The 65614-nt window shown below is 41.9% G+C and overlaps 1 protein-coding gene and 1 long non-coding RNA gene across 5 annotated transcripts in view; both read left to right on the top strand.

Annotated features, from left to right (window-relative positions):
- Window positions 1-14389, top strand: part of TRMT10A (tRNA methyltransferase 10A) — a 15558-nt gene extending 1169 nt beyond the window's left edge. For 3 of the 4 annotated variants that reach the window (XM_074950667.1, XM_074950666.1, XM_074950665.1), the window contains exons 2-8: window positions 1027-1308; window positions 2399-2561; window positions 4879-4950; window positions 5443-5517; window positions 7191-7340; window positions 8455-8560; window positions 12418-14389. In XM_074950667.1, coding sequence (XP_074806768.1) covers window positions 1109-1308; window positions 2399-2561; window positions 4879-4950; window positions 5443-5517; window positions 7191-7340; window positions 8455-8560; window positions 12418-12587 — 936 coding nt within the window. In that variant the 5' untranslated portion in view covers window positions 1027-1108 and the 3' untranslated portion in view covers window positions 12588-14389. Of the gene's footprint in view, window positions 1-1026; window positions 1309-2398; window positions 2562-4878; window positions 4951-5442; window positions 5518-7190; window positions 7341-8454; window positions 8561-11675; window positions 12348-12417 lie in introns of those variants that run through there. The other variant, XM_074950668.1, reaches the window with a different exon arrangement.
- Window positions 14390-40793: 26404 nt separating this feature from the next.
- Window positions 40794-65316, top strand: LOC141985788 (uncharacterized). Its single transcript, XR_012639019.1, has 3 exons — window positions 40794-40931; window positions 44574-44622; window positions 65047-65316. It is a non-coding gene; the product is annotated as an uncharacterized LOC141985788 (long non-coding RNA).
- The last annotated feature ends 298 nt before the right edge of the window (window positions 65317-65614 follow it).

The following is a 65614-nucleotide window of genomic DNA, read 5'->3' as shown; positions in this document are numbered from 1 at the left end:
CGGCTGGTGCCCCACCCACCTCCTGCGCCAGGAGCTTCTGTCTGTCCCTGCTTCGCCCCTTCATTAAGCCGCCAGTCCGTTCTCCAGAGCCAGAGAAGATTTTCTGTCTTTTTAAAATCTCTTTCCCGCCGTCCCCCCCGCCCCCCGGGTCTCTTAAAATCAAACTTGTGTCTGAATTAATTTTAACTTCTGTTTATAATTAACCTCTAACATCAGGATAACTGAAAGAGTAGAGAAACGTTCTCTACTTTGTTCTGTTTTCCTTTGTGCCTTTCAGGGTACTGTGTATGCATGGTAGTTAATTTAACTCTTTTCCCTATACTGTTGGTCTGGTATAGCCCCCTATTTGTCTGCAGGATTTACACAGCAACAGGGTGGGGGGAAAGAAAAACGCTTAAAAAATAGGATAAGGTGATTGGAAAACCAAAAAAATTATGAGGGACTTCCAACTAAGAACTATATGCAACTACGTTGAATTCTTTTTAAAAAATGAAGAGGTAAAACTGTTTATTGAAAGTGATAGCTTTGGGAAATCTGCAGTAAATAGGCTGTCTAAACAACAAAGAACTTTATTTAAAAACAAACAGACATCTGAGTCATGCTTTCAGAATTCTGTTCTCCTGATATTCTTTCTCCTGCACATGCATTTGGGGGTCATTTTGAACTCAATTTTGACAGGTGGTCACAGAAATTAAATGAGTCTGGTCATAACATAGCATATTTAGGCTGTCCTCCTCTGGGTTTAAAATAAATCTTTAAATAGGTGGTATGTCATCTGTAGCTAAGAGCTGATTTTCTAGAAAAGTATTGAATACTACAGTTATATTTGTTACTACTTGCTCTTGAGCATTAGTTGCTTGTTGAGGCACAGACCAAGGCTTAGAATTGGGGAAAAGCCTGTCTACGGTTCTTGTTTGTCATTGCCCCCCGCCCCCTCCCCCCATTTACAGTAGGTTTAAAGTGATACTAATCTGAAGTAGACTTCTTGTGGTATTTCTGAACTATTCTGTCTTCTGTTTCTTGCAGAAACAGTCTTGGAGGAAAAAAAGACTTACTCTACAAATTCAAGCTTCTTTAGACAAGATCCACTAAAGCCATCGGAAAGCAAATGTCATCAGAAATGCCAGCAGAAAATCCATTACCCACAGACGTTTCTGATGTGGAAGAAAAGATTAATTCAAATGACAATCAAGTCAAGAAAGGGGAGGCAGGATCAGACAAGACAGAGAGCATTGCAGTGATGTCAAAGAGGCAAATGAAGAAGCTAATGAAGCAGAAACAATGGGAAGAGCAAAGAGATTTACGCAGGTGTGATTTGAATTATGTCTCCTATGTTGCTGATTCCAATCCAGTATTTAATTTTAATGATTATGTATGTGAGCAGAATTTATACATAAACTTCATGCACAGCAAAAAAGAGAATTAAAGTCAGTGTTGGTTCAAATGTGGAGTGTGTGAAACATGCTGGGCTTCTCTGTTAGAGCACCAGGGAGAACTTATTTTAGATCAGTGTCCTCAATGGTCTGTGATTCAGCAACTGTTTCTCAGCAGGTTGAGGATGTCAGGAGGGTAAACCTGCAAATGCTCTGCACTAATTGGCCAAAATGGTTGTTGCTGAGCAACGAGAGATATTATTTCTACTTTCTGAACTGGCTGAGTGTGCTGCCCCTGTATCACTGCCAGCCCCTGTAGCCTGATGAGCGAGGCTAGAACCAGGAATCAGTGAGAGTCTCCTCTTTTTGATAATACAGGATGCTGTCACAATCAGAGTGGCTCATTATCTTTTAGGATGATGTGATGGTAGGAATTTATTTTGGGGGTAAGGAAAGGGGTATCAAAGCATGGGCTCTTCTAGGTCAAGCTGAACCCCCGGTGTTAGCCCAATTGGTACCTTCCCAAGACAGTGGCTATTCAGAATGAACTTCTTGAGCCTTAGTTTCCCGCCTTGATCTTGGGCTGACCCTTCCCATCTCTCACACTGTAGCATACTTCCTAAACCACTGAAAAGATATGTTAGAGTCTGGAGTGTAACATATATTGTTTCACTGAGACCCCTAACTGGCTCTTTTGTCCACAGTGGTTGTATATGACCTGATCCAAGTCCCCTTGAAATAGATGGGATTCTTTCCAGTGGTGTGTGTTAGCTCTGGATCACACACCTAGTGTTACAGGTTTTCTCGCTATTCTACAAACAGAGAAAAATGAGCCATGGGTTGTTTCTGAACTTGTCTCCATTGCTACACTACGACCCAAGAAACCGGGGCAGCCTCACACTATCTCTTATTTGAACTTTTCAATAAAGTATATGTTAATCTCCTAACATCTGCACCATGCAGAACATCTAACCAGCTGTACAGACCTAGCAATCCTTATTTTTTAACTGTTTATAACTTTTTAGGCAGAGACGAAAAGAGAAACGCCAGAAAAGAAAACTGGAGCGTCAGTATCAGTTGGAATCTAACAATGAAGAGAGTGACAGGAAGCGTATACGTAGGGATGTTGTTCCTAGTACTCTTCGTCTTATTATAGACTGCAGTTTTGACAACTTGATGGTATTAAAGGTAAATGAAATTTTGCTATTCGAAGCACATGGATTCTCTGATACTGATATGGCATGATCTGAGAGTGGAAGAACTTGTGGGTAGATGAAAATTAAATAATCTCTTTGTCTTGGTGCATGAGGGATAGCTTATATGTTTGTTTCTTAAATCTGTCAGATTTCAAAATAGTACCGCTATGTAAACTTGCTAAAAATAGCAGTCATCTTCCTGGAGATCTGTTCTTGTAAATTGACTTGATTCCAGAATAGAAAGTAGAACCTTGTCCCTGGTATCAGCCATTAAATTTTCTCATGCTCCAAGAGCACTCTTCTGAGGGGTACTGCAGAGGTCTTTCCTCTCCCCCACTCCCTCTCCTGTTCCAGCTATGTTTGAGGCCCCTAGCAGAGTTAGTGAGAACACATGGGATACAGTGTGTTCAGTATTATGGTGATACTCAGCTCTGTTTCAGTCACATCAAAGCTGTATGGTCCAGTAGAACAAGTAATTTCGAGTTTTTATGACATCTCAGAATGGATGAAGTTGAATTGGCTTCTGGATAATAAAGAAAACATTGGAGTGATTTTGGTGGGTAGGGGTATGGAATAAGGAGAATCAGAAACGGCACCCCCTATACTCCAAGGGAGTGTTTCCACCATTTGTAAGCCAGGTGCCATCCAGAGCCGTCCCTAGGGTACAGCAAATCGATGCAACTGCCCTGGGCCCCGCACTTCGTGGGGAGGTGAGGCGGGGGAGCAAAGAGGAGCCCCCCTACCAACCTCGCCCAACCCCTCCAGCGCTTCCTGCCCACCTGCGGGCCCCGCTGATCAGCGGCTCTTCCTCCCTCCCAGTGTCTATGGCCCTTTCAGCGTCTGGAGGCGCTGGTGGGGTGGGGAGCGAGGGCTCAGCGCGCTCGGGGGAGGGGGTGGAACAGGGCAGATGGGGCCTCAGGGGAAAGGGGTGGAGTGGGGACGGGGCCTGGGCAGAGCCAGGGGGAGAACCCCCTGGCAGATAGAAACTTGGCGCCTATGTCCCGGGCCCTGCACCCCTCTAGGGATGACCCTGGTGACATCTGAGTTTTACTGTACTACTTGTTGACTAAATAGCAGCTGTAGACAAAAAGGCATATTTTTTTTTACCTACATCTGGCGAGAAGAGTGTGCTCTTTTCTTTTTTGATGCAAGCCTTTCTATCATCATCTGTCTTTATTATTTGTATTATTATAGCACTTAGGAGCCCTTGTCATGGATCAGGACCCTATTGTGGTAGGTGCTGTACAAATACAGACCCTAAGAACGGTCTCTGCCCTGAAGAACTGACAGTCTGAGTAATGAGTCAAGACTAAACCACCATATTGCACTGGTGAGGCTGCACATTGAAACACTCAAATACAAACTAACGCAAAATACACAGGCAGCTAGAGTGTAATACAGGGAGCATATAACACTAGTACTCAGTGTCACTGTTGTCCAGTAGGTTTCTGGGTAGAGTTCAAAGTGATTGTCTGAACCTATTAAAGTCCTAAATGGGTTGGAACCCAGTTACCTGAGGCATTTCTCTTTATGTCATACTGTCACAAGTGAGATCAGAGATGCTCCTTTGAGATACATGAGAGGTTGCTGCTGGTAGGGCATTTTCTATAAAAGTTTCTAGACTCTCGAATGCACTTCCTTCCTTTGCGTGCAAAGCCCGTAGTTTTTCTCAGGTATTTATGCAGGCTGACGGATTATAGGTGGAGGGTCTGGCGAGTTTGATTGTTTCCTGGCACGGTTGGTTAGAGGGAGGCCATTGTTTGTTTGTTTTTTGTTTGTCATTTTTTGGATAGTCTAAACATTGTTTTTATTGCAGTTACATAAAAACATTGTATTGATGAACTTCATATCCATGACTTGTTTGAAATAATAAAAAAAAAAATAGTAAATTTCCCTGGGGTGTGTTGTGTGGGTGTGAAAGGGTGTTTTTATAGTTAAAATAAACATGATAAAGGAGTCTATTCTGTTCCTGGAAGTAGTTACAATCTGTAACTCAATAGTAATATGTGTATGTTCTATGTAATAAGTCAATGAGTGACTGAATAATAATGTGACTCGAGTCACAATTATTGTAATAGTTGTTAAATATGTACTCTATGGGAGATGCATATATTTGTGTGTGTACATAATTCCCTCACAGCTGTCATTCTCCTTTTCTCTCGAAGGGTCTGATGCTTTCCCACTCAGGAATCTATTTTGCTGGTTAAAAGCTTCCTTTCTCTCTCTCTAGCGTCTGACTGACTCTTGGTAAAGCATTTTGTGGTGATCTGTCTGAAGGACTGTATAAAAACAAATTGTGTTACATACAGGATGTCAAGAAGCTTCACAAGCAAATTCAGAGATGTTATGCAGAAAACCGTAAAGCGTTACATCCTGTACAGGTATGTTACAACAACTGTCTATATTTGAGCACTGGCCATGCTTAGTGAAGTACAGAGCATGTAGAAGAGGCAGTCCTTGCCCAAAAGAGAGTATAATTTTAGTAAAATGAAAAAAATAACTTGGTTTGATCATATTTCTGTCATTCCTGTATTAAAGGAATGCTAACACTACCTTCCTGATAGTGACCACCATAAAAATACCTACATAGATGAAAAGGCATATGAATGTCAGTATAAAAGCTGCCAGTCCAAGATAGCTTTTGGATGTACACTTTTCTTTCTGCAGGACATAAGGCAAAAAATGCTTAGTTGTTAACCCTTTGTACTGACCATTAAAAAATGTTCTTAGTGCCAGATTCCTCTGGTAAATAATGAAAGTGAGTTTTAGTTAACACTTCAGAATACAAAGCTTGTCTGATAAAGCATATGTGGTGACAAATCAGCATCTTGAATTTGGATATTTTGCACTTTTTTTTTTGTATCCCTCTTAAGTTTTACTTGACCAGTCATGGAGGCCAGTTGAAGAACAACATGAATGAAAATGACAAAGGATGGGTCAACTGGAAGGTAATGACAGAAAATTAAGCAATTCTGTGACTCTGAAATTTCCCAAGAAAAATACAGTCTTAATATTCATTCAAAGATTGCTACAGTTTCTTTGGCTTGTATCTTTTCCATGTACTGTATTTTGTCAAGACATCAAAAAAGTGGTGTTAGTTTAGCTCTTAATGACTTCAGTTTTGAGTGAATTTAGTGTTCATACGAGTGACTGCCCTGACTTGAGACTAGCTTTGCATAAGTTGGCATTTCTTCAGTTAATATTGCTGATGCATCTCTGTGCTGACTTGTAATGCTCCAACTCCTTGATTCTTGCTATTCCTGGCTTTTTATCTCAGATTGTATTGACTAACCGTGAAACTAAATACATCTGTTATGCCTTGATCAAGACTAGATTCTGGTTTCCAGAGGTGAAATGCTAATGAGCTGGCCCATACTACCTTGCCTGGCTCCAGAAAATAACGCCAGTACTGTCAAGAATGGCACATTCAGTAAGATTGCTGACATGCTGGGTTTCTTATCCTTGTAACTCTTTTTTCTTTAATAATGTTCCTATGTTGTTTTAATTATTTGCATGAGGAAGGATTGCCTAGGAGGAGGTCAGAATTCCTTACTCAGCTCTGTCAAATGTTGTGTGACCTTGAGCAAATCTCTTTGGGTATGTCTACGCTGCAATAAAACACCCATGGCTGGCCTGTTAGTGTTGGGCTAAAAAATGATTTTTTATAACATATGACTAGAGGCTTACCATCCCCTGATGGTAGTCTGGGTGGCCCTAACTTCTTCAGATACCCCCACTAGGGGTGTCTGTCCAGTCTGTTGGGTCTGATTCGCCCACACAACTACTCCCTCTCTTGAAAGTGATCATTTTTAAACCATGTGATAAATCTGTACGTGGTCTTTTTCCTATCCTGGCATTCTTTCTTAACAACACTTGAGTGTTTGCAGAGAAGTGGCATATCTTGAGCTATTCTTCCCTTCCTGCTTGATTTTTCTTACAGCACCTATTAAACTAAACCAATATATTCATACAATAACTTGGTCAACAAACTGTATTCATAAATTATAGACCAGTTCCATCACACAAGTCCTGGTGACTGCTTTTTAAAAGCTGCAGCAGAAACCCTTCTTGCCAAGCAATAGCTGAGCATCAGGCGGGGGGAGAGGGGGGGGCGGCATAGCTCAGTGGTTTGAGCATTGGCCTGCTAAACCCAGGGTTGTGAGTTCAATCCTTGAGGGGACCATTTAGGGACCTGGGGCAAAAATTGGGGATTGGTCCTGCTTTGAGCAGGGGGTTGGACTAGATGACCTCCTGAGGTCCCTTCCAGCCCTGATATTCTATGATTCATTTATTCTGGCTTCCCTTTCGAAAAAAGGTCTTGGAAGTGACTTAGGGCCACAGGGACTTTCCACAGGGAGTCACAAGTGTTTGACCTCTTCTGCAATTCCTCTGGACTCTCAGAAGGCCTTAAACTTTTCACAAGCCACTGCTTCAGAGAGCTATGCTGGGAACTGTGGGTTCGATACCGAGAAAGCAGTACGGTGGATATGGGACAAAACTGTATTTGACTTGGCATGGGCAGCATGGACACACTGCTCCATTGGTACTTCTGCTGGTGTTTAGCCTGGCCAAGCATTATTCAATAGCATGTGTAACATTTGAACTTCTTTGTATCTCAAAGGATATCCATATTTCATCAGAGCATTATAATGAGCTAATGAAGAAGGAAGACCTTGTGTATCTTACATCAGACTCCCCTGACGTGCTGAATGAACTAGATGAGACTAAAGCCTATGTAATTGGAGGTCTGGTGGATCACAATCACCACAAGGTAGACGGATATTACTTTCTTTAAAGCTGCTCTTTCAGCATCTAATTCAGTGTTATTACTGTACACATGCAAATCAGCAAAAATGGATACTTATTTAAAAAACATATTGGTTGATTTTGTGCAATAAAACTCTTAAAAACCAAAACGTTGTTCTGGAGGTGGTTGTATGTAGTGATTTTTTTGCTGATTTGTTTTTTTAAATATGTTTTGATTTTATCTTCAAATCTATAATGATCCATGCTTAAATTTAATCTTCTGTTGTACCCACTGAAGGCCAGATTTTCTGAAAGAGATCTTTGGTTTGTGTGTATTCAGTTATTCACTTGCATGTGTAAACGGAATTGTCATGATTGTACATGTAATGGATCTTGGACATCCTTCTTTAATAACTTGGTTTGTCAATATGGCCTAATCAAGGAACACATTTGCCTCTGGGTTCTAGTTCAATGCCTGGACATGGCGTTGTACTCTATGCAATTGGCATGTCAGTTAGACTGCTACTGGAAGGGTTAGAGCACTATTAAAAATTATTTCCTTTGGATAGTGTACCGAACTAATGCCCTTTGACCTATTTAATAGTTCATGTGTCATAAAAAAATTTGGGGGATAAATTTTGTTTTGGCAAATGATTCTTCAGAACAAAGCAGGTTGAGCTACTGTCAAAGGCTGAGAACTAAATAAGGCTCTATTTGCTTGCAGAATGTAGTCACTGCAGTACCAATTCCTTACTTTTTCATAAGCGTTAAAGTAGTACTGGAATTAAAAAAAAAAAAACAAAAACACTACTCTGTAGCGTCTCTTTTTTAAAAAAAATAAACAAACAGCTCAGGTAAAATTGAGTTTGAATGTTCTCTAAACAAGATACAAATCTGAATGATTTGTATTATTTCTTACTGTGTTGAACACAAACACTCCCTTAAAACAGACTGTATTTCCCACTTTGTCTTGAGTTGCAACAGTATGACACTGCTTGCAAAACCCCTGCCTGAAAACAGTAATTATCTTATTCATTTTGTCTTTCTTTCCCAGTAGTAGAAAGCTCATTTGTATTGTACAGTCTGATCAAAAATCATGATTCTTGGTTAACCTTTTTTGGGGGGTGTCTTTGCTACAGGGGATTACTTACAAAAAAGCACTAGAACAGGGAATTGGTCATGTGCAGCTTCCTCTTGGAAATTTTGTGAAAATGAACAGCCGGAAAGTATTGGCAGTTAATCATGGTAAGTCATGAGTTTGAAAAATAAAAATGAAAATGTTACAGAATGTGTCAGCAATATCAAATTATATGAATCTTCAAAAGTACGTCAGCATATAAAGACCTAATTCTTATTTCAGTAGTGGCTGGATGCCTTTAATCTTTATAAAAGTGAGATTTTTTCCAACCGTGCCTGAGTGACTTAGGAACTTAAGTCCCATTGAGTTGTCGTATGGAAAACATGCCACTCTTGAAAATCCTACCCACAGTGGCTAAATTCCCTCCTTGAAAACGGTCAAAGGACCAGAATATTAGGATTTACCCTTGTATTTCTGTTCCCTTTAAAAGATAAATGCAAGGGATGAAAAACTGCCACTGTTCCACAGTTTAGGTGTGCATTGATTTTCATGGTGGATAGTTGCACAATTTGTTCAACTTGCTAGTAGCAAAATTCTGTTTTCTCTCCCCGATTCTTTCTTTTGCATTGGCATTTAGCAAGAGCCCAAAATGTGTGTACTTGATTTTCGGAGTCTGTTAGATTGAGGTATGCAGCCACACTCTCTCCACCTAATCTTTTTTTTTTTTAAAGCCCTTAGTCTTTCAGTTCTGACACCTGCGACCTTTAAGTAATTAGTTAGATTTAAATATAAGCATATGCAATATGGTTGTTCCTCAACCTTTTTTAAATTTGGTTTTACTATTTTGTGTCTTTATTTTGCACCTTTTGAATTTCTTCTGCCTTCTCTTATTTTATTGAAAATGTCTAAGTTTCATTTTATTATTGTTGCTAAAAGTATTTTATTCTCTTAAATATTATCAAATGAGGATGATGTATGCAATGGCATGCTCATCCAATCTCAGAATTGCCAGTGGATGTACATCATAAATTTAGCAGAGAATCAGCTATAACTTTGAATCTTAAGTCACTAATTAATTAATGATTAAGCTTAAGTATTACCAAAACCCAAATATTGGAAACCTTTCACACACACACAGCTGTAGCTTTAAATCTTGTATCAAAAGGTAGAGAACAGGGTTCCACATATTATCCATAAAAAACTGCAGGATGTTAGCTAGGTCCATTTTAGTAGTTCTCCTGCAACAGTCGTATACTGACCTCTAGTACAGGGGTGGGCAAACTACGGCCCAGGGGCCGCATCCAGCCCTCCAGATGTTTTTAATCTGGCCCTCAAGCTCCCACCAGGGAGCAGGGTCCGGGGCTTGACCCGCTCTGTGCGGCTCCCAGAAGCAGCAGCATGTCCCCTCTCCTGGTCCTACGCACAGGGGCAGCCAAGGGGCTCCACATGCTGCCCCCACTGTTCCCATTGGCCGGGAACCACAGCAGGTGCAGGGGTGGTGCCCATGGACAGGGTAGCGCACAGAGCCGCCTGGCTGTGCCTCCACATAGGAGCCGGAGGAGGGACATGCTGCTGCTGCTTCTGGGAGCTGCTTGAGGTAAGCACCCCCCAGAGCCTGCACCCCAGACTCACTCCCATGCTCGAACCTCCTGCACCACTCCTGATCCTCCTCCCACCTTCTGAACCCCTCAGTCCTAGCCCAGAGCACCCTCCTGCACCCCCAACCCCTCATCCTCAGGCCCACCAGCCAGAGCCCTCACCTTCCCTGCACCCCAACCCTCTGCCCCAGCCCGGAGTTCCCTCCCACATCCTGAACTCATTTCTGGCCCCACCCTAGAGCCCACACCCCAACCCCCAGTTTCGTGAGCATTCATGGCCCGCCATACAATTTCCCTACACAGATGTGGTACGTGGGCCAAAAAGTTTGCCCACCCCTGCTCTAGTATAATTTCTGGGAGCTATCTTCTAGGGTGGGAGTCGGATCGCAGTTCTGTTCCTGACTCTTCTGCTGATCCACTGTGTGTTTTGGGGCAAGTCTCTTAGCCTCTCTGACTCTTTTGTATCTATCTGTAAAATGGGATTTTTTTATGTTTATGTGCCATTGTAAAGCATTTTGAGAACAATAATTGAAAAGCACTAAACACATAAAATACTTCTATTAAAATCCAGTGTTAATGCAGTATCCGTGCTGAGGATTTTAGGCACAAAAGACAGGAAATTCAAAATTTAACTATTATAATTCAATCCCTTGCACATATTGCAACCTTAATATTATTTGGCCCAATTTTAATAGGAATACTTGCATGCAAAGTACAACTTGACATGAATAAGGATGGCAGAATTGGGCCACCCCTATTCTGTATCTGTATGTATAACGTAAGGGATATTTTCGTGTTTGTTTGTTTTTGTTTTTTTTAAACTATAAATATATATATTTGCATTTATTTCACTATGTGCTATTGCACAGTGAAACACCTGTTTGGTTCTAACTCTGCTGTTCTTGGAAATGAAAGGTATAGTACCAGGTCCCACAGGCTGGGCTCTCTTGCTATTGTCTCAGGGGGGCATGAGGAGGGATAGATCCATACCATAAACATTTTAGTAGGGTTACTGTTCTCTCAAGCATTTTAATTAAATAGAACCCCCGGGTGGTGGAAGATGGACAAGAACAGTGTTAAATTTACATTTGAGATATAATTAGAGCTCATGGAGGATTTTTAGCGCGGGCTCTGGGAGGGAGCTTGGGGCATGGGAGGGGGGCAGTGCACAGATTCCCAGCCAATGGGAGTTGTGTTGATAGTGCTCGGGGCAGGGGCAGCACACAGAGCCACCTGCTGCGCTTCTGCCTAGAAGCAGCCGGGACAGGTCGCCGCTTGCAGGGAGCTGCCCAAGGTGAGCAGCCCCTGGATCTGGCACCCCCTCCCGCACCCGAACTCCCTCCCAGAGTCTGTGCTTCACAGCCCCTCCTGTACCCCAACCCCCTGCCGGCTCCACGCCAATTGGACTATAAACCAGAATTTCAATGAAGATCAGAAATGCTGGTTTGTAGAGCTTTCTGGTTGGTGAAGTGCCAGATAAAACAGCTTTTACTGTACTTGGTTTAGGATTTAAAAGATTCTCATCTTTTGGATCCAAAATGCCGTATCGGGCATAGCCAAGAGAGGATTATATGGATAAGTAACTTTGTTTCCTTCAGTTAAACGCAACATTCTAAGACTAGTACTTTGTAATATTGGAAAACATTGTTTAAAATTTCCCTCCACCTCTGAACATTCTTTCTAGTTCTGGCAGCTGTATTGAGACCACTCTTTCTATCAAGACTGTGAGCTAGGAACTGCTGGCTTGGATGTTGCGTCCCTCTCAGCATTAGGCAGAAGTTAAGCAACTTTCCTCCATTTCCCCATCTGTAAAATGTAGATATTTACTTGTCTGTTTGGAGGATCATTGTGCAGATTTAACTGCTTATAAAGCACTAAGAAGTTTAAGCATACTACACATAGAGTAATTACAAAATATTATAAGAAGGCAGGTCAAATTTAGGGCCTACATTAACTTATGTCCTTTTATTTAAAAACAAATGCAACTAAATCAGTGTGGCATAACTGTGATGGTCCCATTTTTCCATTGTCAGAGTGCGGTGGGTGGAAGAGATGACAACTGTTTTTGTTTGGGTAATGATCTTTTCTTCACCATTCTTTAGTGTAGTAAAAGGAAGCAAGTACATTGTGTGCCTGGGTTGGGTGTGTCTCCATGACTTTGTAAGGCTGTTCTAAATAATTTTCAAAGCATACTTATTTTGGGGGCAGAGGGAAAGCTCATACAAGAACTGACTGCTGCAGCAGTACTGCATTTTCTGTTTAATCCAGAGGGCTTTATTTATTTCGCATTGTTGCAGGAAGAGGTAAGATCCTTGCAACAGTTGGCTTATGTTTTTAAATGTGTGTTCTTTAAAAATTAGTCTCTGTTCCTGTCACAAATTCAGTTACTTCACTATTGAAGAGCTGGTCGTCTCTCTTGGTTGCAGTGTTTGAGATAATCCTCTCTTATCTGGAGAAGAGAAACTGGAAGGAAGCATTTTTCAGTGTCTTGCCACCGCGGAAAGGGGCCAGTCCTCTGGGCGAAGCCAATGACTCCTCCAAATGCGAGCTGCGTGAAAAAGAAGCTGGTGAAGATAATAGCTCGGACAGCGACTAGGCAACTGTGGAAGCAGGCAGGAATGTAAAGTGCATGTGGCACAAAGGATAGAAATGAGACATGAGTTATATGAAACCTCTGAGAACAATCTATCGAACTAGTGGTATTTAATTGTTTAAGTGGCTACACTTGGAAAGGAGTGGTAAAGATAAATGTTATTTTTACCTCGAAAATACTTCCTTTTTTTCGCTTTTTATAAAGTAAATTAATGGCAAATGCAGAACTTATTTTGTTATGGAAGCTAATATTTATTTTCCTTTTTAAAATATTTTATGTGATACATACAGAACGGTTTTATTTTATTTTCTTGAAGCTTGTGATGGAAGCTAATAATTAATGTGTTAGTAACTGTCCCTGTTTTGTGCATGTACCCTTGATATTTTATTATTATTCTCTACCCACCCCTATCCTATATTATGTCTTAAAAGCAATGAGTGTCAAAGGTCAATGAATCTAAAAGCTCCTTCCGGCATTGCCTGTTGCAAAGTGTGTATAACTTCTCACCATCAGTGGGGGCTTTTCTGAGCAAAGAATGGTCTTATAGTCTCTGAAAAAACATTGGGAGCCAAGAACTCTGCTTTGGGCCTGCTTTGGACACTTTTTTTTTAAGACATAGTTTTTTTAAAAACATCCTCTGTCACAGCAGACCTGCCTGAAGCTCTCTGTTCTAACTAAATTTTTAAAATAGCCATTTCAGTACTCCTGAAGCAGGCCAAAAGACAGCCTTGGGGGGCGGAAGGTGTCCTTTCGCACCAGAGGAGCCATTCTCTCATCCCTTTCTGCAGGGACTATCCAGAAGGGAGCCAGTTGTAGTGTAGCTTTTGGGATGTGGACAAGTATCTACAGAGAGCAATTCTGCAATCATCAATAGAGTCCCCAAGAGCATTTGGAGGGTAGCAGCTTCTGGTCACTTGTGGCGTGGGCTGGCTTTGAACAGGTGATATAGATGTGACTGGCTCTGTATCCAGATCCAGTCCTCCCTCCACTGTCACCACTTTCAGACTGGGAATTGAACTGGAATATGTGTAGATGTACATGTGGCCTATAGTTTTACAGGGTTGGCAACAAGCACATTATGATTTGACATGTTCAGTGTGATCATTTTAATGTTTTTTTTAATATAAATTAATTTTGAGAACTCTTTAGGCAGCCATCTGATAAACTACAGTGAAGATTCATCTGCCTTAGGTCGTGGGCAACAGTTTGTTGCTCAAATAAAATACTGTGGTGGGGTTATTGTGTAGATATGCCAAGAGAAATGTGTTAAATTTTGTCTCTGAACCTGGAGAAACTTCTGGACAAAAGCATTGTCTTGTTTTGTTTTGAAGAGCCAAAGAAATATACAGCATAAACAAAGTAAAGCACTTGCCAGTACCAGTTTCCTCTGTTAGTAAACAAATGTCTAAAATAGCAAAGGTACAAAGTGTATATTTTACAATTGAGGTATTGCATACTGCTGCACATAGTATTCATTAAATCTGATCTAAGCATTTGAAGTTTCAGTTAAGATTCTTTAATTCTACCACGTGTCTTGTTTCCTTCTCAGATTTGAGCACATTAAAATTAAATGCCACAATTTATTCATGAGGAATTAATTCCACAACTCTAAAAGGTAGTTCTTCTGCATTGTTCTATTGACCAGAACTACTACTTTTTTTTTTTTTTGGTATGGTGGAAGTTACGTTTTTTGTTTTTGGTTTTTTGGTTTTTTTTAACAACAAAATATATTCTCTGGTCTCTTCACTGGTGTGATTACATATTAAGCAAGAATTCATTTTTTTAACCCAAAGAAGCTCTGAAATGGACACTTTACAACATCATTTTCTGCAGATAACTTTGAAATATATTCATGTCTTTGTTTCAACATATTACACACTATTTAAAAGAATTTCTTCCTTACGTTTTCATCTGTAATGTGTGTTAGCCACTGCCTCTCTCATTTGGTTTCTCTTTTTTTTTTTTTTCTTTCCACAAACATATTACCATGTCTTACTGTGTCAAATATAATGATTTGAAAGTGGTTATAAAGCACTCCTCATTACCATTTTTTTAAATAATGAGTTGCATAATGTGCAAATCAGTCATTTGCAAGTAGGAGATGCTTGATCAATGAAATAGAGCAACACAAAATGAAACATTCAGGACTTCTGTCCTGGGCAAAGTGATTCATTTTGGAGAGGACATATGACTCACAACTTTCCACTAACTTCAGATTTGCACTTTTTAAGACGAGCAACCTAATTTTTCAGCTCGGACAGTAAAGAGTATATAACTCATAGCTATTTGTGTGTGTTGTGCATCACAAAGATTGTACGTTTAATAAATCAGCCAAGTTTCCAATAACCTGGGAATAGCTTCCAAGAGCGATGGAGTATAAATACTCTGAGGAATATTAGATTGCAACCTGAGCACTTCATGAAGTATTCAAAAATGCTTGATGTGGATGTGAGTGTTCTAAACTAATGTAGCAAAATTCTCAATTACTGAGGGACAATCTCCACTCATTGATATATTTTGTTTTCCACAACCAAATCTCTGTACAACTTTTCATGAGTGATGTAGCTGAGTACTGTATTTGGATTCTAATATTTAAACGAAATTGTTAAATCTATTGACCTAAAGTTGGGTTATTGCTAATTATGTGCTCTATGTATCATGACTTCTAAAAACAAACTTTGTATTTGTGGATAATCTAAGCACTATACCCAGATGTACAGACACTCTCTTTTCTCAACCTATTTATTACATAATTTTTTTTAACGTTAACTTTAATAAAATTTTTAAATCTGAGCCTTTTCAATCACAGCAGATAGGATCCTGAAGACTGCAGACTGAGCTGTTCATGTCACGGACAGTGATAGTTTGAAGATAGGCCATCTCATTTTATTACAGTAGGATGAAATGTGATGACCTCACAAGAATAGTCATAGGAGTCTCCATCACTGCTGTGTCCTGTCTTTTTGAAGGGAAGCCAAGTAACTAAAAGAGCAGGTGCTCAAGGGCATGGAGTGAAAGGGGGACTTGGAAGACATGCACACTTTCTTTAGCTTAGGGAAATTTCATCATAAAGCATTAGTATTAGGATCAGTCAAAAATTAGATTATATCTAATGGCTTGTCACTAATATGTTAAAGGACTATTTGACCTGTTAAATATATTTATTGGAGCACTTATGCTAAATGTGTGAGTGTACATATCTTGCAACTTATCTTTAGTGAGAGAGAGAATGGGGGGAGACTAGCTTTGTGTCCTTATGCAAATGCAGTAAGTTACAGATGGTATTGGGGAAAAAAACTTAGAAAATGTTGTTGATTGTAGTTGTCTCTGTAAACCAACACACTTCCCTCTCTAATATATTTGCTCAATAACCTACCACAAGCAGTTTCAGAGGAAAGTTAAGCTTGCTGTTGAAAGGACACATTAGCATTGTTGCCATCATTTGTTCAGTAAGGACTCTCATACTCAAATTGGGCTTGTTCTACTGTTCTTCAAACTGACTGTATCATTTACTTTAAAGAACAAAGATAGGTAATGAAACAAGGTATCAATTCAATCAAGAGATTTCAGTTGTTTTCCCTACATCCTTAACTTGCCCTGTTGTCCTTTAGTTCATGGTTCTCAAACTTTTTCCTGGTATGTACTGCATCTTAACAGTAGTGAGCTGCATGGATCAACTGTCCCATTCAAGACGCCTGTCCTCCTCCCATTCACTGTAGAATAATGCTCCTGGAGCAACACTAGCAACTGCTTACGTGGAAAATTAGTATTCATTTAAAGTATTTTAAATTACTCCCTTTCTTTTCAATGTAACTTAGTAGGCGCAAACAAGGAGCGAGCGATAGCATCATGTAACCATTCAGTTGTTTTGTTAACCAGGGGGCCGCAGACCAAAGGTTGAGAACCTCTGGCCTAGATCTTTTAGTGAACTGACAGGATTTGACATGTTCCCAATATGACCACACGAGACCTTCGAGCTGAGGTTGCTGCTCAGTTCTTAATGCACTCTTTTTTGCTCTGAAAAGTATGAATGGGCACCATGCTATCATAACAGATAGAAATGATTTTTGGTCAGGATGAGAACTTGCAGAAGGGAATTCTAAATATTGTTAGTTATCAGCTTAAATTTCCCTGAAATGGCGTGGCACAGCACTAGTAAAATTTTCCAAGATTGTCACACTTCATGAAGGAGCATGTCCCGAGGCATAGCTGAATAATCTTACTGTGGAACTATAAACTGGAGTTGGCCAAAAAGTAGGGATCACATTTTTTATTTTGTTTTGCAAAACTTGGTGGGTTGGGGTTTGTTTTTTGCATAACCAAAAACAGGTGTGACCTCTTATCCAAACATGCCCAAAAGGGTGGGTTAAGGTAAGATTTCAATAAATGGTTCCAGTTTTAGATAGGCTGTGCTTGCCACCATTTCTGTGATCTTGGTTTTATTTAGTTGGTTTTGTTGGGCATTTTTGTCCACCCTTTCTTTCCCCACATTCCCCTTTCCCCCCACCCCCAGTGTTAAATACATGACACTTCGCAGCTATTGTGAGAGGAATTGATCTAGATAATTGCTTGCTTTCTGCAAAAAGAGTGTGTCATTCTACCTGCAGTCATGCCTTTTCTAGGGAACTAGGATTGAAAATTTAGGGTCAGCTTTTCAAAACCTGGTGCATGACTTGCACCCTGCAAAACATACATGTGCCCATGTACCTCTATAATTACATGAGCAGATGGTGTATCCACACACAATGTGTCTATTTGTGGGCCTGACTCCTGTGCACAAATGTGTGTATACATGCACATACTTGTTAGGGGCAAGTCAGCTGCCAAACTTAAATTTGTTGCCTGAGTTTTTTGATCAAGTTGCTATCCTAGTCTTACGGTGTCATGTGCTCTACTCTAGAATGTAGAGAAAAAGATTAGTTCTGTGGGTTACAACAGCTAAAGGTGTAATCAAGGTGTAATGTAGTACTGCCCAGTTGCTGTACAATGCATCATTTCAGAGAGGCTAGAAAGCATAACATCAGTGGATGTTCTCTTCACTTGATGTGCCAAGTTAATAGCAAATTTAGGTTTCCTTAAAGATGAAATGCCTGTGTTAAGAGTCTTGCAGGGTAGATGAAACATCTTATAATTACAGTTCTCTTAACCTTACTTGTATAGGCATTTTGAATGAAGAGCATATCCAAAAGTTTCCGGGGAAGTCATTCTGTATGTACTTTTCAGTGGTTTTTGATGAAACACTTAGGGACTAAACGAAATTAACACAAGTTTGTTTTTAAAAGGGGAGCCAGCTTTAGGTAGGTTTTTAATTATTGTTGCTAATAGTACATATGGTAATACTTGAAGGGAACAATTGTGCTGTTTCAGAAGCTTTGAAGAGGAAGTTATTCTCTGGCAGTAAGACGTCTCTGATCAACGGGTAACTTGCTGTAGCGAAGGTGGGGCTTCTGTCGGAGTGCTAAGGAAGGACTGTGGCTCGTTCCTTGGGAGCTGGAGGACCTTCCGCAGTGTACATTTTTGAAAATTGGGATTGTAAGTCTCTCCCCTCTTGTGGACAAATGACCATCTCTCTCCCTTTCTGGAAAAGATTTTTGAACAATAAAGCTCTATACCACACTAAGCTTAGGCTTTGTTTTTCAATGTTTGTTTGGCTTTTACCATGTGTTTCTGGTAGTATTATGAAAATAGTAGCATGGAGGGTCTCCAACTGGATGACTCTTTGAGAAGATAAAATTGTTGGTCTCTGAGAAATTACAAAATTCCTTCCCTGGTTTCCCTTCTCATCGCTCCCATGTAAAGTCTCCTCCCACAGCTATTATAAACTATGTACTGTCACTCACTATAGAACGATAAAAGAAAAGGAGTACTTGTGGCACCTTAGAGACTAACAAATGATAGTACAGTAGTACTTTTGAACCAGTGTAAAGAGAGTGTACTCCCCCTTTTTTCGGGTCAAACTCACTATATCCAGGTGTGCTAATACAGGTTACTGCTAGCACAGTCTCATGATCACATAAACCACTCAGACTGCCACTTTCTTGTAGAAGGGGTAGTCTCCTTATTGAGACTGTTGGGGGTTTCTCAGCTTGTGCTGCTTTGTTAACCTCTACTGCACTCCAGATGTAGGACACGTGGAAGATGGTGGTCTGAGGGAGGTGAAGCTGTCTGGGTAGGGGCTGCAAATGTGTCTTCGGTAGCTGAGGGAGACTAATTAGGAAAGCATATTTTATTTAGAGGGCGAGGGGTGGCTAGGGACAACGAGGAAGATGTGCTGGTTGATGGTGAAAGGCAAGGTGGAATCCAAAGACTAGTTGACAGGAAGAGTTTGGCACATGTCTGAAGAATAGCAGGAGGTTTTGACTGTGTGGAGGAAGAAATCAGGAGAATTTACAGAAAGGTCAAACCTCGTGGTAGTTGAAGTGATTGTCAGCAGCTGCAAATAAGTATACTTTGTACTGCTTTGTTATTGTGGTGTAGTCTCTGGGGAAAGTGATACATGAATGCTCTATCTAGAGAGGCTGAATCAGTGGTGGTAATAAAAAGCAGAGATTCTCAGAAATCTAACTCCCAATGAACTTGACATACTGTTGTATTTTTCATACTGCCATTGAATTCTCTTCATCCCAGTGTAGAAATAGACTCTAAACTGTTTAAAATTTTCAAGGATCTTACATTCAAAACCTCAAAGTGCAACACATCTGCTCTATGGCATTGAGTACATTTCTAGCTCTATAGTGTCCTAGAATTTAGAATTTCCATCACCTACCTTGTTCTGTTCCTTTACTTGCTTCTGATGCTTTACTTGAAGGCCTGAATAGAACAGGGAGAGTTTATAAAGCCATCAAAAAAGAAACAGCAGGGATTTTGTGTGAGCTGCAATATGCAGCAATGGCTTAAAGGGTTCTTTGGCACCTGTAAACCTTGGCACTGCTCCTGTTGTATAACTGTGTACCCAAGAATGGAATCGCTTCTAGCTAGCAACATTTTTGATTCAAGCTCTAGCTGACAAGCGTCAATCACAAAACCAAGGTTTTCACCATTAACGTTTTTAAATATAATTCCATTCTTCATTTCTATTCTAAATTTGCTGACTTTTCTGCATGAAAAGTTTCTTGCAAAAACCAGTCTGACTTGGTGAGTTAATTTCTTTAAAGAACAATTGAATAATACAAACAAAACAGCTCCTAGGTCTACAGGCATAGTCAGCAACAGATGTACAGAACATATTACACACTGAAGATTCATAGCCCAGGCTCACCTCTGGTAGTAAAAGGCATATCTCTTCCCCAACACCTCATTTATTTGTTACTGATGACTGTGGCAACGATGAGAAAAAAAGACTTTCAGGATTTAGAAGCAGAATAATCCTTTGCCCCAGGTAAATGATCTGGATTTGGGGAATTTTGAAATAGGAACATGTACAATTTCAAATATCTCTTGCAGAGCTTCATATAGTACCTTGCCAAAGCATGAAAAAGTTACAAAACCTATTAAGCTTTTAAAACAAAAAAAACCCTGCTCAATATGAAAACGTGTTTTCTCCATCCTAATTAGCATGGAGTGAGCCAAATTCAAATTGAATGTTTTGGGGCAATTGTGAAATGCCTGACTAATTGTGAGTTCTTTTTGTTCACTATCTTAGGCCCCAATCCTGCAAATGGGCACAAAAGTAACGTCACCTGTGAGCAGTCTGCCTTCAGTGGAGTTACCCCAATGCATAAATTTTAAGCACATGCATAAGTGTTTGCAGGCCTGGGCTTTTGTTTCTAATTGATATCAGAATCCGCCTCTGTGGTAATATTTCAATACTTCTGTTCTTCGCAATATTTCTGCCAGGACTAGAAGTAGAGAAGCACCTGAAATCAGGAGGAAGAGAGAGAAATTGTTCTCTCAAGATTTGCAGCTTAAATTTGCAGACATCAGCGCTTTAGGTAAGTTTCAGAAGATCATTCAAAATTTGAATCCTTCTCCTACAATGAACATAAACTCCTAACTTTTTGAGTTTAACAAATCCCTGATCCTTCCAATATGAAAGCAGACTTTACCTGAACTTGTTCACTTCTTCTCTTGGTTCTGTCCAAGGGATATGAGAAGGCTTCATTGTATCATGGACATTCAAGTTCTCCACTGCACTTTCTTTTGGTGTATTTTGCCGATAATTCAGCAAGTCCCTGCTAGTCATCTCTGAGCGAATCAAATTTGATACAAACTCTTTCTCTGAAACATCAAAAACCGTCAGAAAAAACTTCCTTTGAAAGAGGTTGCTTTAAAAAGAAATTGAAGAAAATGGAAAATTTCATTAAAGGCTATATTAAATCAATTGGATAACTTCTAATAGAAATCTGAATTGTATGGAAATATGCACAGCTTCATTTTTGTATAGTTCATGACTGCTAGACTGTTTTTATTAACAAACTATAATTGTTGGATTTTTTTCAGTTAAAAAATTCTGGAAAGGGATTTCCAGTTATACAATGACAGTAGTTGCTCTGTGGTTAAGATTGTGAGGTTTCCGCTATATATCCAACTTTAACGCTGTAGGGAGAAGAGGATGGGCAAAGTCATATCTGCCTCCAAATTGGTTAGGTCGAATTTTTCTACAAAAACATGAAGTGGGCTGAAATGTTTAGCAGAGTTGAAAAACTATACCACTTGCTATTTTGTTTCTTTTAACTCATAGCTTACATAACTCTTCCTTCCAATAGCCATTGGGCATCTTGCTCATTCAAGCCCCTTTGATAACTGATTTAGGCCTATGTCTAGCTAGCAGCCCTAGCCAAGTTCCCTGAGTGGGCACCTCCAGGTGAGAAGTCCCTAAAAGCAGAATTAAATCAATTTATAGCAGGGTTGGCTAAATAAAGAAGTTGGATGGCATTATGATCGTCCACAGGTAGGGTAACTATCCGTGAGTAGTAATAACACATGACTGGTAGTCATTGTGCTGGCATAACAGTGTGCATTAAGCAGGTGCTGAGGCTAAAGCCAAAGAATGAGTGCTTTGAGCACTTGTGAATCGGTACTGTAGCAGTGTGATACACACACTTTCCCGTTGGTGTGGTTTTTTGCTCTGAGCAGTGTGTTTCAGGGGCCTTTCCAACTTACGGATCAACTTCTACTGCCATCATTGAGATATGATCCTTCTTAGGAAAGATGTACCTTTCAAAAAGAATAATTCAACCAAGACTGTTGTGGGAAGGGCATGCTGTCAATGATACCCTAGTCATCAAAACTGCTACCCCTAGTCCAACCACACTTAACCAGATTCTGCCCTCATTTTCATCCTTGCAGTCTCGCTAATTCAATTCAGTGGGAACTCCAAAGGTATTGCATGAGTGTAAGGGAAAGCAGAAAATGACCTTGTGATTAACTGGGGAAATGTGTGTTGTTTATATTGTGTGACTCGGTTTCCCTGTTCAATTTTGTATTGCTTCCTTGCTGAATGCATAGAGCTAAATCAAATGAGGCTGTAAATGGGTTGTTGCAGAACAGAACAGGAGAAGTGAAACAATAACACAAATAAGAAGTCTCTCACATACCCATCTTCAAGAAAGTGAAAATAATAATGACTGGACTACCAGTTGGTGGAGAATTTGCCTGGCTGGCTCAATTCACGCTAGGATGGTTTAGTCTTCCCAAGGCTAAGCCTCAGATCAAAAGACCCTCACTGGTTTAAAAAAGTGCCCCTGGCAGAATTTTTTCTCGGGGGGTGAGCTGATGGAAGCTGGTCAGGATGTGTCAATGGAAAAGCTGACAGATGGGAGGACTCACTCAGAGCCAGAGGGAGAAGCAAGCAGGTTAGGGTGTTTCTCCCATGTAAGAGATGTGAAGGAAGCCAGACACCCCTACACTATGGATAGAGTGGCTAAGCTTAAGGAAGGGAAAATGCAGTTAGGTCTTTGTTGTTTTAAGTCTGTTTCTCTAAGCACTGCGTACCTTTTAAGCAAAAGAAATGATGTTCTGTTTTGAAAAAGCTGTGTCTGTCTCATTGCAAATGTGTGCAGTCTTAAGCTCCCAAAGAGAAATCTTTGCCTAGCGTAACCCCAGCTGGACTTGCTGAATTAGTCACAGTTAGAAACCAGGGAGCTGTAACCCAACTCCTGGTCTGAGAGTGTGTGGATTGTGGAGTTCCACCCACAAGATGTAAAGGCCTGACACCTGTGGGGTTGCATTTGGTGAGATCATAAGAAAGGATAGTAGTGCAGCTATCTAGGTAACTGTGATATGTCGATTATTATTTTAACACACACGCACATTTTACCTCTTATACTTGCCCTTGACAGCCACTCTTGGATCTCTGCAAGGGAGTCTGTCTGTACAATGTCACGGAGTTTTTCCAAGACCTGGAAGAAGGGCAGTACAATTATGACTAAAAAGGGGTGCAAATATGCCAGACAGTTTTATAGTAGGGCAGTCAAACGATTAAAAAAATAATTGCGAGACTTAAAGAAGTCTAAATTAATTGCAGTTTTAATCACACTGTTAAACAATAATAGAATACCAATTTACAAGTCCACTCAGTCCTGCTTTTTTCAGCCAATCGATAAGACAAATAAGTTTATATTTACGGGAGATAATGCTGCCCACTTTTTATTTACGGTATCACCTGAAAGTGAGAACAGGTGTTCATGTGGCACTGTTGTTACCAGCGTTGCATGGTATTTACATGCCTGATATGCTAAACATTCATATGCCCCTTCATGGTTCGACTTCTGGGGGCTAAAGTTTTACCCTGTTTTGTTTTTCAATGCAATTATGTTTAAAAAAAAAATCTACGTTTGTAAGTTACACTTTCGCAATAAAGAGATGGCACGACAGTACTTGTATGAGGTGAACTGAAAAATACAATTTTTTCTTTTTTTACAGTGCAAATATTTATAATCAAAATAATATAAAGTGAGCACTACACACTTTGTATTCTGTGTTGTAATTGAAATCAATACATTTGAAAATGTAGAAAAGCATCCCAAAATATTTATAATAAATTTAAATTGGTATTCTCTTGTTTAACACTGTGATTAACACTGTGATTAATCACAACTATTTTTAATCTAGTTAATTTGTCTTGCATTAATCGCTTGCGTTAACTGCAGTTAGTTGACAGCCCTACTTTATAGCACTAAACTGTTTACAATTTTTGCCTGTTTCGGTTCAGTTGTGAAATTGTGCAAAATTTTAGTTGTGCAAACTGCTCAGAATGAAATTGCACAGTTTTGTGCAGCCCTAATAGACAGACATTCATACTGTGCAATGAGGAGAGCACCGTCTACACAGCACTGCAGGGGAACTGGAGCTTTGGGGAGTATGCCATGTACATGGCATTGCAGAGAGCACTGATTGCAGATCAGGTAACTACTACTCTGCTCTATCCACTTCTGACATTTCCAATGGGAATACTGTATGAGGCCTCCAGTCTGGCAGGGGCAGCTCCCTAGGAACTCCCAAAATAACCTCTGAATACAAATTAACAGGTCAGCTAGATAAGGGCAGCAAGAATTGAAACTTCCAGGCGCCCCCTTCTGGGAAATGGAAACATAACACAAAAGGAAAAGGAGTACTTGTGGCACCTTGGAGACGAACAAATTTATTAGAGCATAAGCTTTCGTGAGCAGTGAGCTGTAGCTCACAAAAGCTTGTGCTCAAATAAATTTGTTAGTCCCTTAGGTGCCACAAATACTCCTTTTCTTTTTGCAGATACTGACTAACAAGGCTGCTACTCTGAAACATAACACAAAAGGTTACCACTTACTACTTATATCTTACTTTTATTTCCTGATCCAGATAGTTTGGAACATAGTTTATATTCTCTCTGACTTCTGGCTTGTAATGCATAAAACGGGCTGGAGAAGAGGGACGGGTAAGAGAAGAAGGATGGATCTCATGGCCAACTGCAGTCAGAGGACGACCTGGTTGTTTTTTCAAAGGATCTTCCTAAGTAGAAAGTAAGGTATGCAAGGATTCAGCAGATACCAGTTACACAATTAAAGTCTAAATGAAGACGTACCCAATCTTGGGTTCCTAGAAGCCAATGATTATTTTACCATTGGCTTCAATGGGAGCAGAAACCATCGCTAAAACTGTTAGAGATTCCATGCAACAGGGCCACAAAAAAGGAGAAATACTTAATAATTTAGTCTCCAATCACTGGTCACAATAGGTGCATTGCCCCAATATGTCCAGATGTTGGTGCCATAGACCCAGATCCACAAAGGGACTTTGTTGAGTTAGTTGAGGCAGCCAAGCAGGGATTTTGTGGATCACAGTGGTGCCTAAGATTGGGGCTTAGGTGCCTAAAACTGTGGTTTAGATACCTAAAGAGCTCTGTGGATATAGGTCATAATCCTTAAATCTGGATTTTTCTTATTCAAAAAGAAAATCTCTGTGGATGTGAGTCATTGTAGGCAAAGTTTTGCCTTCAAGTACCTGTTATGGGAGAGTTATAAACTCCGGAAAAAGCAGGGAGTTGACAAAACACTTTAAGCGAACTGGTGACAGGGGATCAGGACCTCTGGGTTCTGTTCCCAGCTCTGACCCTATATAGTGTTGGGTGAGTCACTTAACTTCTCTGTATCTCAGTTTACCAATCGGTAAAAAAAATGGATGTACTATTGCACTTAACAGGATGTTGTGTTTGTAAAATGCTTTGGGGATCTGAGAAGAAAGGTGCTCTAAGTGCAAAGTATAAAAAAAATTGAATTGTTAACTGTAGCAGATTATTGAGCACGGCTATAAAAAAAACCTGACCTCTTGTATATAATGCAGCACATGTTCAGACTCTTAATTAGTTTAAATTATTGACATAAAAATGCTGAAGAATGAAAAGCTAGACATTATATATATATATGAATGAAAAGTTAGACATTAGAAGTTGTATATTAGAGATGAAACCACATCATTTAAAAGCTCCCTCCTCTACTTGCTTGATGTTTGTGATCCCTTATTTTGGGTCCTTGTCATATTTTAAAGGCCACAGTCTGTGTTGTACAGTTGCTCTCCCTGGCAGTTTGAGAGCTAGGAGTGGATGTACAGTACCTAGGTGCTGAGGGCACAGAGCTGCTATGAATAACTGCAAATCTTTCTTTACCTTTCTCAGTAAAGCAAGGGAGTCTCTTGTCCTTTTAGAGAACTCAGCCATTTCTTCTCTCCCAGGCTCTGGAAATTAATACAGAAATGTGTTTTCAGTTAGTTTATGTTGAAATCAAGACAATAAAATTCAATTTTAACAGTCTGTGGGGTTAGCAAAATCATGGCTACTCACGTGAACTTGGTCGTGATGGACCTTTCCCAATGTGTGGATAAGCCTGGAGTCTTAGTGTAATGCTGCCAGAAGATGGCGTGCCCACGCCTTGCCCAGTTAGCCCATGTTGCTGATCATATTCTCGCTGTGGGATTAGGATTTTGCTGGCAGCCTGGTGTGGTCTTGAAAGACTCCCTGCATCTCTCACAACGCAGACAGGTGCATTATTTAACCCTGGAGGAGAGGCGAACACAGATGCAAACTTTATCACCATAAACAATCTTCTGCAGACCATCTCAGGGTTAGGGCCTCTGCTTTGTGGGTGGAGGCTGCAGCTATCAAAACTCATTGATTTTTGTGTGGAGTGAATTTAGTGCCTGTGAAAAGGAGAATGTATACAGTACCAGAATATGTGCTGCACTGGAAGGAGAGTGCCAGCATCTCCATGACTCTTCTGCTAATCCAATAGGCCTTAATCATGACTCTGGATCCTCTGCTTGGCCCCTCACAACCTGCTCTGGCAGAGACCAAGAATGCTGCAGAAGGTGTGTGCACAGCCCTTGTGAGGAGTGGACACCTCATGTCCTTTGAGAAATGACCCTTCTAACTGATGCTTGAAAAGAGATGCTTTGATAAGTTCTGCATCCAGCCCTTTCTAGGTAGAGAAAGGAGGTATTTATATTTATATTGCTTGATAATGCTGGCAGGATTGGCAGGTTCTGTGCAAGTTTTCTCTGCATCTCTAATAGTTCTGTGTGTTGCTCTGGGCTTCTTCTCTTAGCAGGCCACTCTTGGAGCTTGTCTGCATGGGAAAGTTAGTGCACAGTAAGCTAGGGAGTGAATTTAAAGCACACTGAGTGCTCTTGGGTGGCTTATCTTAATGTACTCCTAAATCATTAAGCTACTGTGAATGAAGGTGAGAAATAAGTGTGTTCACACTGTGAGCTAGTGCAGAGGGGCTAGTGTGCACTAGGCATTCCGCACTAGCTACTGCAGACTTTTCCCCTCATATAGACAAGCCCTTATAACCCACTGAGATTTGCTCTGGATTCCCTTATGTTTTTAAGTTGGTATGAAACCAAAACCCCAAGTGTAGCCCTTCGAGGCCAAGCCTGGGTAAACAGAAACCACCTGTTGTTATAGTTCCCCCAAAACAGACAAACTTAAATCAGCAGGTTTTCCACAATTCTGCTTGTGCCCCTTCAAACCAAGTCTCTGCTTATGTAGCGAAAGAAGCCACTGCTAGCACAGCTGGCAGAGGGAACTAACATTTAAACATTTGGATAATAGATATCATCTATTCCAGTAGAGGGCAGAGGAACACAGTCAACTGGTAATCAAGTGATGATGGTGATGATGTCCTAACTGCTTTCCTTTCTTTCCCCTCAGGACAACTGTCCGACAGAGCAATTCAAATTTACTTAACAGGGTTTAATAGATAGCAAATGTTAATAGACAGCTAAGTATTAACCATGGGCCTGCCTGCAGGCCTCCTCTCCTTGGATGAGGGATGCGACAGTTACAGTGTAGGGCTTTCTAATTAATGGGTCTATTTTTTTATCTTTCAGATGCCATCGGGCACATCTGTTTTTCTTCTATAAACTTATTTCAATAACGTGTGTGTCCCGCTTATCTCTGTGCAGATTCAGAGAGTTCAGGGCCAGAAGGGCCATTCGATCATCTAGTCTGGCCTCCTGTATATCACAGGCCATTACATTTCACCTGGTTACCCCTGCATTGAACTCAGTAACTTGTGTTTGGCTAAATCATGTCTTCTAGAGAGGGATCCCTCTTGAGCTGAAGATAGCAAGAGATGGAGGCGCTGCCACTTCCCTTGGGAGGTGTGTTCCAATGGTTAATCACTGTCACTCTTCAAAAAAATTGTGCCTCATTTGTTGTTTGAATTTGTCTGGCTTCAGCTTCCAGTCACTGGTTCTTGTTGTATCTTTCTCAGCTAGATTAAAGAGCTCTTTCGTGCCTGGTATTTTCTCCATATGAAGGTACTTACGCACTGGAGTCTAATCACCTCGCAGTCTGTTTTTTGATAAACAAAACAGACGGAGCTCTTTAAGTCTCTCCCTGTAAGGCATTTTCGCTGGCCTTCAGATCATTTTTGTGGCTCTTTTCTTCACCCGCTCCAATTTTTCAACATCCTTTTTAAAAGGCGGTTACCGTAACTGTGTGTGTTATTTCATATCCATCTCGCCAATGCCATAACCACCTCCCGGCTGCCCTGTTTATACAACCCAGGACTGCATTAGCCCTTTTTGCCACAGCATTGCCCTGAGAGCTCATTATGAGTTACATGTTCACTGGGACCACTAAATCCTTTTCAGAGTCGCTGGTTTCCGGGATACAGGCTCCCATTCCAAAGGGCTGGTCTGCATTCCTTGTTCTGAGGTGTATAACTTTGCATTTGGCTATATTAAAACGCAGTTTGTTTGAAGGGGCTCAGCTTCCTAACCAACCTAGATCACTATATGGCTGCTCTGTCCTCGTTGTTGACTGTTCCCCCAATCTTTGTCATCCACAAATATTATCAGGAGAGATTTTATATTTACTGTACTTTCAGATCATTGATGAAAATGATGAGTAGTATCAGTCCTAGTACAGAATCTTGCTAGAAACACCCTCGTTCAATTATGATTCCCTATTGCCAGCTCCTTTTCGAGCTCTGTTGGTTAGCCAGATCTTAATCCATTTAACATGTGCTCTTATTGATACTGTATAGTGCTAATTTTTTAATCAGAATGTTCTGTGGTACGAAGTCAAACATCTTAAAGAAATCCATGTATATTACATCTACACAGTTACCATTATCAACCACACTTGTAACCTCATCCAATGAAATAAGGTTTGCTTGACAAGACCTATTTTCCATAAGACCATGTTGGTTTGCATTAATTATATTCTTTATCCGTTGACTCCCATATCATCTTTCCTATTATTATGCCCAGGATTGAGGTCATGTTTACCAGCCTATAGTTACTTGGGCCATCCCATTTGCCCTTTTTGAATATTGGCACAACATTAGTACTCTTCCAGTCTTCTGGAATTTCCCCAGTATTCCAAGATTTTTAAAAAATTAACATCAGTGGGCCAGTTATCTCTCAGCCAACTGGGATGTTTTTGGCCAAGTTATTTGGCCCTGCTGATTTTAAAAGGTTTATCCTTAGTAGCTGTTGTCTAACATCCTTTTCATTTGCTATTAGACTGGAAAGCACTTCATTATCAGCATTGTGTGATAGGAGTACATCATCCTGCTTCTTTCCAAAAACAGAACAGAAATGTTTATTGAATACTTCCACTTTTCCTGCATAATTAACAACAATTTTCCCATCTCCATCTAGTAATCGGCCAACACTGGTGTCTCTCACTGGGTTCTAGATAGGTCACATGACCAGTTTGAAAGCGAGGGCTCGGGAGGTGGGGATGATTGGAGAGCGATCCCATCCCACAGTTAACCTTCAGCATTGCCTTCTGTCCTGGGGGGAGCAGGGAGCTGGGCCTGGCTCTGCAGGAGAGGGGCCCCACTGTGAGTGCAGGACCTCCCTCCCCTCTGCACTGGACCAGAGTTGTGGGTTGTGGTGCTGGGCCAGAGGGTGCAGCTGTGCAGGGGTCAGTGCCCCTTCAGCATGGGTAGGAGGAAGGAGGCCATGAAGGAGGAGGAAGACACTGGCCTATCATTTTGGGCCTCCCCACCATGAATTTGGACCCTGGATGTGTTGCAAAAGAGGACAAAATGCAGTTGGTGGGTGTGACAGAAAGGCCCATTTGTGGTTCTGTGGCAGGCAGCTGTGTTAGCAGCTCTTCTCGGGCCTGACATACACACCACACTTAGCACACTGTTGTCATTATCTGTATCTAAAAAGTAGCATGTAAGATACCAACTGAAAATTAATAACTCACTGATCATTAATATTCTTGCAAGATGTCTGCACAGGGTGTGTACAAAGAATTATGAATATGTGCTAGAATTATATTCTTAAAATGTATTTGGCAAGTGATCCATAAGTCCAGCCTGCCCTAGACAAAGGAATGTGTATGTGTTTGTCTCTGCCTGATGCCCAGGCTGGACAGACAATGACAGTCCATCTATATATAGAAGGTAAACAAAGCTACCCAGTGAGGGAGAAGACAGCAAGGCATTTACTCCCCAGCAAGAGAGAGAAACTTTCTCTTGGCAATAAAGGCTGGGTCTGAACCTCAAACAGATAATAGAATTAACTGATTGTATATAATATACTGTTTTATAAAACAGTATCAGGTAAGGCCTCTTCTGAAAGCTAATGACATACTGGTGATTAATATAATTGTGAAATGTATGTATTAACACTATATGAGGAAATATGGATACTCAGTGATCTCATGCTTTAAAGTCTGTGACCAAACACAGGGAGAAACAGCTACCTTCCTTCCTGTCTGGGAGAAATCCTATCTACCTGTCTCCAGTGAAATTAAGCAAGGTGTGACCAATAACGGGAAGCTTCATTTATATACAAATCAGCAGGGGGATGAGAAGTCCACAGGAAGAGATGAACAGCATGAGGTCATCCTGAGCCTTGGAACAAAACAGTAAGTTCAGGAAGATATATAGAGAGAGGAGAAGCCATCTTGGCATCTATTACTGGACAGACATAAGGGGCCAGTGCTTTTGCAAGCTGAGAAAGGTAGTCCTTCAACCATGGGGACTGATGTCTCTGGAAATGGAAGAATGGAAAGGACCTTGAACAAAGACTAGCTTATTAAGTTAGGTCTTAGCCATTAGAATGTGTATTTTTACTTTTCTTTGTAACCCTTTCTAACTTTATGCCTTCTACTTGGTATCACTTAACCCTGTGCCCTTTTGTTAATAACTGTATTTTATCTTTGCAATAAACCAACTCAGTGCTGTGCTTGGGTGTGTATTTATCCCAGTAAAGTTAATAAGCTGCAATATGCTTTTATCTCTTCAAAGCAGCAAACAAATCTTATTATTTCTCTGAGTGTTTCAGAAGAAGCCTGGCCCCCTCAGGTCAGACAGTTTTGGGAAAATTCAGCACTGGGAATGTGGAGTCACCGCTACATAAGGTAACTGGGAGATCAAGACCACTCTAGTCTTATTCTCGTCCTCCTGTGTGTCCCTAATGCAGCTGATCTCCCAATCTTTTAAACACATGCACACTTCAAAGTTGACTTCACTGGGACTATGCGTGTGATTAAAGTTGAGCAAGTCTGTAATTATTTGCAAGATCAGGGCCTTATAGATTTTAGGGCTTCAGAGCAGTTTTCATTTTAATTCCATGTGTTAAACTTACAACATTCCGAAATGTGTGTCTTTTGGGCTGAAATTTTCCATGATTGTTCCCTGCCAGAATGTGACTGTCAAGTAAATGTAGGAGCAAGTCCCTTCAGCTAGGTTTTTAATGATCAAAGAATGAAAAATATTTTTCCATAGTAAAAAATAAATTAAAAAAGTAAGCACACTTTTTATCAAGGTTATAGCAAAAACAATGGGTTTATTTTGCGGAGAACTGGGAAACTTCTCATATATTTTCTTATGAAAAATGTGTGCCTGTTTCCATTCCCACCACTTCACCCTTTGTATGGTTACCTCCCCAGATGTGAATGGATTGATTTTTTTTTTTGAAACCAGACAATCAAAGACAAAACAAAACTGTGGGGAAATCATCTAGCATGAATGAACTATCAGGAATTAAAATCACTGAGGTTAATTTATTGCAAATCTCTCGACCAGTGGTTCTCAAACTTTTTTTCTTGGACCACTTGAAAATTGCTGAGGGTCTCGGCGGACCACTTAATGCTCTTTCCAAATGTTGTTTGTACTGTTAGCTAATTATTGTAAACCACTTTGTATAAAAGCACTACATAAAAAAACCTTAATAATTAACATTTTTTTGTTCTACAAATAAAAGCACACAACTCATATTTTAATATCAGTACTCTTACCTTTCTAATGTGATGGGTGTGCCCTCTCTTCTCCACCTCAGCAGCTCCTGAGCTGGGGCTGGGAAGGAGACCGGGGGAGAGGGGGGTGATCTCTTCCTCTCTCCCCCGCCACAGCAGCCCCCGAGCTGGGGCTGGGAAGAAGGGCCATCTCTCCCTGGCAGCCGCAGCCCTGGAGCTGTGGAAAGTCACCTCTTTCTCTGGCCACCTCAGCCCTGCACGTCCCAAATTCCTCCCATTCCCTCTTCTCACCCCACTGCCCCCTCCCACCTATCCCCTATTCCCCCCAAGGCCACCACCTCACCTTACATGTGCGTCTTCTCCAGGGTCCAGGCACCTAATTAGTGGAGCCACGCCTGTGCGGCTCCACTATTTGGGTGGGTGGCCCTTCATTGTTTTGTGTGCGGCCAACCAGGCATGCACCTTAGAGGGAACTATCCACAGATCACCTGAATGGAGCTCATGGACCACTGGTGATCCACGGACCAGAGTTTGAGAACCTCTGCTCTAGACAGATAAACATGTCTGGAGAAGTAACACACCCTGGGGGGAATTGCATCTACTGATTTGACCAGGCTCAAGCGGCCCAGCAAACAAAGAACGGAGAATTGTATAAAATCCAGCCTGATACAGAGGCGGGTTCACTCTCACTTGATGCAATAACTAATAGGACACTGTGACCTAGAAGGACAAACCCCACCAGTGGGTTTAAAGAACTTTGAGACCTACCGGGGTTCTGTGTGGTTGATAGGTGTTACTTGGTAGTGAGCATGAAAGCTGTTTATTGTTTTATGGCATGTTTTCTGTGTCATCCTTTTGTTCTGAATACACACTTTCCTTTCTGAAGACTGGCTGGCCCCTGGTTAACCCTGTCATTGCCCCTGAGTGAGAACAGAATGGCTGTTGCTGAACTAAACTCAAACGTATTAAAGTGATCACAGTGAATTGCAGGAGGAATTGGTGCATGCACTGTACATTCACCTCAATCCGTCAGGTGCTGACAATGCACAAGAGAAGAACAGGACAGGTTTCATTTGTCTAGAAACTGGATGCCTGTGCTGCTGGCAACACCATGGCACTTTTCAATAACGGGGACGTCTATGAAAAAATTGCACAGGGGAAAGGAGTATGACGGGGTTAGCAGCAGTGCCGTGCGAAAACAAAGGAACCATGGCAGGCACCACAAAGACACTCAGAAATACCAATTTAAAAAAAAAATAAACCTCAGAATATATTTAAAATACAATTTGCAGTATGTGTGCATGGTATATGGGGGGAAATCCTCCTCCTGGTGTGAATTTTAAGAAGGCTGTTGTGACTGACGTGGGAGTTCCCTGTAATAAGTATGGATCTATGAAAAGTTGATACCTGTGTCTTGAGTGCTTGGGGATGGGCTGAGCGCCATCTTTAAATTTAAAAGTTAAAGGAAAAAGCCATGCAGATGCTTACCCGAAGTCCCTTCCCCTTCATCAGGCTTGTCTGAACTCCACTGGTGGGATTGGCTAGATTGTGTTGGAGTCTCAAATAGGTCATGGCTGGAACCCCGCACCGAATCTCCCTCTTCCTTCCCGTTCATGGCAGGTGGTCTGTCTTGAGCTCCTCTGAGGTATCCAGAGTGGTCTGCGGGGTGCTGATGGGGTTTCCGTTAAGTAAGGCATGCCACTCATAAAAGTGGCAGGTCTGCAGCTCCGCAGCAGATCAGTTGTTGCTCTCCCTGGCCTTGTGGTATGCCTGCCACAGTTCCTTGGTTTTCAAGGGGCACTACTACTGATCCCTGTCATACCCCTTTCCCTGAATCCCCAGGGCAATTTTTTCATAGATGTCCACATCTCTGTGACTGGTCCATAGGTGTGCTTTCACAGCCTCTTCTCCCCACAGGCCCAGGAGATCCAATATCTCCTATCTGTTCCAGGCAGGAGCGTGTCTCATGCCTGGAGCCAGCATAGTCATTGGGCAGCGGTGCACACCGGAGAGCTGCTAGGTGCCCTCACCAAGGTAGGTAACCAGGAAAAGATGTTTCAAAAATACATGGGGGGGCTAACAGGAGGGTTGTGGTTTCTGGGCTTCATGTCCCCTGGGCAGTGGAGTTTACAGTTGTGACCAGAGTGGTCACTGTCGCAGGGCATTGTGAGGCAGCTGTTGGAGGACTGTTAGGGTCGATACAGGTAAAGAAGTGTCTGTGTTTGCACTGCGTTGACCTCAGTGCATTGACCATGGTTCCATGCCGTTTGGGGAGGTGGTTTTAATTTGTCACCATAATGGTGCACTTAGGTTGGCCAGAGACAAATTTGTGTGGACGCTCTGATGATGGCAGACCAGCCCATGCCAAGGCTCATAGGCTTCAGCTGAACACTGACAAATACATTGCTCAAGCCAATTTGGCTCACCTGTGTTAACATAGGTATTAGAGTTATAAAATGTGTTGTGTTGGACTTTATGGAATGCTTGTAAGTTGCTGCCTGCACTAATCTCACTTATAATATCTGTATCCCATGTTATAAGGTAAAGTTTAAGTGTTTGCTCTGTAACTGTAAATCACCAGTCAGGAGAAAAGCATTACCAAGTGTGAAATACTAGTTTGCCACAGAAGATGTTATCTCCTGCCCAATGAAAGAAGGCCCATCAACACCAGACAAACCTCTGTGGAACATTAGAGGACCAAAGACTTTGTTGTTTGCTTCTCTCCCTGAAACCTCCCATGAAGAGGAAACGTGCAACTGAATTCCTCCCAACTGCTCAACTTGAAGCAGAAAGGGGGAAGGAATAAAAAATGCTAACAAGGAGAAACTATCTTTCATGCTGCTTGGACTCTGAGGAACAAGAATGACAAAGCATAAGGAAACGATCCCCAGTGCTGGGCGTGGGTTAGCACTAAAGGACATCTAGAGCTTGCCTATTATAGTAGCTTCTATTACCTTTTGAAACTTAAGACTGGAACTCTTTTATGTGTATATGTGTTTACCTGCTTTAACCTTGTAAATAACTCTCTTATTTCCTTTTCCTTGTTAATAAATCTTTATATAGTTCACTATAGGATTGGCTACAAGCGTTGTCTTTGGTGTGAGATCTAAGGTACAATTGACCAGGGGTAAGTGACTGATCCTTTGGGACTGGGAGTAACCTAAATATTGCTGTGATCTTTCACCAAGGTATGCTCACCTGGGTGTCAAAATAGATTGGAATACGCCGGGGGACTGTCTGTGACTCCATGTTAAGGCTGTTATAGTGTCTGAGGAGTCCACACTTGATAAGTGGTTGGTGAAATCTGAGTAAGGAGCTCACAACCAATTTGGGGTTTGTGCCCTGTTCCCTAACAGTCTGCCCTGTGGTTGATACTCATATCTTGAGCCAGGACCACTGGACAGACGCATGCACAAATCGGTCAACACAAGGTGACTTTTGTCACCCTAACTTTGTAGTGTAGACCAGGCCAAAGGAAATTGGGTTCCTTTTATTCTTTCAAAAGCCTCTATTCCAGATACAAGAAATAGCGTTACCTATTATGTATCTTTCAAAACCAGTTTGAGCTGCTTCACCCTTCAGTCCTCACTGCAAAAGGTACGTAAGCCAAGTGCTCCATAATTACTCCCGCCAGTCCTACATCCACTAATCTTAATGCTTCTCTAATAACCAATTTGAGACTGGTTTTTGTTCCCCTTAGTTACTCACAATATACCTTGGCAATAGGTACCTGGCCATGTGTGAGCATTCCCACCACTCCCCGCATACCACCAACACAGTGTATTTATACAGAAATTACACAAAAGTGGGAAGTTTGATACGGAATTCTAAACTGAATATCCAGATAGCTCCATCAGTCAGTCAGCCTTTCCCAGGACCCTGCATCATGACCACCACTATATTTCTGGAGGAGGGGGATTGAATAGGGACTCCCTCCAGAGCCCAGCAAATGGTAAGGACTGTAAACAAAACCCACAGAAACAGCTGCCCCTGAACTTTAAGAAAGTTTTGTATCTGGACCCAAGTTTCAGGGCCATTTTGTTCATTTGCTAAGTGACATGGAGACCTTCCTTTCTCAGGGCCTTTAGGGGCTTCCCTCCTTGTATCTGCTGATTCAGGAAAGAAAGGAGTAGGAATGATGATCACACCCAGGGCTCATGTGTGGCAGTGTGTAGCGCACTATATCTAGACCATTGAGCTGGCATTACAAACTACACTGAAACATATGGCTGCTATTGGGGAAGGGTGAGAGTTATTTAAGTGATGGCAGGAAGCTATGACATGTTGGTAGTTATATAAGGGGATTTTTTCTCAATATGCTGTGCAGGGCTGTGCCAAATACAAGGTGGGAGGAGATGTGCTTCCTAAGGCTATGTCTACACTACCCCCCGGATTGACACGCTGAGGATCGATGCACCAAGGTTGATTCAGTTGGTCCAATGAAGACCCGACAAATCAACTGCAGATCGCTCCCCAGTCAACCCCAGTACTCTACCCCGAATGAGAAGACTAAGGTAAGTCGACGAGAGAGTGTCTCCCGTTGACCCAGCGTAGTGTGGACCCTGTAGTAAGTTGACCGAAACTATGTCGACTCCAGCTACGTTATTCATGTAGCTGGAGTTGCGTAGCTTAGGTCGACTTACCACGATAGTGTGGACAAAGCCTAAGTCGGATTTCTCAGAGCCTACGGTTCCACGGTAATCATGTTACATCCAGACTATTGCTGGAGGGGCCTCGCAGCTGCCATTTACTATTGCCTGCTCATTTACATTTGAGTTGTGCTTGGTAACTGGTTTTAAAAAAAATGAAGTAGTTTGTAAAGTTTTCTTCTTCAGAGAGAATAGTAAAACAGACGAGGAAGGTGAAATAGGTCCAGATTCTGCTGTCAATTACAGTGTTGTAAATTTGCCTTGTACAAACACAATGGAATGAACTTCAGATTTACACATGTATAATTGAGAGCAGAAATTGGCCTTAGTCTGCATATGCAAGCATAGTTACAGGAGATGCCTTTTCATTTTTGTTCTCTGAATGGAGCTGTAGCATCAAATGTTCAAAGTCAGAGTAGGTCTTCACTGCACGGTGAGGGTATGTCTATGCTGCAAACAAAAGCCATAGCAGCAGAGCCTGGGTCAACTGATGGGTTCTCAAGGCTTGTGCTACGGGGCTCAAAATAGCAGTATAGATGTTGTGGTGTTACTGTGGCTTTAAGGGAATGAACAGAATCTTCAGGGTGTGGCAGCTGACAGCTGGAGAAGGCAGTCTGGCAAATTCTCTCTGCTTTTTCCAGATTTAGATCTGACTCCTCTAACAGTCTCTTTCTTACACTGATAGCGTGTAACGTTTATACCCACCACAATATGATCTCCTATCATTGACTGCGATAAAGCCAAAGGAGACCTTTTCAAAGATTTATAGAAAGCTGTTTAGAAAATTCTGTTATATATACAAATACATTTGTGCTAAGGAAGTGAGATGTGGTGTTACTGTGGCTTTAAGAGAATGGCTAGAATTTCCAAGGTGTAGGAGCTGACAGCTGGAGGAGGTTGTGGGTTTTAGGTAAGAGGTTAGGCTGACCTAAGCTAAGATGCTCTGTGTATATGTTAACTATGTATCCAATAAAGACTGTTGTTAAATTGCTAGCTATGAATTATTAGCGGATTACTTGAATATAAAACAACACAGTCCTTTCTGCTCCGGCTGGAGCCCACGCTCTGAAATCTGGTGAGGAGGGAAGGTCTCAAAGTCCAGGGACCAGCCTAACCGGAATATCTACACTGTTGTTTTTAGCCCCTTTGTGCAAGCCTGAGTCAGATGACCCAGGCTATGAGACTCACTGCCGTTTTGGGGTGTGTGTGTGTGTTTTTTTGTTATTGCAGTGTAGACACACCCTGACTGGCACCCAGGTTAGCCCAGCCTGGGTTTGAGCATCCCCCTTGCTAAGCCATACTTGAGTTACTGCATCCTCCCTGGTGCTGCACCCACACTGTCACTAGGACTTCTGGGGCAAATCCCTGGTTCTTTGTACTGAGATGCTCTAGGATTGTTTCCCAGTCAGTTGTGAGAGAACTTGTGTGTCTTGCTGGCGGGGGCACGGGGGGGGGAGTGTGAGAAGGCACTGGAGGACTATCAGTACTCAAGTGATTTATCCTGTGTGTTCACTGCAAAACTGGTGGGTTTCATCCTCAGTTAAAGTGGATCCTGGGCTCTAATCTGTACCCCCCCCAGCTGGGTAAACTAACCCTGGCTTAAAGCACCTAAGAGTCTGGGTAAAAGGTTTTTCTGTGTGGACAATAGAGGGGTTTGGGCTAAAACCCAGGTAAGAGCCAGGGTTAACTCAACAGTGAAGACTTAGCCATTTCCATCCATTCGGGTATCTGGAGGAAGGAATCCCAGGATTTTGAACATGTCTTGAACATGACAAGGTAGGTAGATTGCATTCTGCCCCCAAAAGGGCCCAGGTCTTCATTACTGCACAGTAGGAGACCTCAATGCCTTTCTACCTGTGCTATGGGACATGCAGTGGCACATTCCTCTCCAGCAGGTGCTAGTGGGGCCGGGGTGGTTTTGCCCTATTAAAATAAAGCAATTTCGTTAATAGGGACCATGGGAGACAGGCACCTAATTGTCATTTGTGCCTTTGAAAATCTCTCCCTTAAGTTAACCTTTACTGTTTAAAGTGGGTAGCTTTCTAAATGGAAAGCAGGTGCCCTAGAATGTCAGTTGTGGCTTAGCAGTTGAGTACACTGTTAATTGATGACAGACTCTCACTCTAAACAAGGCTCTCTTTGAAGAAGGGATTATGTAAAAATGACACCTTTTTACTCCACAAGTGTGTGTTCAAAAATGGAGCTGGTCAGAAAAGCAGGTGGGGGAGCATTGCAACATTTAAAAAAAAAAAATTTCCTTTGTGCTGAAATTTTCTGACCAGCTCTAATTCAAAGTCAGACCACGCCATCCTCTTGACTGTAGGGATTTTAAAAAACAAAAGAAAAGCTGACTCATGTTAGTTGTATTGTCTCTCGAGTACTATAGAAGAATGAGTTAGGTTCCAATATGGTTCATGAATCATCATCCACAGATTCGTTAATTAAGTTCCAATTGCAGGGCCAAATTCTAAATGCCAGACCCGCAAACCCAGTCTGAGACATTTTTAGATTATCTGACTTTCAGTCTTTCAGTATCTCCTTATCTCTCCATCTCCTTTCCTCTCATTCTGGTACCTAGATTTACACTTTGGGTACGTTTTTTTCTTGTGAAACTGGAATCAAACATGAAGGATTTTTCATGTTTGCTGCTGAGTAATTTTTTTTTTTAAAGAAAGACCTAAAACACACACATTTCTTTTCAGGAGAATCAGGCCGGATGTGGTTATGCGTCTCTAGGAGGATGTTTTACCTTGAATATGGCAGACTGCCCTGGGATGTGGGATGTGTCTGGAGAGAAAATAAGTTCCAGTTGCTCTTCCAAAAGGAGTATCGCTCAGGCTTCCCTGTGTTACTGCTCTGTAGCTGAACTGAGGCTGAGGCTGTTGTTTGAAATTGATATTCATGATGTAACTTTGCTATTCTCCCCACAGCGACTCTTGGGCTACTGGGTTCTGACAGTGTCTCATCAGCAGCGGCCAAATGCTGGAAGTACAGAATAACAATAGTCATGGGCATGAAGGGAGCAGAACACTTGAATTGCTACTGGTTTTTCTTGTGACTGTTTTATATTTTGTTACTGTCTCTTCAATATTCCTTCTGGGGCAGCCTTAAGCAGGCACAGGCTCAGTTGGAGACTGTCTAAGGCTCCACTTCTAGGGGATGGCATAATAGTCTTGGAACCACTTTGGTCAATTACCACTAGCCAGCACTGAACTGCTCTTCTACACATGCAAAGTCTCTGCCCACATGGTCCACCATTCATTGCTGCACACATCTTTGCAGAAACAGGGACACTTCTTTATAGGAGGAAATGACAGAGAGGGGAGACTGGATTTGTTGTTGAGTTGTGTGTGGGAAGAAGAGGGCAGGCAGCAATGGGTGAGGAATTCCACCTTTCCTTAGGATTTTGATATATTTATTAATAGTAGATGGTATTGTGATTGGATGGTAAACTACCATTCTACAGTTTGCTGTTGCCGAAAACTCAGATAGTATAGCAGATATATTTACGACTCACTACCTCGCTTTAGATATCTTTATGACTCACTACCTTCAGCTTGTTTCTTCCCCCTCCCCTCCTTATAATAATACTCTCACACTGTCTGTCTTTCTCAGCCCTGAATTTATCACCTTGGATACGATATATTTGGGACCTCCAGCTCTAATGCAGCATCTTAAGAATATTTGAGTTGTTTTACGCCATCTCTATATTTATATCACAAAAACCTTTCTCATTTATACCTCTTTCAATATGTATCAAAAATAATTGTTTTTCCCTGTGTGTGTGTTGCCAGAGGAGTAAAACATGGGAGTTTTTCTGTTCAGCCGTACTTGCTCGGCTGACCTTAACTAGTTTTTCTTTCGTAGAGTTCCAAGTCATTTTGCATGACATTGAAAATTCATTAGAAAAGATGAAAGCTGTTGTGCCCTTTCAGAAGTCATATGTAACAGTCTCACCGCCTGCTTTCAGATTTGGGGTTTCTCTGGAACCAACATGACTGTTCAATCCTTTTCCTTTATTACTAGCATTTATGTTACAGGGTTAATCATATAACGGGGGACAATCAATAAGCCATACACCCATTGTGGGTATTCTGAATATCACATCATGTCTGTATTTCAATATCCAGATAATATCCATAGGATGTGCTGGTGGTTGTAACTTTCCATCTCCTCAATTCTGATTTAAGAGAGAACTCTAGTTCAGAGGACTCTAATCATTAGTAAATCAAATTCAATCTCTTTCCAGGAAAAGAAGGAAATGAAATGAAGGCATCATCAGAAAACTCCTGTTTGTAAACACTACATGCTGCCAGTTGTGGGTATAACAGGGCTCTGCCCCTTTAAGGGCTAGGGAGACTAGAGCCAGCCAGTTCTGTTCTGAGGCAGAGCCCCTTTAAGAACAGGCCTTTGGGCTTGGTAGAGGGGGTTTTTAGACCCAGCTGGGGTAGGTTGTCTGATTGCCTGATGATGAGCACCTGATTCCTACCAAGGCTGACAGAGCACAGTTGAAGAGGGGAGCTGGAGGAAGCAGGCTGACTGCTTATGGCGGACTGGGTATGAGCTGCCAGGGGCAGGGAGGGTTTAGCAAGGAAACTCCTGGGTCAGGGGAGTTGTTTAGCTGTTGGATGTATGTGGAATGGTTTTGTTTGGGGGGAAGGGTGTTACTGGAGATTCTTGGTGTTACCAATAAGTGGTGCCCTGAAGAAAGTTCCTGCAGATCCTGGGGGTGTCACTGGTTCTTTCCTGGGCTGTGGAGCCCAGGCAGCATTTTACAGTGGGCTTTGCCAGTCAACCCTGTTCTCTGGTAAACTGCACAAAAATACTTTCCTAATTAGAATTTAGCATGATCTGGCAGCTGTGCCAATTAGTCAGCAGCTAACTGAGTAAATAAAACAAAAAGCACTGCTGACATCTATGGATTATGAACTGTTGGTTAGTTTATAGCTAATCCAGATTAGTACAGTAGAAAGGTGGTTTTTGTTGAGTTCCCTAAAAGATACTTACAATAATGACATTTCAATTAAACTGCCTCAAGGAAAGGTTAACATTTTTACTTAAACACACTAATGTGTGGGTTATTTACCTTTGGGTCTCCTCTATGCACAGGAATCCCATTGCTTTCAACAATTCTTTGTTTACTGTAGCACCCACAGGGTGGTAAGTATTTTCCAGATGTACGAGAAGATACAGTCCCCACCGCAAAATGCTCACAAACTAAGCACAGAGATGGATAAGTAGGCAGGAGAACAACAACATTGGCCATGGATTTACCTACAAACCCCACCCCCCCATGAATTTCCCCATCACCCCCCACCCCGTGGTCAACTAAACTAGTTTTTTAACTGTGTTGCCAATTTAGTCAGCTGGAATTTTGAATTGAAATTGGAACATTACTACATGCTTTAAAAGCATATATAGTATATGATAAAATACTGGTACCTGAAAAAGCATAATAGGTTTGGAAAGTGTGAGCAAAGACTTGCTTCCTCACACAGCTGTTATTTTTTATGACATTTGTTTTGGTGATGTTGGCCAACCTAATAATTTCAAATTATGATTTGTAAGCAAGATCTGAATGAGCTGTCCCCTGGCAGCTGGGAGGATTGGGGGGCAGGCGAAGGCTTTAGGGCCAGACTGTATTTTCATAAACATGCCTACTCTGCCTAGGTATCCAGCGAACAGAGCTGTGTTGCCAATTTTGGTTGGATATATTCCTGGAGGTTTCATCACATGACATAATTTTAAATTAAAGCTTGATCTTTCATTCTTGGAGACTCCAGGACAATCCTAAGTGTTGCCCAAATGATCTATTTTGGCTGGTGTTGGGTTACAAAACACTTGAGTATTTATTTTGGGGGTAATGCAATGTTATCCTTATTGTATGAGTAAAGGGCATCAGAATTGTACTTCGCCTGTCCTGATTGAGGGGGTCACCCTCAGTGCTTTATTTGCACCAGGGCTTGTCAGGGATGAGTCCCGGCACATCTAGGCTTAGCAGTTCATAGCCCTGGGACTTCTGGGCTTGCCACAAAAACTTGCTAGAGCCCTGGCACCTCTTTCATTACAAATTAAGCACTGGTCACCTCAGCTGCACTGCAATTGCTGAGCAGAGGGTTTGGATGCCAGATCCCAGTGGAGAGAGACAGGGTGCAGGGAAAACATAGTGAGTGCTCAGCACCCACCAGCGGCCCTGCCGATCAGCTCCTCCCCCTACCCCCCAGCACCTCCTGCCCATCGCGATCAGCTGTTCAGCTTGCAGGTGGTGCTGGGGGGCAGGGAGAGGCGCGAGGGCGGGGTGCCCTTGGGGGAGGGAGAGGAACAGGGCAGGAAGAGATGGGGTGGGGCCTTGGGGGAAGGGGCGGGGTGGGGATTGAGCACCCCCCGGCAAATGACAAAGTTGGTGCCTATGTACATGACCATCCATTTTCCAGAGAAATTATTACAGAAGATTAAACTGAATAAACTTCACCTCAGTTCACTTGCACAGTGATCTGATCGGTGCCCAGTGGGTATAAATAGCCGTTTCTGTGACCAAGAGTCAGATTCCAGTTTCATACGCTTCCTGTGCAATGTTGGCGATGCTGGCCTCTTTCAAGCATCCACAAGAGCAAGGGTTTTTCAATATTTAATTCATTAAAACTCTGCTGTAACTGTCTAAACACTCTGCCTCTTTCATCAAGCCAAAAGATTGAACAAGACAGACGCTTGCCTCGCTTACATAATGGTCTAGGATGCATTGCCTGTCTTGACAGTCCATTGATTAAAATGGAACTTCCATAAGGAGAAAGTTGTATGACAAATAGCAACATTAAATCCAAAGGAATTTAATGTTTTGTTTGTTTGTTTTTTTTTAAACAGCTATGCAGGGCATGCTCAGGGCAGAAGGTTACTTATTGCTTAATGTTTGTCTTAATGGGTGCCTGAGCTAACTCTCATGGACTTAAAGGGGAGTTAGACTGGGCCCTAAGTTGCGTGCTAGCCAATTTCATTTCAGTAGGTCTCCCTGTTAAACTGCACCATCGTTAAATTGATTACTGTGATTTGATTGCAAGAAAAAGCCTCCAAACCCATGATGTGTTGTACTGCATCAAAACAAAAGCTTCTATCTTTTTTGTGATCTACCTTAACCAAATATTGTGCAGGGATAGCTATAAGATGACTGAAAATGTATTGTATAGAACATTAAAATAGTGTTACAAACCAACTGTTAAGTAGTTACACAGCACTAAGTTTTATGAAGCTTCCGATTTGCTCTGAAGACTCTTGTTCTCCTTTGCTTGCCTATACAAGGCCATTATACCAGTATACGTCCCTGTGTGGACACACTCTTATTCTGGAATGAGTATGATGGGTCAAGAGCTACTGCCTGGATGGCAGATTGTGTGGGAACAGGGAGAGTATGGAACTTATGGGACAATTTGATGTGCGGAGGGGAAAATACATGTATTTGATTGATTTTTGTGTGTGTGTGTGTGTGGGAGGAGAGAATATTTTCCAGGGAGATTTTACACGCATTATCAACTAAAGCAGAACACTTTTGAGGAAGACCCCACTTGAAATGTTGCTCTCCTACCCTACCTATCCCTTTGGGGAAAGCACGAGTGAATACATAGATTTTGCAACATGCCCAGAGGGTCAACAAACTCAGGGTTCTGTCTGATAACAAGGGAAAGTGAATTCCAGAGTTGAAGGCCTTCTATGGTAATCATCCTATCCCCAGGCAAACAAATCTAGGGACTGTTAGCTTGAGTGTTGCAGCTGATCTGAACTACCAGGTTGGTGCACTAGGAAAGATGCAATCTTTTAAATTACGCAGGGCAGAAACCATCTTGTGGAATGGTTCTGTAGCATTTTTCTTCATGTAAAATGTCTGAGATGATCTAAAATACCTCAGTAGAGACCACAACTAATAAGTGAAGGAGAAAAATTAACAGAAAAGCAGAAAGGGGAGGGGGAAAGGAAAGTGATAGATAATACTAGATTTTATTCCATTATTTGTGAATTAACATTCAATCACATATCCAGATGATTTCCACAGGGCTAAAATCAACATAATTATTGCACTACTGAAAATGTGCTCTTTTAGATTTGATTGTACAGGCATCTGACTCGTGATGATCTTCTCCAACAGTTGAGATTAACACTGAAATCTTTTAATGTAGCTTTTGTGGGCCTGATTTTCTTCTCCCTTTACAGCGGTTTCACATGGGTGTAATTCCACTAATTTACCCCTGATCTAAATGAGGTAAGTAGTCCCTATGATTTTTATTCTTGCAAAAATTATACATTTGCACACTAGTTTAAAAAAATGCTTTCCCTCAAATTTACTGTGTAAAATATGAAGCTGCAGCTTTCTGTGTTCAGCTCTGATGAATAGTCCACTGTACTTGTCTAAGTGTATGATTTGATGCTAATGTCCATGTGAAGACTTAAAAAAAGGCAATCCAGTTGCAGTACAATTGTGCGATGGCACATCTAGCACCAATTCAAAGCCGCCAAGTGGTTTACTAATTTATATATTCCAAGAAAGATTTTTTTTTTTTTACTCTGAATCCTACAATGCCCATACAAGATTACACATGTTCTTAATCTGGTATGTCTTTTTTCCAGAGCTAGAAATGGTTAGCAAGTCCAGTTGTTCCCTCTCCCATCATAGGATGAGGGCTTAGTGACTGAATTCTTTGCTCAAGTTAGTCACAAAAAGAACAAAAAATACAAACATGCATGGCCCTGTGGAGCATTTGTCTACCTTAAGTGCACACTAATCCACACAGGAGACGTTTTCAACTGGAATGTAATCTGTCCACGCATATTTTTATCCAGTAACTTTTGTCAAGAAGGGAACAAGGCTACTGTAAATACCAATAAGCTCTTTCACATGGCTACATCATAACAGCATGTCCTCCTAGCTTTCAACTCCTCTGACTTTAAATGGAATCAAGTCACACAACAGCAAAGCAGCAGCAAAGTTAATTGTTCTACATATTTAAAAATGAGGCCAATAGATACCACGACGAGATAGAAAAGTAGTCATTAGAACTACAAAAGTGCCTAGTTATGGATTTTTTCCTACTGGTATAGATAGAGAATACTGTCCAATGGCTCTGGTACAAGCTTTCCAACAGTCCTCCTCCTCTGCTCCTGGAGTGTAAAAGACTTTTCTCTCTTATTATAAAGTAATCTAATCAAAATCCTGAAGATTTGATTTGTAGAGTAGATTGATCATTTTGGATCATGAATCCTTAGTAGTCTAGGGGAAGAATAACTTAAATCAGTGGAGGGCCAAGAGCAGGTTTCAGGGAGGACGCCAAGCAGGGCCAGCATTAGACTCGCTGGGACTGGGACCCAGGATAGAAAGCCAAAGTCCCCACTGCAAGGGGCCCTACCACCCGGAGATGAAGCCTGAGCAATGTAGCTTTGCAGGGGCCCCTGCAGCCTGGGGTCCCAGACAACTGTTCTGCTTGCTACCTCCTAACTCTGGCCCTGTCTTTTCTATGCAGAAATCTAGTTACTGTGGCACAGAGGGGCCATGGAGTTTTTATAGCATGTTGGGGGAGGGGTCTTAGAAAGAAAAAGGATGAGAACCCCTGGCTTAAATCATGAAATGTCTCATTTCTGTAACGTGTTGAGTGCTTTTGTTTTAGTCAATGAATTGTTGTTTTATTAATTAGTAACTTCTGGTTAGACTTTTTTTTTTTTAAATCCAAAACCTTTATAAGGTCATTGCTTTCCAAGGGGCATAATGTTTGTCATTATGCAATCTGTCATGTCTTTATCTTAATCCTTTTTACAAAACTTATCTATAAAATCATTGGATGAAACATACCTGCTTTCTCCAAGTCTATTTTAATAGTCTCTCTTGCATGTTTTTTTGGTAATGTTTTTTGTCTATTCCTTACTGGGGAAATAGATCAAATGATGTTGTCTAACAATATAATAAGGTAATGTAGGGGTTTTTTGATACCATTTAATATATATTTTCTTTTGATGAGGCAAACAAAAGACACCCCCTCCAAAATAAGTTAAGATCATGTCTTCTATTTTTTAAAATCTTCTCAGTATTAATTACGCTACATAAATAAAAAATATGTTTGCAAACTTTTACTTATCGTTATATTTTGCAATGTTTAATGCTAGCTTTGTCTAGAGAGAGAACTGGGTGTGAGAGTGGGTACATATGTATAATATTTACTCCAACAGTAATTTTCTATCTGGATGCGTCTCTTAGAATAACAGGTTTTCATCTGTACCTTGCCAGTAACATTTAGGGGGAAAAAAGGTGATTTTAAATAAACACTTATCCATCTACATCTGACGGGTTTCAGAGTAGCAGCCGTGTTAGTCTGTATCCACAAAAAGAAAAGGAGGACTTGTGGCACCTTAGAGACTAACACATTTATTTGAGCATAAGCTTTCGTGAGCTACAGCTCACTTCATCGGATGCATCTACATCTGAAACTTTCTTAAATGGTTTAAAATAAAGAAATTCAAAATACCTGACAAGCAAAATCTTGCAAGAGGATTGGTTTTTCAGCAGAATGCCAGGTCAGTAGGGCCTCTCGCTTTCTTCTACAGCAGGTGAAGCTTTCCTCTGTTGTATTAGATATTTTTGACTCTCTAAAACTTCACTTATTCCTTTTGCTCTTTTATCCTTCCTGGCTCTTCGGTGGTTATGGTACACTGCACATCTTAGTAACAGGCAGACAGGTGTCCTGTGACCTGCTGAAAGTCTGAGTTCTAGAATCTTTTCTCTCTAGTGTTCTGTATATCTTTTATGACATCTTCTAGTTGCACACAGCTGTAATGTCCCCTAACTAAGGAATACACCAGGTGGTTATCCTGAGGCACAGTAGCTTTTATCTCTGCTAATGGTAGGTACAGAAGTCCTTTTTCTATTGTATAGCATTAGGCTATATTATCTTTTCCATGGCGGGGGGAAATTTTCAGGCCAGGTGTAGATGACCAGTTAGGCATTTAAATATAGTTGTGGGATTGGCATCTGGAATGTAGTTATTACTACCAAACAGAAGTGTCTAGAAAACAGATTGATATAATGGGAGGTGGTGACTGATTGTTACCTGGGCTGTCTCCAGAGGTACCTTATGACAAAAAATAAATAAAGCTTCTGTTTTCTTGACTACTATACTTAACGTATGACTCCAGATCTCCTTAACCTTCAGTGAGAAAGCGATGTCACAGAGGCCTTTGGTTCCAGAAGTTTTCATAGTCCTCTCAGCCTCTGAGTTTGACTCCTTGTTGCTGCTAGACTTTTAGATAGCACTGGCTGCCAGAAATACCTTTATTAGACTACGATGGGCCAAGAGATGTCTCCTCTGTAGGATACAGAACTGACCACAATGACATACGTTTGGGATCTCCAGGCTCAACTGTTGTGATGCATCGTACCTAGGAATGATCAAAGCAGCCTTAAAGGAGCTCCAGCTGGTTCATCATCGTTCATTGGACACCCTAGGGAACTCGGGTTGATAGGAACACACCAGCACAGTGCATTGGCTCCCTAGCCAATACTAGATTGGATTCAGTGGTCTTATACTGATTTTCAAGGCCCTCAGCAGGAAGGATCCAGGCTGTCTCAAAGACCCCTTTTTCTCTCTGTATCTCCCTGTCTTTTCTTTTGACAATTATGCTTATCAGGAACATAGATTTGTGGAATTGTCTGCAAACAGAGTGAGGCTCCTGAGGGCAGATCTGTCAGCAGTTGGCTCACAACTGCAGAACTCCCTTCCGGGGGGATTAAACAACATGAATTTCGCTGCATTCAAGAATGAAAGAACCCATCGTTCTGCAAGACTTTTTCCACAATAATAAGTACTCTCACCACCCTGGAAAATAGCTCCGAGACTACACACATAGTAAAGGATGCCAGAGCAGAGAAGGAAATGAGGCAAGTAGAAGGAAAGTAGACTCTTTGTTTTTTTTAAAACACCTTTAAGACTTGCTCCTGGAGAAACCAAGAGACATGCTGGTTTTTGAGTGTGTGTGATTTTGTCAGTCCAATGAAATATGAGCTCTAAGAAAAGGGGCTGGGTAGAACTTACTAGAGCTGGTGCTATTGCTGTCCAAGAGAGCTCAAAGGTATCCTGCTGCCACTTGAAAGTGCCTGTTGTTACTGGTTTCAGAGTAGCAGCCGTGTTAGTCTGTATTCGCAAAAAGAACAGGAGGACTTGTGGCACCTTAGAGACTAACAAATTAATTTGAGCATAAGCTTTTGTGAGCTACAGCTCACTTCATCGGATGCATGTTGTTACTGTTTCCCTATAAGGCCATTATAAGCCATAGCACTTGTCAAGGCTGATTCCCCACTCTGGCGCTTTGAATGCAGAAGGTGGGGCCGCAAGGATTCTAAAAATAATACAACCCTGGAGTGGCCAGTATTAAAACTCCCAAGGTTACAGCTTTTCTCTGACCTTGGATGGGTAGATGCTGCCACCACCAAGTGGCAAAAACCCCTTTGGGAACCCAGGAAGGTGCACTTGGGAATGCCTTCCTGAGGGGTACCTTCAGGCCCTTTCACCCCACCTCTGAGCTGAGAAAGAAAACAAAGGAAATGAGCTGTTGCCACCGGCTAATTAAACAACATGTGCACAAACCTCTTAGGATACAAAAATCCAATCCTCTTATTAAAAAAGGTACATTTTATTAAAAACAAAAAAAGAAAATACATCTGGAAACTTAGGCTATTGTTAGATTTAAGAAGAGCAAATACAATAATTAAGCATCAAGAATGGTTTTCTTGAGGTCCAGCTTAAAGGTGACAAGCAAAACAAAAGCATTTGGGGTTCGCACAGAGGAATCCACAAGCCTTAAAGAAATAAACCTAATCGTGTCTTCCTAGACATTTCCTGGTCTCCTTACATATCTGGGGTTTTAAATAAGGAGTTTCTAGGTATGATCTGATGATTTTTCATACCTGGCCCAAAGTTTTTTACAGCATAGTTCCAGCCCTGTCTCTGCTCTCCGGGAGAACAACACAGACAGACAAAGGGGAAGTTTTTTCCCAATTTTAAAAAGTTCTAGCCTTCCCCATTGGCTCTTTGATCAGGTGCCCACTCCCTTCCTTTTACCTATGGACTTGTTAACCCTTTACAGGTAAAGAAAGTAGAGAACAGCTACTAACAGGGATTTTATAGCTAGCTGGCTGGCTGGGTGTCCATAAAAGGAGTTAACCTCTTCTCTCCCTCCTTCCCCCCCCCCGCCCCCGCTTCATTTATCACAGCACTTCTTTCAGGAAGAACCCACCATATATAGATGCAGGTTAAATGGAACAGACTGTCTGATGGGAACCAACAATGCTGAGTAACTCCCCTCAGAAATGTGAGGGAGGAGAGCTGAACTAATATGTGACCAGTGCCACAGAACAAGAGCTATGTGAAAGTGAACAATCATGAGTGAGAGCAGATGTGATCACAGAGAAATCAATGGGAATTGGAAGCATCTCCACTGGGTTCCTCTCTACACAGAAAAAGCCATCTGAGGCAAGAGACTGCTGTGAGGAGGGAAGGGAGAATGTGAAGTATGGGCTGATGCTGAATTGTCTGGTTTTACCATGGGAGAGGTGGGACTGGTCCACACTACCGTTTAAGTCGATGCCAACCTATGTTGCTCCGGGGTGTGAAAAAGACACACACCCCCGGATGATGCATGTTACATCAACTTAAGCGCTGTCCACACCAGTGCTATGTCACCAGGAGACGCTCTCCCACCGACATATTAGCTTCCGCCTCTTGCGGAAGTGGAGTAATTATGCCAATGGGAGAAGGTTCTCAGTCCTGTAGCACCATGCAGCTGCGCCGATGTAGCACTGTAGTGTAGACGTACTTAAGATTGTCACTACACCAGGAGGTTCAAAGGCAGATCTTCTGTACAGCATGTTATGGATGTACACTTTATTGATCTTTTTTGGTAAAGGCTTCAACGTTGGCATGAGAATGTAGGTTTACACCTCAATAAACCTTGTGTGTGTATGAGAGAGAACATGAATGACCAGGCTTAAGGAATGTACACCATCTTTACAAGTAAAAGGTTACATGCAGCTGAAAATTCTCAGAATTCAAGTATAGTTCAATGGGCTGGGCAAATAGGTGGCACGATTCCTTATTACTATTCAGTTCAAATTTCTTCAACATACTATATAATCTCCAAGGAAACAATTATAACACAATTGTATAACACAATTATATAAACACAATTGTATAAACAATTATAACACAACAGGTATAACACAATACCTGACTGCAGTCTTGCTCCAACTCCTGGCTATCTGAATCAGAATAATGCTCAAAGGCTTCAAACTGTTCTTGTTTGGTGGTGGGGGGTTGGGGTTTTTTTTGGAGGGGGGGCTTGCCATTAATGTGGTTGAGACAAAAATAAAGTTCCGGTTTCCCACTTGATAACCTATGATTTACTGATAGCAGCGATACAGCAAACTAAGCAATAGCCAAGTTGAATCTACAAAAGGGTTATAGTGGCCACCACTAAAAGCTTACATAGTATGCACAATATTTGAGTTTATTGCATGGTTTTGTTTCTGCTCTGAGTTCTGCAATAAAACAATTTGCATTATTGTGTCAAATGTTGAATTTTGAATAGTTGCCAGGGTATGTAAACAGAGAAAGGAAGAATAGATGGAGGTGGGTCAAGGATAGAAGTGCTGACTTCCAAGGTTTTAATTTCTATGGGGCCATATTTTGATAACTTAACTCATGCTGGGCAACATCTTACACTGCATTTAAAAACCCAGGGCTCGCACACGTCAGCTGACTCAGGCTCACAGGGATAAGGGGATGTTTAATTGTAGTGTAGACATTCCAGGTCCAGCCAGGGCCCAAGCATCTACACCACAATTAAATAGCCTCTTACTGAGCCTGAGTCTGTTGTCACAGGATCGCCAGAGGTGTTTAATTGCAGTGTAGACATAATCTCTGAGTACCTGCCCTGGACCTGAAGAGGAGCTCTGTGTAAGCTTGAAAGCGTATCTCTTTCACCACCAGAAATTGGTCCAATAAATATATATTACTTATCCACCTTGGGTGTGGATAAATTATAAATTTCAAGAGTGTTTCGTCGTGAGGTATCCAGCACTTCTGCTTCATGTACCAACCAGTACTCAGAGGCTGGGGAGAATGTAGGCAAACGTTTCAGAGCATTAAAGGTTTGGTTCAATCTTGGTTATAACAATAGCCAGTATGAAAGCTCATCTTTAGTAGTTAGCACCCTTTAAAACTTTTTAAATAAAATTTAACTGAAAGAAGCCAGGCAATTGTTCTGAAGAGTTCAGTTTGTTAAAATCACCCTAATTGGCTGGAGAAGCAATATATATATTAAAATAAATCTTGTGGTTGTTTTTTGTCAAAGAAAATGAACCTGGCAAAAATTAAGTACACTATACTTAGCATTATAAGATCAGCACAGGTCTTGTTTTGTTTTGTTTTGTTTTTTGTTTGTTTGTTTTTTAATATGTGGTGTGGTCAGATTCATTGTTCTATTGGGACCAAAGGTTTCCTGCCTGATGTGATAGGTGGAGGCAAAAGTTCCAAGTTGGCATGGTAAAAAGGGACAAAAATGGAACTGTCAAATAAATAGAACCCTAGCATGAATGCGGTGCAGGGGCTATTGGCCTTTGGATCCACAAATGGATGAGTCCATAGGGTCCCCATAACCCCCGACCTATGTCGATAGTGCTGTAGAGAGGCATAGTGAGCAGCGCTCCATGCCATGCCAACAGTACAGAGTGCCCCGGCACAGCCTGCTCCCCATCCCTCAGGCAGAGAGGCTGTTCGTGAACAAAGATGCAGGAGGAGATTTAAAGAGAGAACATCTGGCTCTAGTCCAAGGAGCAAAAATCATACTACTTTTACACGTTCTAGGAAATACTTTGTTTCCGGATCACATTCGTGGTTTGCTGACTTAAAGCATTTTATCTGTACGTAAGTGGTTATGTAAACTGAATTGACAAATATGTACACTGTACACACAATGACAAAAAGCAAATCAAGACAATGGATAAAAGCCAATTTGAGGAAAAGTTTATAACCCTTCCATGTCTGAATGTGTTGAACTTGTTGGGACTTGGTGTACGGTATGAAAAGCATATCTAAATGTTTGAAAAATACTATAAAATGTCAGTATATTAGTGAGACAAAAGGGGACTGGAACTCTAGTTTCAAGCTCCCAGCCCTGTGCTCATTCTACTAGATCTTTGCCAATATGAAACGATCGACGGGGGGGTGGGTTGGTGGGAGGGGGCGAAGCGTTCAGATGTTGGCTGATATTTCTGTTTACCTAATTTTGCAACTGCATTTGTTTTATAACGTGATTTTAGAAACAGTGAAAGCTGCTTAACTGAAAGCTCTGGAAATTGATACCCATTCCCAGTTCTTGACCTGGTTGATCGGTCTGTCTGCAAGAGTGCCAAATAGTTGTAACGGTGGTGGTGGTGGTTTTTGAATTGTCCTAAATTCTCAGGATCGGGACTGAGACAGTCGACTCATTCGACACAGGTTACTGAACTGAGTAACTGGGTGGGATTCTATGCTGTATTGCCAAAAGGCGTAGCGCAGAACTCCATAGCTCAAAAGGTGGAGGGTAAGGTGGCTTTAAGCTGCCTATGCGCCCTTCTGATCCTGGGCTGCTCCAGGAGCTGGAGAGATTCCTGGAATAATTTAGACATCTCGGAGGGCTGGAAATGTGCTTTTAGAGCTCCTGCACAACACTGCAGCCTTTTTACTCCGTTTAAAGAGCTGGAGTGGGGATGAAGATTTTGCCCACTTAGCTTTCAGCAAGGTTACATAAATCAGTTTGTACAATACGGTAACCTGTTCCAAAAGCTATCTAGGGAAAGTGCTATACGTACGTTCACTCTTCTGACCTGTTTTACTGTACAGTTTTTTCTGTGAGGTATTACATATTTGGGGTTTGTCTGATATTAATGACAGCATCTGGAGACTATTTACCAGTATGAATTTACGTTCATACTGATAGCAGAATAGAGCCTCAAATTCCCCCCGCCCCTTTAAGTTCAGCTTTCTCTTGCAAGTATCGGGGGCTGGTTTGGCCAAAACAGGAGAATCTCTTCTGAGTTACAAGTTTAAAAGGTTAATCAACAACATGAGCTGACTGCAATTGTCAGCACAGTTTCTAGAAGGTTCTTTAAATTTTATTTTTATATATTCAAGAAACTGCATAAAATTATATAGAATAACAGGGCAGGCCCTTTATGTGTGCACGCATGTATTTGCTGAGTGCGTGCTCTGTGCTGTACAGGAAAAAGACGACCGATAAACTTTCCCCTGCAGTTTATAATCTGAGAAACAAGAAAACAAGCTTGAGCATGCTCCTGCGGGGTGCTGGGCATCTGTCGTTCCAGCTGACAAGAAGACCGACAGGTGTCTTGGGTGATGTTACTGGTGGCAGCACTGACACAGGGGTGCAATGTGAGGCTGAATCTAGGTCTCTGTTATAAGTCTGTTTCTCAACCTCTTGCTTTTTACTTCTCTAAACATAAATCCAACCAGCCTCAAATTCCCCTAGCCATATAGCATCTCTTTCCAGGGTAGGGTTTTTTCCTGGAAAACATGTGCAGAGTTGCACAAAAACGTAGACATTGGATTTAGAAATGTCTATGTTCACTTTTTTCAAAGACTTTCCTAATGCTTATTGGCACTGTCACCTCTTCGAAACCGCTTTAGCCTCTGACTGTCACCCCTCCTGTAGTGCTTAACAAATAGAAATGTCTTTCCCTGGTCTTGAGGAAGATCAGGTAGCAGTTACTTAAAGGTGTTGTCAGACAACTATCATTAGATGGATGATTATATACTTAGTAATTTTACAATATGTGTATCATACCCATCCTTGGCTGAGTGCATGATCGGATGCAGATGACCACAAAGAGGTAGGTTTCTGGTAGCTATCACATACATTCATCATGATTAAAAATTTAATAGTCTCATTTTTCTAATCGAGAGAGAGAAACCTGTACGACGGTATATAAGGTTGTCTCAGAGGTTCTGGTTCTCAGGTTTGTGCGACATAGACGACTGAGTTAAGATGATTTGGGTGACCTTTAAAGGTGCTTTTACATATTTGGGGATTTTTGTTACATGCAACCTTATCTTGGAATTTCCAAACATTTTAATAGTGGTGGGGGTGTTCAGAAAATTATAACATCCTCTTAATTTATTTTTCAGCTGAGGTGATAAGTTTGTTCTTGTTGAACTCCTGGGGACTAAAGCTTTTTGCTTGGGGATTTTCTGTAGCTCCAATCTGCAACTCATTAGGTAATCTTACTAAAATCATGTGATTCTATTGTTCAGTTTGTTGATGTTGGCTTGTACTACTAGAAACTCTCAGCTTATGTCCATAGGGGAATCTTTAGACAAATTAGAGTTAATAAGTACATGTGTTTTTGAGAAGGACGATACAGCGATTGGAATGTAGAGATCAACTTTAAGCAAATCGTCCAGGGTCCTAGACAATCCTGCTAGGGTCAAGCCATAAACGTCATATCTCTGCTAAGAGGCTGGATAGTAGCTAAATGAAACTTCTGAAAGTACAGCACCTAGCACATTGTGGGCACTACTGGAAACAAATAATAAAAATACCAGCTCATACTTCTATCCCTTTCCGTCGTCTTCTCATCTCAAAGAATGTAAGTTAGACTTTTTTTTTTCTTCCTTGTGGATGTTGTGGCTGACACTGAAAGTTTCTAGGAGCCCTAAAAGTAAAATAAATATAATTGATGCTTCCAATGGTGATGCAGGAGCACGAGTACCAACCTCAGGGTACACTTATAGCTGTGGCATGGCCTGACATGAAAAATGAACATGTGGAGGAAGGCCTTATTTCTTTGAAGACAGCACAAACTTTCTGTTTACTTCCCTAATTCTAAGGTCAGTAGGCTAAAGGGACAGAATGTCAACAAACTAACATAAGGGGGAGAAGACCCAAGGAACTATTTACTATGAACTAGACCAGTGCTTTTCAACCTTTTTTCATTTGCAGATCCCTAAAAAATTTCAAATGGAAGTACGGAAATCTTAGATATGGTCTGCAGACCACAAGTTGAAAAGCACTGAACTAGATACCAAGGGACAAAATAAGTTAGGAATGTAGAGATGAGGAAGTCAAACTATGGGCAGTGCATGCTGCACAGGGATTGGTTCCTGCAAAGTCTCCAAGCCAAAAATGAGTGATGTAATGCATAGTAAATTCAATGAGATGTGTATAAAGGGAGAGGAATTCTGTGTAACTTGGGAGCTGTAATGTCCCCTGCATTCATTCCCGCTGCGTTTAAGTTTAGTTAATTTGGTGTAGCATGCCAAATAAAAATACCAAAGTAAGGGAAGGCTGGAGTCAAACTGACTTCTTGGGAAGCCAAGTGGAAAGAGGTCGTGGAGGAAGTCCCAACAATCATTGAAAAACAAGGGCACAAATCCCAAATGGGTTGTGAAGTTGAAACTTAGATTTTATCAACCAAGGGCAAACTTCTCAGGTATTTCAACAGCCTTAACACCGAGTCTCACTGCTCACCGAGTCTCCAATCTGTCTGGTCACCCAGGTGAGCATATCTCTGTGATAGATGGTCCCTGGCATCAAGAATCACAGCAATATTCAGGTTATTCCTAACCCAAAGGATCAGTAACTGGTCAGGTCAATTGTGCTTTAGGTTTCACACTATACTAAGCTGTATGAAAATTTAATAAATAGGAAAAGGAAATTAGAATGTTGTTTACAAGATTTAAGCAAGCAAACATAGACACATGAATAAGTTATAGTCTTAGGTTTCAACAGGTAAAACAGGCTTCTACAATCAGCAAACTCTATTGTACTATAGGGCTAACCCAGGCTAAGAAGCTGGGGATCTCTTGCTTATGTCTTGAAACATCTTGCTGCCTTTCTTTCCCGAATCCAAGCAGCAAAATGATCCTTAGTTCCTTTGGTTTGGAATTTTTATCCCCCTCCTGCCATGTGCTGTGAGCTGTAAACTCAGCTGATGGGAGGAGTCCACCTGCATGACTCATCTTCACAAGGAGGAGAGCAGAATGATGAGTCATTAGTTCTTTTGTTGACCGCTTCACTTCTCAATGCAGATGTAAGGAGTTTTCAGTTGTAAAATCCAACCATAGCTGTGTGGGATCGATGGGTCTCCTCTTTTGGGAAGGAGGGGCATAACAATTTCTGTAGAAAAGCAACTCTTCACACTAATGTCCCTCAGCTGAATGGCAATTCATACCGTCACAGAGGCTCATACCACAACCATTCAAATATTCCATTTCAATATGGAATACAGATATTACAAGTAAAATTAATGCATGTAGCAACTCACAAGCATTCACTAGGCTTTAAAATCTAAACACTTTCTTAGAATTCTAATACCCATTTTATTAATATTAACCACCACGTGACCCAAACAGAGTCCAGCTACATATCTGTTAGTGTCCAGTTTGAGACACAGGACCTTCCATGAGCTGGCATGTGGCCTGCCAGCATCGCAACACTATTGTTTTTTAAACTATTTTACAGTTAAAGGCTTTCCTGCTTCATTCAAAACTGCTTTCCTCTTTAGAGTCTTTGTTTTTCTTCTGTGGTTTGTCCAATGCAGTCCAGATAATTTCAAATTCTTTATATATAAAGTGGATATTTCTGTACAATCAGCTTTTATCCTGCCTCTGATTAGCTGACCTCTTAAAATAAAATGATTCACTTTGAAAATACAAAATGGATTCTTTTGAGTTCACAAGCAGTAAAATGCTTGTAAAATAAACCTCCCACCTGGTAATCAAGTATATAGGACATAGAGAAACAGTTGGGCTTTTTTTAGACATTGTTTACTGTTTTGTTTGTTTACATGTTGCAAAATGAATGCTCACCATTCCGTGCTTATTTAATTCAGCTCCACTGTCTTGTCAAAACTTGCATAATTTGTCATACTCAGTCTGTCCTATTTTAAACAACATCTTAAATTTGGCATGGCTTCAATTTAAAGCCTGAAGCCTACCTTCTGCTTCATTTCCTCCCTGAGCTTCATTCTAATAAGCAAACATGTTGCCACATGCACTTTGGTGCAATTAGAGGCGAAAGGTAGGAAGGAGCCAGTTTATGCACCACCTCAAACTAAGCATGGGTGAACTTCAGAGTTCTTGGAGGCTTATCTATCCATCACTGTCTTTGGGAACCCAAACCTGAACTTTTTGGGCCTAAGTAGGTTGTAGGAGAAGATAATTGAAAGTTAGTACCTGACTTTAAGAACAGAGGCCACACTTTCAATATATGGTTAATCACTTGTGTCTGAGGATTCCTGTCCTTGCCTTGTAGAGTAGGGTCCTTGTTCTTCCGATTAAATTAAAAAAAAAACACCCTAAAACCATTACTGAAGAGCAACCCTTTTTTGAGCCACAAGAATTTCTGTCTTGGAAGAAATATGTAAGTTTATTAAACACAAACTGCATAAACCCAGGAAGTGGGTAAACCACTGAAAAACCAATCAACATTCTAAGATACAATAAAACCTACTCCAATTGGAGGCTGTCCTGTGTATATTTTATTATTTGCATAGCTGAATAATCTGTAATTGTCATTAAAATAAAATTTTGGTGCATAATTGAGCTTCTGAACAGAACTTCTCACTACCAGAGAATTAAGCCTTTTTAGCTCTGGTTACAATATTACGATAAAGATAGCTCCGGCAGGCTAGGTGCAAAACAAATGTTGCAGGAAATGAATGCAGATAAGGGACTTCGGTGGCAAACTTTCACCCCCAAATTATACATTTAATATGTAGAAAAAGGCTGTGTCAGAGACCCTCACTCACCAGCTGTACTCCCAAGAGAAGGAACTCAACACTAACCAAGGGATCACAGGGACCTACAGCATACACTGATGAGATGCGACTGGGGAGGGGAAGATGTGCTGCTGTCTGTCAGATGCGTGAGGGCAGAGAATGTTCACCTTTGATTACCTGCACACACGGTCAGATGCCATTGTAAGTATCTTTAGCATGCGCACTCTTCCTTTTTACAGATATTGCTAAATTTACCTTGGATATGCTGAAATTAACATGCTGTCAAAGAAAATTAGAAGGTGTAAATCTGGTACTGTGTGTTCCCTTGGACAAAAATGGCAGGAGGCTGATAGGGTGGTTATGTGGAAGGTGTGTCTATATTTTGTCTCTGGTTTTTAATTGCAAGGAACCAAACACCTAAAAGAAGTGTTTCAGGAGAGTGTAGTATAATCAGATTAGTGAGATTCACACAAATGAGAGGAGCACAGTTGAGAGAAAAGGCCATAAGAGAAACCTAATGCAGGTTTCTTCTGCTCTTAGATGGTGCTGACTGCTGTGGAGTATGGTATGTCTACACCGCAATTAAATATCTGCGAGCTGATTTGGGCTAGAGCGAGGGGCTGTTTAACTGAGATGTAGATGTTCAGACTCAGGCTGTGGCCTGGGCTCTAGGACCCTGCAAGGTGGGAGGGTCCCAGAGCTTGGGTTGCAGCCCAGGCCCCAACATCTATGCTGAAGTTAAACCGCCCCTCAGTCCAAGCCCAAGTCAGCTGGCATGGACCAACCGTGGGTTTTTAATTGCAATGCAGACCTACACAAAGGAAGCTCCATATGGGGATCCCACCTCTTTTTGCCAGTGTCCCCCTGTTAGGAAAAGCTAATGTCAAGAAAAAGGATGAGCTGTAGAGTGACGCGCCGTAGTCTTCCTAGAAATATTATGATGTGAATGTGGTCGAAGATCTATTTTATGCAAAATGGGTCTTGTAAGATATCCTCAGAAAGGTTAAAATTTACTGAATGAGATTATCCAATTTGTATGCTTGTATCATTTCTGTATCTAAAGTTAGGAATATTGACTATGTAACAATTACAACTGTGTGTGTATTTGGGAGACACCCACCAGACAACAGGCCATCAGCTCTGATGGGCCATTAGGAAAAAAACAATTAAGACTTTGATGATACTAATCTCTCTGCTTCCTAAGAGGCGTCCTGGGACACAGCTGTGACACTACTAGGTCAGGTGGTCCTGTCACCTGGTACTAAACACCATCTTGAACCTCTAGTAATTTTCCACCAGAAGGAGGGGGAGGTCAAAGCTGGGAAACAGAAGATTCCTGCCTTATGTAAATTTTATTTAAGGCTGGGAGTAAGGCAAACAGGACTCTTCTCCCTTGCCTTCCTGCCCAAGAAGAAAGACTGCTGAAAGTATCTGAAGAGACAAAGGAACTGAGTGGTGGGAAAGGCAAATGCTGAGTCCAGACTGAGACAGAGGAGTCTCTGTCAGGAGAAATACCTGAAACTCTAAGCTACAGAAACTTTGCAAGTTGCCTAAAACAACATTTAGGGTGAGAAATTATTTCTTGAAACCAGTCTCTTTAAGATCTTAAGCTCAGTATGCATGTTTTGTTTTATTGCTTAATAATCTGCCTTGTTCTGTTTGCTATCCCTTATAATCACCTAGAATCTGCCTTTTATAGTTAATAAACTTGTTTTCGTTTATTATTAAACCCAGTTTGTGGAATTTCTAATGGGGGGAGAGGGGTTTTAAGAAGTTTTGCATATCTTCTTCCACATTGAGGGACGAGGCAAATTTATGAGCATACACTGTATAGATTTCTCTACAGTGCAAGACAATATTATTTTGGGTGTAGTTTCCAGAGCGGAGCTGCACTTGAGTGCTTGGCGATTTCCTAGCTGAACCTTCTCATAGAGAGCTGTTTGCAGACTCTGTGTGATTCTACAGCTGGTGTGTGCGTGCGTGCGTGTGTGTGCGCACGCGCTGCCATAGGCAGGAGAGCCTAATTTAGCAAAACAGGGAGAGGGAGCCCAGATTAGTGGAGCAGGTGGGCTCAGTGAAATCCCAGTACACCAGGTGGCATCCCAGAAGGGGGGTTCAATCCATCACAGAAGTTACCTGCTGGCATCTACCTTCAGACTGGAGGACATGGAGACACACTGCTCTTAGGGGGACCTGAGCTGGGTTATGCATGACTGGCCCTCCCTGACCCATGCCTAGCCCTGCTGCCTCCATGTGGCATTATATAGATGAGCTGGGTAGAAGGCTCCCTGAGTAGCTATTGTAATTTGTTTGCATTAGTCACTGATTTGCTTCATTGGTTGTGTAGGGTTTAGACTAATTCTTTATCCTTCCCACCTTCTTCCTAAATAAACTGGTTCTTAAACAAGAGGCAATCTGTTGGAGGCACCAGTCCTAACTAAATTAGAACCCAGGGACAAGTTACTGCAAGGAAACACTTTTAATCCCTGCAAAATCATACTATGGATGTAAGTGTCTTTGCACTAAGAAAGATGAAGGGACTCGGAGAAGAGTTGACTGGAAAAAGAGATAGAGGATCTGAGGAAGAAGGAAGCCGGGGAAGAGATGGAAAAGGAAATGAGACAGTATCCTTAAGGAGGCTGCTGTAGAGCAAGAAGCTGTCCATCTCATTGCAGGGTTTGCCAGAAACCGCCAGCCCCTAGATATGGTGCCTGGTCAGGTTTTCTAAATCTTTACAAGGACTCAAAGCAACTTCTCACAGTTGTCAGTGAAGATTTTTTCCCCAGGTTTTCAGAGGGAAGTAAATTGTGTTATTGTGTTGATTGGAGATGATAGGTAATTTGGGGGAGGGGAGGCTGTTCCAGCTGAAGGGGGAATTATTTGTGTGAGTTCTTAGTCATTAAGACTTTTGTTTTATTTAAATGATGTTTGCTATAGCATCCTGTGATGTGCTGCCAATATTTTAACAAGGAGCACCCTCTAAGTGTTCAATCTCATTTGACCATGCCTTCACTTCCTCAAAACACACCAGTTCCCTTCCCTGCTCCCTTCCAAATCTGTCAATCCTTAAGAATATAAGAACAGCCATATTGGGTCAGACCAAAGGTCCATCTATGCCAGTATCCTGTCCTCTGACAGTGGCCAATGCCAGGTGCCCCAGAGGGAATCAACAGAACCGGAAATCATCAAGTGATCCATCCCTGGTCACCCATTCCCAGCTTCTGGCAAACGGAGGCTAGGGACACCATCGCTGACCATCCTGGCCAATAGCTATTGATGGACCTATCCTCCAGGAATTTATCTAGTTCTTTTTTTAACCCTGTTATAGTCTTGGCCATCACAATGTTCTCTAGCAAGGAGTTCCACAGGTTGACCGTGCTTTGTGTGAAGAAATCCTTCCTTTTGTTTGTTTTAAACCTGCTGCCTATTAATTTCATTTGGTGACCCCTAGTTCTTCTACATTCCAGCCCTTTATCTCTGCATCCCTCATTCCACTGGCAGGCAGGATGTCCTGCCATTGCTGGCCATGGGAAGGTTGGTCACATGCGACCAACTTGTCTTCACACTCCAAGCTGGGTCTGGGAGGAAAGGCAGCTGGAGGAGAGTTGGTTATGATGGCTGTAGGGCTCCACTGGAGAGAGTAGCAGTTTCCTCCTGTCTTTCCCTGGTGTGATGCTGGAGCAGCTGGTGCAAGCCCTAGGGACAATGTGGAGTGTCTGCCATGGGCACCTAGCTGTGCTGTTGGGGACATCTCTTGCAGCAGATGTCTGCAGAGAGAGCTGAATATTTTAACAAGCAAAGCCAGCTTAGAATTTGGGGGCATGTTACAAACCCTCTTTTTATCGCTTGCACCCAAATGTAACCAACTTCTGTCTCTGATGGTCACATGTCTCTGCCTGAGCCTGGCCTAAGGACTTTAGGCAGGGCTATTGACATAATGCGTTGGGGTGCACCACAAACTAAGCTGACTTATTTTACATAAATATGTTCAGTAGCCCCACCCTCCCGCTGTGGACATGGAGCGCAGCTGTATAGTCCTCCTTACAGTTTTAGGAACTGATTTGTATCAATTCACATTTTCAAGGTGCTGTGCAAGGAATAGTGTTAAGTACGTTCTTTTAAATAACCCCCCCCCCCAGTCAGCTTCTTTTTCACAAGTCCAAATGCCAGCTATTACCAAGGGGCTTGTGCGAGTCCCCTCCACCTCATCAGTGCCCCAAAGGACCATACTGCTTTTTAAAAAAACCATAGAATTAAAAATTAAACACAATAACACCTCTGTTCTTGTTTTGCACTCAGCATGGGTAGATTTGCTGAGCCAACATGAATCCAAACTGCACCATGATAAAAGGTACTTGACCATGTACTAACAGCACTGCTGGGTTAACTGCTGCCCCTTGTCTCTTAAAATCTCCTCCCTTCAGGCCCAGGTTTTGGGCTGTCACATCTCTTGGGATGGAATCGAATGTTTCTCTCACTCAGACCAGATCTGGGTTGCAGGCGGTGCCAACGTCCCCCACATGAGCGACCTGTGTGATATCGCGGTGATCACCCACGCCTTCTGCCTGCTGACGTGTCCCGATGCCATGGTAAGGAACATCGCAGCAAACGCCCTCCATGACACCACAAAGAAGCGGATTGGCAGAGCCCCCTTCAACCAAGACACCTCCATCTTCCTGCGAAATTCCCTGGATGGTGGATTCGGACGGGACAGGCGCGACATTGCTTCGCTGTGGTCCCACGCTCGCAATGCCACATGTCGCCTGGGGAAGCGCATTGGCTGCCGCTGGGAGCAGTGCGAGGAGCACCGGGAGCTGGGAGTCCTGGTGCCGCAGATCAGGTCCGACGACAATACCATAGTCACCCCGAGCGCCAGGGGCATGCTGGAGAGGACCCTGAAGGCAGCCATCCACTCACTGTACATGGAAACCCTGAAGTGTAAACCAGACCAGGATAAAGCCTTTGAACTGACCAGCAAGTGGGATGCCAGCAACCGCTTCCTCGCCGGGGGCAGCTTCACCCGTTTTGCCAACTAGCGGTTCATCCACCATGCCCGGCTCAACTGCGTCCCGCTCAACGGAGCCGTCCGCCATGGGAACCAAGACAAGCGTTGCAGGAAGTGCAGCTAGACCCTGCCCCAACGAGACCCTGCCCTAGGTCCTGTGCAGCTGCAAGCCCCACTCCAGAGCCTGGCAGCTGCGCCACAACACCATCCAGAACCGCCTAGAGAAAGCCATCGCACCGCGCCTGGGGGAGGTCGCTGTGAACTGCGCCATCCCCGGTACCAACAGCCCGCTGCGACCCGACGTGGTAGTCACCGACGAGGCCCAGAAAAAGATCATCCTGGTCGACGTCATGGTCTCCTTTGAGAACAGGACCCCGGCCTTCCGCAAAGCCTGAGCTCGTAAGCTGGAAAAATATGCCCCCCCCCTCTGGCCGACACCCTGAGAGCGAAGGGCTACAAGGTGCAGATGGATGCCCTAATCGTTGGAGCCCTGGGCACTTGGGACCCCTGCAACGAGCGTGTGCTGCGGACCTGTGGGATCGGTCAACTCTACGCACGGCTCATGCGGCGCCTTGTGGTCTCGGACACCATCCGACAGTCTAGGGACATCTACATCGAACACGTCACCAGCCACCGACAGCACCAGGAGGTGTGAGCCGGTATGACATCGTGCATCAACTATGGGAAAGGGACCGAGAGACTTTTTCCATTGGACCATATGAACTGGAACCATAAACTCACTGAACATTTAAATCTCACCAAATGAGGGTAATTCCATCCTCATCATCGTATCTGCTCATTATACTCCACACCTGAACATAGCCATTATATGAACAACATTCCCCCATATCTCAATGTCTGTACTTTGACCCGTTAACCTTTTACCCCCAATAAGAGATATTGCAGATTATGTATTCCTTACGCCACCCGATCCTAAACCAAACTTCGCACCCCTTGATAATCTGTACCTTATTCCCTGATAACCAGAAACCACTCTCCTTACAATGTGTATGATAATCAAGGTGGGCCATTTCCATCATACACATTGTAAGGAGAGTGATCACTTTAGATAAGCTATTACCAGCAGGAGGGTGGGGTGGGAGGAGGTATTTTTTCATGCTTTGTGTATATATAATAAGAGCTTCTAAACTTTCCACAGTATGCATCCGATGAAGTGAGCTGTAGCTCACGAAAGCTTATGCTCAAATAAATTGGTTAGTCTCTAAGGTGCCACAAGTACCCCTTTTCTTTTTGCATAATTAGACAGTTACTTTCCTTCATTGATCAGGTTGCATTGTTGATAAAATTATTGCATCTCATTCTTCTTAGATATTATAAAGCACCTCCGCTTCTGCCACAAACTCGTTGGGGTGTGATTAGATTCTATTTATTTCTTTTTTTTAAATTAGGGAACCAACTTTTCTATTTGTTCACTTGTATCACAAAGTTGTTCCTGAAATGTGAAGATAGAAACTATGGGATTACTGAACAGAGTTATTGAGCGTTCTGAATTACTTTTGGGTAGTTAGAAAGTCCTAACAGTTCAAGGCACCTTTGGCTAAATCATTGATTTATGTTTATCGTCAGGATAGTGAACTTTGCTGCTATTTACTCAGTGACCATACCATAAGTTAATGAATGTCAGGGAGACAGCAGAGGGCATGGTTTGATTTTAATAGGCTGACAATGCTGACATTAGGTATGCATTAAGCTAGTCTCTTGAAACCCTTTCCTACTGGCTTCTGTTGGGCTTTGTAATGTAGTGGGCCCCATAATGTAGTAGGCCCCACAAGCAAGTTTACAAGGACATAGCTGTAGAGCTCAGATTGTAGATTGTCAAAGTTTTTTCTTTGTTTTCTGTGAAGTTCAGATCAGCCATGAATGTGGGAGAAGAAGGAAGAGGAAGAAAAATATGGTGAGGGGGAAATGAAAAGAGAAATAGACAGAAATACAGAGGAAGTAAATAGCAAGACAAGAAAGAAAAGGCGATGGCAGCTGGGAACACAGGGGTATACCCATGCCAAGGGGGACACTCACAAAAATAGGTGAGGAGTACTGATTATGTAGCTACTGGTATGTATGATAAAGAGTAGTGCTGGGTGACATTTTTTGGTTGAAATTCTGCCCCCCTCCCCCGGGAAAAATGGAGATTTGGTGACACTGAAACATTCCACAAATTAATGCCAAGTTGTTCAAGTAAAAAAAACCCCAAATCTCCAAAAATGTTGAAATAAAACATTTCAATCTTTTGGCTTGAAACAACTTTTTTGGTTTGAAGTTTCCTTTTTATTTTAAAAATCAAAACCAGTTAAAAATGGTCAAAACTGAAACAAAACATTTTGTTTTGGTTCAAACCAAATTTGTTCAACCTGAAAAAACAAATCAAAAAAGTTGAAACAAGTTTGCGGAAAAATCAGAAGAATATTTCTGGGT

The sequence above is a fragment of the Natator depressus genome, chromosome 4, assembly GCF_965152275.1.
Source record: "Natator depressus isolate rNatDep1 chromosome 4, rNatDep2.hap1, whole genome shotgun sequence".
NCBI lineage: Eukaryota > Metazoa > Chordata > Testudines > Cheloniidae > Natator > Natator depressus.
Note: the sequence above shows the minus strand (reverse complement) of the source record. Positions and strands in the feature narration are given on the sequence as shown.